This window comes from Helianthus annuus, chromosome 16 (genome assembly GCF_002127325.2).
Source record: "Helianthus annuus cultivar XRQ/B chromosome 16, HanXRQr2.0-SUNRISE, whole genome shotgun sequence".
Taxonomy (NCBI): domain Eukaryota; kingdom Viridiplantae; phylum Streptophyta; class Magnoliopsida; order Asterales; family Asteraceae; genus Helianthus; species Helianthus annuus.
The window spans coordinates 123,347,380-123,419,468 of record NC_035448.2 but is presented as its reverse complement, the minus strand read 5'-3'; the positions used below and the strand labels follow the sequence as shown (position 1 = coordinate 123,419,468).

General features: G+C 38.4%; 3 protein-coding genes and 1 long non-coding RNA gene across 8 annotated transcripts in view; 2 read left to right on the top strand and 2 right to left on the bottom strand.

The window, feature by feature from the left end:
- Positions 1 to 25,292: 25,292 nt before the first annotated feature.
- LOC110933101 (amino acid permease 6) lies at positions 25,293 to 43,861 on the top strand. The gene is made up of 4 exons (XM_022176340.2): positions 25,293 to 25,402; positions 25,520 to 25,753; positions 43,435 to 43,528; positions 43,615 to 43,861. Exons 1-4 carry the CDS (start codon positions 25,348 to 25,350, stop codon positions 43,859 to 43,861), a joined length of 630 nt encoding a protein of 209 aa, XP_022032032.2. The 5' UTR covers positions 25,293 to 25,347.
- LOC110935991 lies at positions 33,229 to 39,661 on the bottom strand. Of its 5 annotated transcripts, none has more exons than XR_004883743.1 (4): positions 39,238 to 39,661; positions 37,421 to 38,858; positions 34,545 to 34,629; positions 33,229 to 34,179 (listed from the first exon to the last, which is right to left on the bottom strand). It is a non-coding gene; the product is annotated as an uncharacterized LOC110935991 (long non-coding RNA). The 5 variants fall into 5 exon arrangements; XR_004883744.1 differs by having other exon boundaries at positions 33,229 to 34,165; positions 39,238 to 39,658; XR_004883745.1 differs by having other exon boundaries at positions 33,229 to 34,629; positions 37,421 to 38,174; positions 38,768 to 38,872; positions 39,238 to 39,657.
- Positions 43,862 to 43,969: 108 nt separating the features above from the next.
- On the top strand, positions 43,970 to 44,855 carry LOC118488244 (amino acid permease 6-like). Its single transcript, XM_035985497.1, has 3 exons — positions 43,970 to 44,062; positions 44,145 to 44,372; positions 44,445 to 44,855. Exons 1-3 carry the CDS (start codon positions 43,970 to 43,972, stop codon positions 44,853 to 44,855), a joined length of 732 nt encoding a protein of 243 aa, XP_035841390.1.
- Positions 44,856 to 64,255: 19,400 nt separating this feature from the next.
- LOC110935992 (pyruvate kinase isozyme A, chloroplastic) overlaps positions 64,256 to 72,089 on the bottom strand; it is a 15,835-nt gene continuing 8,001 nt past the window's right edge. The window contains exons 7-8 of the mRNA XM_035985236.1: positions 65,043 to 65,219; positions 64,256 to 64,659 (exon numbers count right to left, since the gene is read on the bottom strand). Coding sequence (XP_035841129.1) covers positions 64,331 to 64,659; positions 65,043 to 65,219 — 506 coding nt within the window. The 3' untranslated portion in view covers positions 64,256 to 64,330. The remainder of the gene's footprint in view (positions 64,660 to 65,042; positions 65,220 to 72,089) is intronic.

Genomic DNA, 72,089 nt, shown 5'->3' with positions numbered 1-72,089 from the left:
AACAGATTTTAACATCTAAGCTTGCGAGACTCTTTATTGATGCTAGGAGTGGCCAGCCTATTCCGATTAGTACCTGCACTTAGCCTTTTTGGGAAAATACGTCAGTTTACACTGGTAAATACAATTTAACTGACTCATTTTGAAAATGTTTTAGAAAATTGATTTGAATGCACATGGCACAAAAGATTTTATAACTTGGGATAATTATTTGTATATAATACTTGTAAAAGAATTACATGTTTGTTATGCGTTCAGTTGCCCGGTTCATGTCGGGTTAAAGATTAATAGACACACCACATGCTATAGTCCCACGGCGAGTTATTCTCGTAACCGGCGGTTATACCATATTAATTATAAATGCACTGAAGGGTGTACGCCTACACCCGTGTGCTAAGGTCGTGGCCATTCTATGAATGATGCCAAGGATATCCGGGACATGGTCATTAAACCCCCAAAGGCGTTAAGCAAACAAAACCAAATTTTTAAACGGGTCATCTTGATAATATTTAACCACCAAATGATTAAAGTCAAATGCCCGACCAAACGGTATTTTATATATACCGTACCCCAAGCCCGTATAAGGGAAAATAAGTTAAAAGTATTTACCTGAGCAAATTATACAATTTATCCCAGCCGTATACCACCAAGCAAGTACAGATAGCTTTGATTGGGCTCCTAAATCTGGAACGAAGGTTTTTAATAACCTATTAGATTCCTAACGGGTCTTAATTAAGCCTATGCTTAGACCGGTTAGTTTTAAAGGAGGATACGGTTCAAAACGCATGATTAAGCGAGAACCGGATTAGAATGTGGTTTAGACCCGACAAGCTTGTATACTTTCGTAATAAGGGTAAATTAAACACATTCTGGATTTTGAGATAAAGATGATAAGGTTTGACCCGTTTCGGCTAATTTATGCAAACTAGTTACATAAGCCGATCCGAACGCGAAAAGTGCGTAACGGGTAACCAAAAGAGTCATGAACAGGTTTCCTAAGTTAATATGCCTTAAATATGTTGTGATATCAGTAGGATACCTTCTGTGATGCCCAAAATGAATTTAAAACCAATTTATGCCCCGTAAGGGTATTTTGGTCATTTTAAAGGTTATAAGAGATATTAAATATTATTCTGAGTTCCAATCAGATATAATCAGTAAAAATACTTAATTTAATAAGTTATAACAGTAGGGTATAGCATATATGTGAAATTTACTATTTATAACAAAACTATGCACCGTAGGGGCATTTTGGTAATTTCACATTAAGCTTAAAAGGTCAAAATTAGAGAATCTGAGTTTAAAACTTTTCTTTACTATTAAAATATATTTATTTACTAAAAATATCAGTAGGTATCAAGTCTTATATATAAAAAAATAGTTTTAACTCATACTATGTGTTTAAAACGCGTAAAAACACGGTTTTAAGTGATTTCCGGGTTTTATAAGAAAAGATGATATTTTTATTATTCCAGAAGGCTTAAAATATCTTATTTATCATATAGAATCAGTAGAAAAAGGTTTGGAATCAAAATGAATTGTAAAACTCATTTTATAGGCCAAAAGGGCAAAATCGACAATTACCGAATCAAAGCTATAACCCTATGTTATGCTCAGCCTAAAATTAAATAAAAATCTTCAAAAATCCCAAAATATTATTTTATATAAGTAGGTAAAAAGTTTGGTATCAAAAGTTGGGTTTAGATAGGATATACGCTAATTATGCCGTTTAATTAATAAAAAGCTTTTCATTTACGCTAATGAACATAACTCCTAATCTAGACCTCAAACTGATGTCAAATTTTAGGGACAAGTTTATAAATCAGTAATAAAGATTATTGTCCTCTCACTTTCAAAAATTATCGTTTTAGGGTCAAAAGGAAATAACGGTCAACATTTAGGCATTTAACGGAAACATGCATAAACTAGAATTTATATGGAACCAAGTTGTATAACCTCGGAGGGTTATACTAACCTATAATATGGTCCTAATGGAATCCTAAGGCATATCTAAACTAAACTAAATCAGGTCAGAACTGAAAGTCAAAGCAAAAGTCAACTTTTGCGACTTTCGGTTCCGAACCGAGCCTATACTTAGAATTGTCGGGTTGAAACATGCTTAGGCATGTTCAACTAGTATTTACCAAGTTATTAAAGTGAGAAAACTGATTTTATGGCTTTTATATCAATAGTTATGAATTTCTTTTATAACTAACCCGTTTAACTTTTATTTGACCCGACAATTTAAGTAAGTAAACGTGGTAATTAGGAGGTGCCCTTTTGAGGGTTAAACACCTACCTAATTACGGTCACGTAGCCATGTTCGTTGTGAACAATGACTCAACCGTTTAAAATTCAAAGCGTTTATCGAAAACGTTTGACTTTTCGGTTATAAACGCCAAACAAAAGAACTAAGCACGTAGGAACACTTACGAAGGGTCCAAGGGACAGAAGATCACTCAAAAGGAGGTTCCTTGATCAAGCTCCTCAGATTTGAGTGTTAGAGAGCAAAGCTCAAGAATTGGGTGAAATGAAATGAAAGATGAAGGCTCTTTATATAGTGTTTGAAGATGCATAGGATCATGACAAGTGTTAGGGAGGTTTAACAAGATCAAAACATGTGTAAAACCAGGTTTCTAAACCATCAAAGGCCCCTAGATTCAATTGTGTGAGACAATGGAGGCAAACCAAGGCTGGTTTTTGGTTTTCTGATACTGGGCCACCTTTACGGACCGCAAGGGACAAGCATACGGTCCGTAAGGACCATGCTAGCTCACAACAACTTTCATTTGTTGACAGTTTTGGCCCCTGCAAGTCCAATTATCATTTCCGACACATCTAAGGCCCGTAAACCATTTTTAAGGCTTTGCAATGATGCCTAAGAATAGGGAACATGAAACATGCTCAAAAACATGCCAGATGTCGGTTTGTTTGGTCGTACGGTCACGTTGTTCGGCTAATTACGACGAAACACGGACCGACGCGAAAAACGAAGTAAATTACGCGACGAATGGAATTTTATCAATCCAAACACTAAAATAAAATATTTTAGTGCTTACATAAATTTTTGGGTGTCCGGAGATATTCAGAATGTGAGATATGCGCGAAAATGCAAACTTGTGCACTTTTTGACACTTTTAGTCCCTGCATGACTTAAAAGTTTATTTTTGTGCACCGAACACCTCTAAGCCTATATCTAAGCTATATAAAGAATAAATAGGGTATGTTTAACTCATGGACATATTCCGGAAGGTCCGTTACCATACGAATCGACCTACTTTTGCAGTTTGACGCAAATAGTCCTTTAATTGCGCAAAGTAGCACGAAATGTCGTTTACTAACATCCAAGCCTTCCATGGCCCATAATGGGCATTCCCAAGTATATACTTAAATATTACTACACTCTAGCTCGCTTAAATGGTCACCGAAAGGCGTAGATTCAAAAGTTGACGTTTTAGGTCCCTCTATTGCGCAAACTTGCGCATCTCATCATTTAATACCATTGAAGCCTTATCTAATCCATATTAGGCATTCTTGAAATTATTATTAAACATCACGATGCTTCGGGTTTGCTAAAAGGTCATTCAGAGGTATAATTAAACATATTGACACTTTTAGCCCCTCTAACTTGCAAAGTTACGCGTAACTTTACTTATATGCATAAAAACCTTAATTGGCCAATAATTGGCATTCCCGAGAGTATAATCAAATATCATGAAGCTCCCGGTTCATTAAAATGTCACTCAGAGGTAAGAATTAACATGTTGACGCTTTTAACCCTTTATTGCGCAAACTTTCAATTAATTACGCAAACGGCTACACTCGATCGACAAGTGGCTCATTTGTGAATATAATCATCGTAAGAGGTTATTTAGAAACTTATTTTAGGTATGATAACACTTCCAATCCTTTCATAATTAAAGTTTTCGATTTTTCGAAAAATTAGTCCCTAAATTTCATTATTTGACTTCATTAGTGTTTATTACACGTGTCAATACATCATTGGACGTGATTTTACTAGGTGTTACATAGGCCCTGACGATGCGTGTAAAAATAACCTTCATCCCATGCTTCAAATATTGGGAACCAGATCGATTCATTCTGATCCATTTCTTGGACAAGGTACCTTCGAATGAGCCCCCATGAACTCTGATCCATACCTAAGCCCACAGCCACAGACCGAAACCCACAATGACCGTCCGACATCACATCTCGTATGCACAAGACGTATGGATGAAACACTAGCGGAATGGCAGACTTAAACTGTTTGATGATTCCCACGTACTCGTCCCCAATGATTAAAGGAAAACCGTGATCATCTCGTGTCTCTTTCTTCTTAGAACTCTTTGAACGGCTTAGGCTCGCTTTGGGTTTTTGGGACCTTATAACCAGCTGTTGAGAGGCCTGTGACGGAACGTACGAGCTGTGGCGAGGTTTATCGTACTTACTTTGTCGGGAACCTTCAAAGCACGTGTTTGCATCACCGAAGGAGCTTCTACTCAATTCTTCATCTATACGAGAGGCCTCGTCCAACCTTTGTTGTACCTGCTTTGTTGTTGGTCGGCCACGAGTATTTTGTTGGACAACCGGTGGTTTCTTGGTAGATTTCTTTGGAGTCAACACCGCTTTAATCTTTGACATCAGGCTTTTTTGCTGAGCTGGGGGGTGTGACTCTAATTGTTGTCTAACAATATTTAGCTCTTCGACCACGTCAACGTCACCGTCTATCAATTTACAACTTTGGAAGTTAAGTTTCCACCAGAAGACGTATATGTCTTCGAGTTGAATCAGACGCTCTACACGGTTAAAAACAACATTGTTTAAGTCACATGATTAACGGAAACATATTACACAAGTGTTGTACGTTTAACAATTATTACCTTCGCGCATGTACTTTTCTATCCTACAAGCACAGGGCAACCCACAGCTGTACCACATTTGGCAACCACATAATGAATGAAAGCGCTCCAAGACATCTAGCTTCCTAATTGCCTCTCCACTTAATAAGTCAAGGGTTGTATGGGATACTTTTCCAAGTAGGTGTTGAAACAGTGGGTGTTTGTAGTGGTTCATTCTTTTTTCGATGCTTTCTCGAAAAGTCTTCCTTATTTCACCAAACTGTGTCTCAACTATATCCCGGACACAACCAACTACACGGTCCAGCGAGCTCCTATCTAGGACGTATCTCTTTAAGTTGGCGTGTTAGATCTCAACTCTGTTTATGGTATGATTACCAAAGTTGCGCCTTTTATCAGTCCACGCAAAGACGAACATCTCCTTATAGTCTTTTAGCCAGTTATCATACACGTAATTGAAGACTCCTAAAAAGTAAAAATAATTTAATAAAATTTGCATAGGTGAGTCGTATATTATTAGAAAAACTTACTAGAACGTTTGCACTCCACAAGTCTCTTTTGCATGTTGCGCAAGTGGTACTCGTAGATGGGTATGGATTGAGACTCAATCAATATCCCCCAGAATGACAAAAATTTATCCCAGTCTTCGTCTGTGAAGGCAGCCTTGCAGTGCTTCATAACATTCTGTTGTATGTGCCACCCGCAAAGAAGCCTGGAGGCGTCTGGAAATACTTTAGCACACGCGCCAATATGGGCTAGGCCTCTATCCGTTAAAATCACACGTGGCTCCATATATTCATCCAACATTGACTTGACCCTCTCAAGCACCCACACAAAGTTATCACCTCGTTCTTTACTAACAACGGCATGCGCGATAATAAAGGATTTGTTGGTAGGCGTCATACCAACAATCTGGATAAATGACATATTGTATATGTTTGTCTTGTACGTCGCATCGATCAGCATGACGTGGGGGAATGCACGCCACATGTCTCTCGAGTACCGATAAAGAAAGAAGATCTCTGTTACGATCTCTGTTCCGGGTTCCTCCCGTGTCTCGTAAATAAAGTCGTTGTTTATCAGCATGTTTTCTAGTGATTGCATGGGAGTCAATCCTTGTCTTTGTTCGGCACTAATCTTCGCCACAACGTTTTGAACGTCTTTCTGAACATGAAACCTGTCGGGGTCCTGCTTCCTTATCGTTTGAAATATTTTGCGCGGCTCCATGTTTTGAGTTGTCAGCTGCTCGATCAGTTTCATTTTGCTTGGAGTAAACCTTCGCACAAACGCGTGGGCCGACAGGTCCTCACAAAGTTCGTGGTTATGTTCAATTCTTCCGTCTTTTATCTCCTAGGTTTCATACGGGTGGTTTCGCACAGCCAGCAGGTAAAACGGGCAACCGGTTTTTTTGCTTCCGACTTTTCTAAGTGTTGCTGTAGTCTGGTGCTCACCACCACGATCACATTCAAGCCATACCCTCCCGGTTCTTCCCCCGATTTTCTTTGATCGACGGGTGACAATAACGAAATCATCCACGTTTGCTATTTCTTGTATACGTTTCTTTAGTTCATCCAAGGAGTTAAAAACCTGTAACATCGACAATAATAATAATAATAATAATAATAATAATAATAATAATAATAATAATAATAATAATAATAATAATAATAATAATAATAAAATAATAATAATAATAAAATAGTAATTGATACCTGCTTTTTTAAGTACGGACTGTCCGGGATGGGAAGTGTCTCACCACCATATCTACCATATCCACCATAACCACCATATCCACCATATCCACCATAACCACCATATCCACCATATCCTCCAACGTCCGGATTGTTTTGATGAACGTAAGGAGTGCCCGGGGAAATGAATTGTTGATGACCACCGTATCCACCATATCCACCATATCCATTGTCTCCTCCGTATCCACCGTCTCCTCCGTATCCACCGTCTCCTCGGTATCCACCGTCTCCTCCGTATCCACCGTTTCCTCCGTATCCACCAACTCCTCTGTAAGAATATTCACACCCGTATCTATAATCTGGATACCCTTGTTGTGTCGGATAACTTGGTTGACCAGCATGGTATGAGTCATATGTTAACGACTTTTTGGGATACAACCCTTTGGACCCTGAGGATCACTTTTCTCAGGAAATGGAGATGGACGATGACCCGGACACGGAGATGCAGACCGGAACCCTGGGCCACCCAATTAGTATCTCAAGCGGTTCCCATTTCAGGGATCACCGTACCGTGGGCCCAATTTATTTCAAGAGAGGATGGCCACTTATGATTGGTACTTTACTCCTTCGTACCATAGCTCTCCAGCGGTCAAAAGGGCATAACGGACAACATTTAGTCATATAACGGAAACATGCATATGAATCGGATAACTAATTAACCAAGTTGTATAATCACAGAGGGTTATACTAACATGTAACCTGGTCCTAATAAAGCTCTAAGGCATTTCTAAACTATTCTCTAATGGGTCAGAACTGAAAGTCAAAGCAAAAGTCTACTTTTGCGACTTTCGGTTCCGAACCGAGCTTAAATTGAAAATTGTCAGGTTGAACATGTTTAGACATGTTCTTACATTAATTACCAAGTTATATGAGTGATAAAACAGGTTTCATGGCTTCTACATTGCTAATTATGTGTTTATTTGAAAATTAGCTTTTTGTTGACTTTTTATGATTAACTTTGACCCGACAATTGACCTAGTTAGAGTGGGAATCATAGAGTACCCTTTGAAGGATTTATTACCCACATAATTACCAACTCAAGGCTACTCTTAATTCGAGAATTGACTGGGCCATTAGTGATTAATCACCAACTCAAACCTTAATTACGACGGTTTGACTTTAGGCCATTAAACTAAGTAAAACTGAATTAAGAAAGGTTAAGGACACTTACTGAAGTCCTATCCACGACTAATGATCTCTAGGAATTGGTCTTGAGCTCCAGGAATCTTCAGAATTGAAGTTATGAAAGTTTCCAAGTGAAGTGCCCAATGTTGCAAACTTTGAAGTTCTTATATAGGGGATTTAATTCATCAAGATCATGACAAACAAGTCTATGCATGATTCCTGATCAATACAAGTGTCCCTATTGCATGTAATACCATTGGAGGAGTCCCTGGTATGCAAAACAAAGCTCTTAAGTCGGTTATACAGCTTTAACAGGCAGCTGTCTTCATTTTCTGTCGCTGGCAGTCCCAGGCGGCCCGCGTAAGAGTCCCTAGGGGACTTACGCGGCCGGTATGAGTGTCCAGAACAGGTTAAACAAGTTTTAGTAATTGCATTTTGGCCCCTGGTCCTTTTAAAAGTGGTTTTAACTTCCATTTTTGCATATTTAACCCTCTAGCTTAACTTTTAAGGGCTCCGAGACATAACCAAACTTTGTTAAGTCCTCGGTTAACTTTATGGTCACCCGAAAAGCCTTAAATTTCAACGTTGACGCTTTTAACCCCTCATATACGAATGTTATCATAACTTCCTCATACTTTATCGAAACCTTGTGAATTTTTATCACGTATTCTAGTGAGCATAATTAATTGTTACAAAGCTTCGGGTTTGCTAAAAGGTCACTCAGAGGTACAAAATTAAACATGTTGACACATTTAACTCGTGTAGTTTGTAATCTCTCACTTTCTTTCACAATTGGCTTTGTATGATTCATAATTCATTCGTTTAAGGGTATAAACATCGTGTAGGGTTATTGAAAGGTACATTTATCCATTGTTGACACTTTGAATCCTTTTGCACACGTAGATTATTTGATTGTCAACTTTAGTCCCTCTAAATTAATTCTTTACACGTTTAAAGCTTATGACACGTGTCTTCATTATATTGGACATGAATTTTCGAGGTGTTACATCCTCACCCCCTAAAAAGAAATCTCGACCTCGAGATTTACTGAAATAGATGAGGGTACTTTTCTTTCATTGTGGACTCTACCTCCCACGTGTACTCGGGACCCCTACGGGCATCCCATTTGACCTTTACAATCGGCACCTGCTTCCTTCGAAGCTTCTTAACCTGTCGATCCTCGATCAACAAAGGTTTTTCAACAAATTTTAGGCTCTCATCTATGTGCACATCCGCATGTTGTATGACTAGCGATTCATCAGCTAGACATTTCTTCAGATTGCAGATGTGGAATACATTATGAATACCACTGAGCTCTTCAGGCAAGTTTAACTTATAAGCCACTGTTCCGACACATTCGATTATCTCGAATGGTCCTATATATCTTGGGCTTAACTTACCTTTCTTACCAAATCGCATCACTCCCTTCCAGGGTGATACTTTAAGCAGAACCTTATCACCTACCTCGAACTTTAGAGGTTTACGCCTTTTGTCTGCGTAGCTTTTCTGCCTATCTCTGGCAGCATTGAGACGATCTCTTATTTGCACAATCTTGTCTGTTGTCTCCAGGACTATATCAGGTCCTGTCAGTTGGACGTCTCCAACTTCTGCCCAACAAACGGGCATTCTGCATTTTCTTCCATATAAGGCTTCAAATGGTGCAGCTTGAATACTGGTATGATAACTATTATTGTATGAAAATTCGATCAATGGAAGATGATTATCCCAACTTCCACCTAGATCAATAACACAATCTCTTAACATATCTTCCAGTGTTTTAATTGTTCGCTCGCTTTGACCATCCGTTTGCGGATGATATGCTGTGCTGAAGTTCAGTCGAGTGCCTAGGGATTGCTTGAAGCTTTTCCAGAAATGCGAGGTATACCTTGTATCCCTATCAGAAATAATAGACACTGGCACCCCGTGGAGAGATATAATATCATCCACGTACAGCTGAGCTAACTTATATGAGCTGTGTGTTTCCTTAATAGGTAGGAAGTGAGCTGACTTAGTCAATCTATCCATTATCACCCAAATAGTATCATTTCCTTTCTTTGTCTTTGGCAACTTGGTGATAAAATCCATTGTCACCATTTCCCACTTCCAGGTGGGAAGTTCAGGCTGTTGTAGCAAACCTGACGGCTTTTGGTGTTCAGCTTTAACTTGTGCGCACGTCAAACATTTGGCTACATAGGTAGCTATAGACTTCTTCAAGCCTATCCACCAATAATTTGCCTTCAAATCCTGGTACATCTTGTCAGCTCCAGGATGAACGAAGTACTTAGAACTGTGGGCTTCTTGGAGGATAACATCCCGAAGTCCTCCATAAATTGGAACCCATATTCGTCCATTTAATCTTAGGATTCCGTCCTTACCATAAGATAACTGCTTCGCAGTTACTCCTAGTTTTCATCAGGATAGTTAGCCTCTAGCACAGCTTCTCTCTGAGTGGCTAACAACCTTTCACTCAAATTATTCTTTAATTCAATGCTCTTGGCATTGATTCTTATGGGCTGCACCCTTTCCTTTCTACTTAAGGCATCGGCCACCACATTCGCCTTGCCCGGATGGTATCGTATTTCACAGTCATAATCGTTTAAGGTTTCCATACATCGTCGTTGCCTCATGTTTAAGTCCTTCTGATTGAACAGATGTTGAAGGCTCTTGTGATCAGATTAGATCACGCACTTGGTACCATACAAATAATGTCTCCACAGTTTTAGTGCAAATACAACGGCACTCAGCTCCAAGTCATGGGTGGTGTAATTCTTTTCGTGCACCTTTAAATGTCGAGAAGCATAGGCAATAACCTTGCCTTTCTGCATAAGCACACATCCCATACCGGTGTGTGATGCATCACAATATACCACAAATTCTTTGATTCCATCAGGCAATGTTAGTACAGGAGCATTGCTCAACTTCTACTTAAGAATATCAAAAGATTCTTGTTGTTTTGGACCCCAATCAAACTTGTTATTCTTGCGAGTTAGTAAAGTCAGGGGTGCTGCAATTCTTGAGAAGTTTTCAATAAATCGCCTATAGTATCCTGCCAGTCCTAGAAAACTGCGAATCTCCGTGGGCGTCTTTGGCTCTTGCCAATTCATAATAGCTTCAATTTTAGCGGGATCCACTTGGATACCACGCTCACTAACAACATGTCCAAGAAATTGGACTTCACGAAGCCAAAATTCACATTTTGAAAACTGGGCATAGAGCTTTTCTTGTTGAAGCAGTTTCAGAAAGCAATGGAGATGCTTCTCATGGTCAGCTTGGCTCTTCGAGTAAATGAGAATGTCATCAATGAAGACGATGACAAATTTATCTAGGTAGGGCTTGCAGACGCGATTCATGAGATCCATGAATGTTGCAGGTGCATTAGTGAGCCCAAAAGGCATCACTAAGAACTCGTAATGACCATAACGAGTCCTAAATGCAGTCTTGTGTACATCTTCATCTTTAACCTTCAGTTGATGATAGCCTGACCTCCAATCGATCTTAGAGAAGTAACTTGCCCCTTGCAATTGATTGAACAGATCGTCGATCCTGGGCAATGGATACCTATTCTTGATAGTGACTTTGTTAAACTCATGATAATCGATGCATAGACGCATCAATCCATCCTTCTTCTTTACAAACAGGATTGGCGCTCCCCAAGGAGACGAACTAGGTCTAATAAAACCTTTGGCTAACAAATCATCTAGTTGGGTCCTCAACTCTTTCATTTCTGTTGGTGCCAACCTGTAAGGCGCTCTTGTGACAGGTGCTACTCCAGGGACGAGGTCAATTCTGAATTCTACTTGCCTATCTGGTGGTAAACCAGGTAGTTCCTCAAGGAAAACTTCTGGGTACTCAGAAATGACGGAGATATCTTCAATCTTGGGCTTCTGATCATCAATAGTTACCTGTGCCATATAAATGACACAACCCTTCTTCAAGCACCTAGATGCCTTGAGCATAGACACTTGCTTAGGCAGTCCATACTGGGTATCTCCCTGAATGGTAAGTGGCTCACCAGACGGAGTCTTGATCACCACTTGCTTTTTGTTGCAAATGATCTGGGCTTGGTTATGAGATAACCAATCCATGCCTATAACTATGTCGAAACCGGCTAACTTCAAGGGAAGCAAGGATAACGGGAAGGAGTGTTTCCTAATGATATAACACATCCATCTAACACAGTTGAGGTTGTTTCTAGGGTACCATCAACTAATTCTACCTCATATTTCACGCTTAAGGTTTTAACAGGTAAATTCAGCAACTTACAAAACTTATTATCTACGAACGACTTATCCGCTCCTGAATCAAATAACACTCTTTCATAAACATCATTTATAAGGAAGGTACCTGTGATCACATTATCGTCCTGAACAGCTTCTCGTGCATCCATCCGGAAGACCCTTGCATTGGTCTTCTTGGCTTCCTCAGGCTTTTTGGCATATTTAGGGGAGTTGGTCTTGATGTGCCCTTTTTCATTGCAGTTGTAGCACGTAGCATCCTTAATTTTCTTGCAGTCTACTGTCTTGTGCTCCTTGGACTTGCATAACCCACATGCAGATGGTCCTGACTGAGACTTGGACTCTAACCTGCATTTCCCAAAGTGACGTTTCCGGCAAGTCTTGCACTTTGGCTTTTCATCTGTCTGCTGACTACCTTTGTTGGACCCAGACTTCTTCTTGAAGTCAGTGTTACCCTTATGCTTCTTCTCAGATCTTCGTGAGTTATCGTCCTCACGCTTTCTCTTACCTTCTTTCGAATTCTTAAGCGATCTCAGCCTGACCGCATCCAAAGTAAGAGACAAAGATAGATCAGCTGCTAACCTAAAAGTAGCAGGTCTATATGCCTTAACACTGGCCTTGATCTCTGGGGCTAAACCCCCAATGAAACAAGTAATTCGTTTGGGTTCCGGTGTTACCAGATACAGAACCAGTCGAGACAGGGTATTGAAACTGGTGAGGTAAGCTTGACAATCTAAATTTTTCATCACCAATGATAAGAAGTCTGACTCAATCCTCTCAACCTCGTGTTGAGGGCAATAATTCTCTTTAATAAGAGCAACAAACTGATCCCAGGTCAGATTGCATAGTGGGATCTTTCCAGCAGCTTGAATGAGAGACTTCCACCATGCTAGTGCCTCTCCTTTGAATGATTGGGATACATACTTCACCACATCTCTATCAACACAACCGCTGATATCTACCACAGTATCCATTTCATTCAACCACGTCATACAGTCAATCGCTCCTTTCTCCCCAGTGAAATCCCGGGGTTTGTAGGAGACAAAATATTTATAAGTACAAGACTTGGTACGTGGTTCATGGTCAAATACTATTCTCTTAGATGGAACACTGTGTTGATTCGAGGAATGTTGAGCATCCTCTTTCTTGTGCTCATGTTGCTGAGAGGGTGGCTTACTGTGAGCCTCTGAATGAGTCTTAGGGACAGATTTAGAGTGAGGTACTGATGAGGTCTTACTGTGTGTCCCACTAGATTCCCTGAATTGCCTATCCACGGCTTTTGATACAGCTGTATCAATCAGTGTTCGGAGCTCTTCTCTGGTTATATTGATCCTAGTATTCCCATGGTTTTCCACGGGGTGACTGTTTACTTCTTCTGACCCAGCCATGTAGCTTAATTGCTACAAAAAAAGAAAAATAATGACAAGGTTTATTTAGAAGCTTATACAGTACTATCGTTCTTGATGATTTATTAACCATGGTATCAATAACCATTTTTGGTTAATTTGTTAAGTACATATATATTCAGGATCTTTATTATAATTAAATAATAGCACAAAAGGCCAAGTCACAGGGACAGAAATTTATAAGCCAGGATTTTATAGAATCGAGGCATTAAGGTTTGAATCAAAGTTCATTACCTTTTCTTAACAGGGAGTCGTAGACCACCACTGTCTTTAGTCTCAAAGGACATTAATTAGGGCCCGTAGGCACTTCATCCTTAATGGATGATTATATAAATAAGGAGGGAATTGGAATAATCCAATTTAAAGATGACTTATGTGATTTTATCGAATCACATTTTGCCAAGAATGTTAACATGTTTACAGATGTTAACAAGGATTTGAATCTTTTAAATAGGTTTATCTTGGCCATATCTAGAATGACATGTGGCTGGGTTTTACCTTTAAGATTCTTTTTAATATTTAACGCAGAACAATCCTAAATTGAGATGTTAATAAGGATCCAAATCTAATTTGGGGAGCTACCATCTTGACCCTGTCTTAAAATGACACATGGGCTAGGTCTTGTCCTCTTTAGATTTTGGCATTTTATAATAATGGCAGATCTTATAAAAAGGAATGATAATTTTTTATTTATTTCATATTTTATGTTTATGCACATAATTAACAAAAATGAAGAATTTAAATTTAACCATTCCACTACAAAAATTAAGAAGTACATGCTTGCCCTAAACGGGACTTCAAGAGAAATAACTCGCCCACGCAGGGGCTAAAATAGAAATAACAAACCAACGCAGGGGCTAAACTAAAAAGACAAGTCCTCGCAGGGATTGAATACAGAAACAGATGTCCACGTAGGGACTTGATTACAACATAAATAAATAAACAAGGATCTTCAAAAATCCCTTCTCTTGGTCTTCCCCTTGATTAGGCCTGCCAAACCTTTGAAGAATCCATGGTTGTTCCTGCGTTCTTCTTGGACTTCCCGCTCAACCTGGCTCAACCTTTCGAGAACCTCCTGTTGTCGTTCTGGTGGTATCAATTGCGGCTGCGGCGGCTGCGGATGTGGAGGTTGAGGAGGTGGCGGTTGTTGGTACCCATAAGCTGGGTATCCAACTCCCCAGGGAGCTCCATACGGCCCCTCGGGGTGGAGAGCATTGTAGTCCCATGCTGCCTGGTATGGGTCAACCTCAGCATAATTGTAGTTGGTGTGGGTCGGCTGCTCAAAGGGATTATACGCGGCTGAACCGGCATGTACAGGTATCGGGTTACCAAAACCCAACGGTGGTGGCGCGACAGGCGCGGAGTCTACCTCCGAGACGGGGTTTGAAGGCCCACCCATCTGCGGGTCTTCATGGAGTGGCGGGTAATGGCTGCCACTTGAAGGTTGAGGGGTGCTGATACGCACTCCTCCTCGCACGGACATTCGTGCGTTTGATCTTCTTCGCCTCGGTGGTTCCGGAGGCGGCTGTTGAACTGGTGGTGGTGGTGGCAGTGGAGTGACCGCGACAAAATGAGAATCCTCGGAGGGATCCTGCTGCTGCTGCTGTTGGTAAGGCGAGGAGTGGTAAGAAGGGGTAAACACCCAATCATACTGGGCGAATCTCGCCTGGTAGCTGTCTGGACCACAGTAAGGTGATCCATGGAAAGATGACCCATCAGAGATCTCGATGGGGTGAGTAGGGGTTCTGGTTGGAGGCTCGGCGGGATCCGGGTATTCGTCCATGTCCATCGCATGGTCGCCAGAAAAGTGGTCTTCAGGTCCTAGTGGGTTAAAACCCACTGGTTCTTCAACGAGGTTTGCCGGGTTGAACTGGCTCTGAAAGAAAGGTGTTGGGTCGTTGAAGGAATGGTGAGAGTTGGATCTCTGAAGAGGGATGAAAGAAGGTTGTGGGTTGTGGGGCTCATTTTCAGATTGGGGCCCGAAAGAATGGTGATAGGATGGTGACGAACTTAGCGAGACAGATCGCCTCGCTGGCTCTATATAAGTCCTCCAATGTTCCTGAGGACTCGTACTCATAGTGATAGATGGGGTTCGCCGATGTGAAGGCCCGGCTTCATGATCGTGTCCTGTTACTGGTGCCTTTCCTCTTCCCCTCCTGAATCTTGGTGGCATGATAGATCCTGTCAACATAACAAAGATAACAACAAAGGAAATATATAAAGAGTAAAAATAAAACAAATCAGGATTTATCCTAAGTTCTTTGTCTAGACTCGAAAATCTAGGAATGTGCAATTGTGTAACTGAGATTAAACACAAAAGACTAGTGTTTAATTCACTCAGTGTTGGCTCTGATTCCACGTGTTACCGGTGGGCCCGGTGGGGAGTATCATGACGTAGTTGATATCATCATAGTCAAACAACACAATTTTAAATGCACAGCGGAAGCAAAAGATGAATCACATTACAAACCGAATAAATAGTAATATAAAAGTATCACAAACGGACTGTAATGGATCCACAGGCGGATCAAAAGATAAAAAGATCATTGTTCAACAGACTTTAACATCTAAAGCTTGCAAGACTTGAATAATGATGCCAGAAGTAGCCAGCCTATTTCGTTTAGTACCTGCACTTAGCCTTTTGGGAAAAAACGTCAGTTTACACTGGTAAATACAATTAACCGACTCATTTTGAAAAGAGTTTAAGAAAAATTGATTTGAATGCACAAGGCACAAAATATCTTTTATAACTTGGGACAATTATTTAAAAATAATCTTGTATACAGTTTTACTTATTTGTCGTCCGTCAGGGCCGGTTAGAAGAGCCAGACAAGATTAACTAACACGCCACAGGTATAATGCCCACAAGGTTAATTCCTTTAAGCAGGTTACCAGTTTCTACATAATGCAACTGTCAGGTGTATGCCTACACCCCGTGCTTAGGTCGTGGCCATTTCAATAAATGATGCCAAGGATATCCGGGACATGGCCATTTAACCCCCAAAGGCCATACACCAAATAATACAGATTAAAACAGGTTATGTAAATACAGTAATCACAATCTGATTTAAATGACTACACACCCGACCAAGCGGTATTATTATAATACCGTATCCCAAGCCTGTATAGGGAAAATAAGTTAAGAGTATTTACCTGAGCAAGTATAATTCACAAACAGCAAATGCAAGTAGCTTTTACCGGGCTCCTAATCTAGAACGAAGGTTTTCAATAACCTATTAGATTCCTAACGGGTCTTAATTAAGCCTAGACTTAGACCGGTTAGTATTAAAGGAAGATAAGGTTCAAAACGCAAGATTAAGCGAAGACCGGGTTAGAATGTGGTTTAGACCTGACAAGCTTGTATACTTGTTTAATATGGGTAAACTAAACACATTCTGGATTTTGAGATAAAAAATGATAAGGTTTGACCCGTTTCGGCCAATATATGCAAACTAGTTACATAAACCGATCCGAACGCGAAAAGTGCGTAACGGATAACCAAAAGAGTCATGAACAGGTTTCCTAAGTTAATATGCCCTAAATATGTTGTGATATTAGTGGGATACCTTCCGTTATGCTCAAAATGAATTTAAACTCAAACTATGCCCCGTAGGGGTGTTTTGGTCGTTTTAAAGCTTTAAAAGAGTTTAAATATAAATCTGAGTTTCAGGTCTGATATAATCAGTAAAAATACTTACTTTAATACGTTATATCAGTATGGTATTGCATATATGTGAAATTTATTAATTATAACCAAACTATGCACCGAAGGGGCATTTTGGTAATTTCACATAAACTTTAAAGGTCAAAATTAGAATTCTGAGTTTAAAACTTTTGCCTACTATTTAATTATGAAAATTTACTTAAAACATCAGTAGGTATCAAACCTTATATGTTAAAAATAGTTTTAACTTATACTATGCGTTAAAAACGCTTAAAAAGGCGATTTTAAACGATTTCCGGGTTTTATAAGAAAAGCTAATATTTTTATCATTCCAGAAAGCTTAAAATGTTTTATTTATCATATAAGATCAGTAGAAAAAGGTTTGGTATCAAAATGATTTGTAAAACTCATTTTATAGGCCAAAAGGGCAAAACCGACAATTTACCGAATTAAAGCTATAACCCTATGTTATGCTCTGCCTGAAAATAAATAAAAATCTTCAAAAATCCCAAAATATTATTTTATATCAGTAGGTAAAAAGTTTGGTATAAAAATTTGGGTTTAAATAGGCTATATGCTAATTACGCCGTATAATTAATAAAAAGCTTTCTAATTACGCTATTGAGCATAACTCCTAATCTAGACCTCAAACTGATGTCAAATTTTTAAGGCAAGTTTATAAATAAGTAATAAAGGTTTCTATTCTTTCACATTTTCAAAATATCATTTTAAGGTCAAAAGGGCATAACGGTCAACATTTAGGCATATAACGGAAACATGCATATGAATCAGATAACTAATTAACCAAGTTGTATAATCACAGAGGGTTATACTAACATGTAACCTGGTCCTAATAAAGCTCTAAGGCATTTCTAAACTATGCTCTAATGGGTCAGAACTGAAAGTCAAAGCAAAAGTCTACTTTTGCGACTTTCGGTCCCGAACCGAGCTTAAACTGAAAATTATCGGGTTGAATATGTTTAGACATGTTCTTACATTAATTACCAAGTTATATGAGTGATAAAACAGGTTGCATGGCTTCTACATTGCTAATTATGTGTTTATTTGAAAATTAGCTTTCTGTTGACTTTTTATGATTAACTTTGACCCGACAATTGACCTAGTTAGAGTGGGAATCATAGAGTACCCTTTTAAGGATTTATTACCCACATAATTACCAACTCAAAGCTACTCTTCATTCGAGAATTGACTGGACCATTAGTGATTAATCACCAAGTCAAACCTTAATTACGACAGTTTGACTTTAGGCCATTAAACTAAGTAAAACTGAATTAAGAAAGGTTAAGGACACTTACTGAAGTCCTATGCACGACTAATGATCTCTAGGAATTGGTCTTGAGCTCCAGGAATCTTCAGAATTGAAGTTATGCAAGTTTCCAAGTGAAGTGCCCAATGTTGCAAACTTTGAAGTTCTTATATAGGGGATTTAATTCATCAAGATCATGACAAACAAGTCTATGCATGATTCCTGATCAATACAAGTGTCCCTATTGCATGTAATACCATTGGAGGAGTCCCTGGTATGCAAAACAAAGCTCTTAAGTCGGTTACACAGCTTTAACAGGCAGTTGTCTTCATTTTCTGTCGCTGGCAGTCCCAGGCGGCCCGCGTAAGAGTCCCTAGGGGACTTACGCGGCCGGTATGAGTGTCCAGAAGAGGTTAAACAAGTTTCAGTAATTGCATTTTGGTCCCTGGTCCTTTTAAAAGTGGTTTTAACTTCCATTTTTGCATATTTAACCCTCTAACTTGACTTTTAAGGGCTCCAAGACATAACCAAACTTCGTTAAGTCCTCGGTTAACTTTATGGTCACCCGAAAAGCCTTAAATTTCAACGTTGACGCTTTTAACCCCTCATATACGAATGTTATCATAACTTCCTCATACTTTATCGAAACCTTGTGAAATTTTTATCACGTATTCTAGTGAGCATAATTAATTGTTACAAAGCTTCGGGTTTGCTAAAAGGTCACTCAGAGGTATAAATTAAACATGTTGACACATTTAACCCCTGTAGTTTGTAATCTCTCACTTTCTTTCACAATTGGCTTCGTATGATTCATAATTCATTCGTTTAAGGGTATAAACATCGTGTAGGGTTATTGAAAGGTATATTTATCCATTGTTGACACTTTGAATCCTTTTGCACATGTAGATTCTTTGATTGTCAACTTTAGTCCCTCTAAATTAATTCTTTACACGTTTAAAGCTTATGACACGTGTCTTCATTATATTGGACATGAATTTTCGAGGTGTTACAGCCAGACTCCTCCAAAATAAACAAACGTATCATCATTTGTAAATAATAAACTAAAACAACAACTAATTAAAACATTTAAGCTAATAACTGTTACCGGAACGCTTTCGGGCACCTAGTTGTCGCTAGAATACTGCCCGAAGACATAGTTGCTGTCCCAGTATGATGACATTTCAACACTTCGGGATGATAAGAACACAAATGCAAACAACAAGAGTTTTTTCAAAGAAATACGGGAAGAAACAGAATGAAAGAAATGTTGAATGCTCGGGTGGACCAAGAATGCACTGTATGTTGCACTTTATGTGAGATATTGACGCCTCGTATAGCTCTAGACACCCCGTATAGCTTTAAGTCACATGTCAGACACATAGTCAAATCAGTCTCTAAGACGCCTCGTATAGGCCTATACGAGGCGTCTTAGTACCTTCGTATCGGTCCCTCGTACAGGCCTAGACTCCCCGTCTGATGTGACTGATGTGACGTTGTACGAGGTGTAGAAGCTGGTTGGGAAAAGCAACCCTATACGCCTCGTATAGTCCTATACGAGGCGTCTAAAAGGGTGTGGAAATAGGCATTAAGGTGTGTAAATATGTAGACCCTTTGAGAAATAAAATCACTGTTCACATCCTCGGCGTTCGACGAGGAGGATCGAGTTCTTTTAGCAGCCATAATGATCGGTGACATAAAACAGAGAAAAAATCGAAGAACAAATTTTAGAAAGAAGATAGAAAGGTACATTGGTTCTCCGGAAGAGATGAAGATATAAGTTGGGACATGGATATTCAATGAGATAATATAGGCAATATACCATAAAAAAATACACCATAAAAACGAGTATTATATTCTCTTTAATATGTGTATATTACTCCTATAGTTTTTTAATTAAAAAAATTGATATGTTACGTGATTAACAGTGTCTAAGGGTGAGCAATAACTGAATCGTTAACCGAAACCGAACCGAAAACAGACGAAACCAAGGCGAAATTAACCAAACACTGAACTAACTGAAAACCGATTAACCGAAACCCGAGTTAACCAAAACCGATTATCGATTTTTTTTGTATCCTCGTTAAACCAAAATTTACCAAACTGAATCGAACCATTCGTATTTTTATATATTTCTAGCTTTTATACCTTCAGTACATGTATTTCATATTTTATACCTTCATTTTATGTATTTATACTTCCATTTCATGTATCTATGCATCCATTTCATGTATTTGTAATTCAGTTTTATGTATTTCTATCCAAAAATTTTAGATCAAGTTTGGTTTTGGCTATTAATTGAAATTAAATTAATCAAACAAAAATGGTCAATCTAACTGAATAAACCGAACTGATTAACCAAAAACCGATTTGTAATTAAAATAGACTAACCAATGACTTCGGTTGAGAATAATAACTCACCCAACTAAACAATGCACAGCTTGACAGTGCCTGTGTTTCCCGCCGCATCGCGCGGACAACATTCTAGTATACTATATTAATAGAACAATTGAATCAAGAATGTCTACATAACGAGTCATTGCGTTGATCGGATGATATTTGCGGTGGAGGGCACGTGTTTCAACTCTTGCATCTCTATCACCCTACGTGTGTTGCTGTGTAAGGATGAACATTTGGTAGTGGTACCGGTAACAGTACCAACTTTCCAATAGCGAATTATTTTTGCTACCCACTTTTTAGCGTTTCGGTACCGGTACACTTGGTTCGGTACTGTACGATACTATTTTACTTACAAACACTGGTATTCAGTCCCGTAGTGGTACCGATACCGTATCGTACTATACCCAACATTTTTGGTACCGATACCGGTACCTATATTTGACGATTTTCGGTACCGATACCGACCTCATTCTTATTGGTGTATTCTTATTGGTGTGTGAGCCTCAACCTCAACTATTTCCCCATTTTCTTTTACGGTGGTTTAAAGAATGCAGGAGATGGTGAGAGAAACGGGAGAAAGAGAGAGAGAGAGACACTGATTAAAGAGATAGAGAGAAGCGACGATTAGAGCACTCATAATGGTTCCCCTATATATTTGTGAGTGAGTTACGTATATTATAAGGAATTGTTGTAAGTGGTTGTGAATGAAGGAGAAGGAAAATGTTATCGTTCATAGGTAAATATATGGGAAACACTGTTCACCCTTATAAGTTTTTTAATATTTTTGAAAGTGGTTGTGAGTGGATGATAAAGTAAAGGTAATAATAAAGGTATAAAAATATTATTTAATTAGGAAGGAGAGAGAAAATAATGCTTTTTAGTGTAATTAAAGGAATGAGGATTCTTAATGTGAAAATGTAATCAATGTAGTGATTCTTAGAGCATTCAAATTGAATTATTTATCCCTATTTTTAGTTACAACAAAAATCATTATATTTTCTCTCTTCTTTTTCAATTAAATCATTGTTGCGAGATTCATCCATATAAACATTGGGATTATCATCAAAGTAAGCATACCTTTCATCAAATAAGAAGTTAGAATAAGGGGTATATCTCTTAATATTGACATGATGTTAAAAACTACGACTAGTGCTACCAACGCCTCCCTTTCTTACAATGGCGCGTTGGGTAGCAGTGTCGTAACCACCTTCATGAGTTTTTGGATGTTTTCGCCACCTATGATCATTGCACGTCGTTCTTCAAGGATTATGTCGAGTTTATCCATCTTGGTATAGAAAAACATCCATCGCACACCACAAACCATCAACCCCAAGCTCTCAGCTATAAGGACGAGGATGTTGATTAACTCCAACGCAACACATGTACCATTAGGATAATGAGCCCTAATACCATCTAAAGAAGGACGAAATCGATAAAAAATATACATAATCCTAAGAAATGTTTAGATAAAACCATATATGAGAAAGTTTATAATAATATCAAAAAAGTTTTCTTTATAAAGCATTACATATTTACATATGAATCTCTTTTTCCAAGCTATACCATAACCGAAACATTATGTTCGGTCAAAGTAACCGACCTATTAACTAGACCTAAATAAAATAAAATATTGTGACCAAAGTAGGGGTGTTTAACGAATTGAATAACGAATTTTCAAATTAATCAAATCAAATTTTTGATTTTTTATTTGTTTTACCTGGATTCATATTTGATTTGAATTCGATTTAGATGATTTTATTGATTTGATTCGTATTCGAAACTCGAAGTGAAGTCAAATTCACATAAATTCGATTTAATCTAAATTCATCCTAAACAATAAATTATTTTACTTTTATTTTAAAACTACAACGACCTAACTATTTTTATCATATAAAATACTAGTCTACAAACTTAATAAACTGTCAATATATTAAAAACCCAAAATCATAATTATAACACCCAAATACAATTTATAGTAGCCATAAGGCTATATGATAAAAGGTTCAAAATATAAAAAAATTAAAAAAAATAGTCTAACATACAAAACGAGAACATCCACATTGAAAGTTAACAAAGTATGAATAGTCTAACATTCAAAACATAAGTGTGAGATATGAAGATGGTGTCATGGTGCGGTGATGGTAGGCAGGTTACTGGTATCTTAGGTTAGAATTTAGAAATAAGTAATATCGTAAATAAGGTATTTAAACTTAGTAATGTTATAAATAATGTACTTAGCAATTATTTATATAACTTATATTTTGGCCTCATTTTAGAAGTTATGTATACTAATAAAATATGTGTATATGGAATTCAAATATTGAATCAAATCGTATTGAAAATCATAAACTTGTATTCGATTCAAATTTTTTAAAATTGAATTGAATCTTGATAATCGAATTCGAATGTGAAAAGTCTCAAATTCAAATCGAGTTCTGAACACTCCTAGACCGAAGCATTAATTTCAGTCTACATAATCAACATTATAGACTTACTTAAAATAAATAATAAAACTAACGATTAGTTTTCGAAGGACCATGAATAGTAATTTCAAATTTAAAATAATAATATATAGCTTTTTAATATTTTATTATATTAATAAATTTTTTTAATATTTACTTTTGACTTTTAACATATTATAATTTTTTCCTACTTACTTAAAATAATATATAGTTTTTTAATATTTTATTATATTAATATATTTTTTTAATATTTACTTTTGACTTTTAACATATTATAATTTTTTCCTATTTACTTTTAGCTTTTAACGTATTTTTATTTTTTTCCTTTTCTAAAACCATATTTCCTTTATCATTTATTTTGTTTTTAATAATGTTTTTTTTCTTTTTTTAAATCTATCTTTACTTTATCAATTAATTTGATATTTCTTTAATAACTTACGTTCTTTCTTTTTTTTTCTAAAAACTTAAGTACATAGTCGAGCTTAATTTTTACCCTAGATTAATATAAGTTTTATTAAAAATGAAATTATATTAAAAATAAAGTATTTATTTACTATCATAAGATGATACGATGATAAACTGAACTGGTCATTCTAACGGTTTGACTTTCTAAATAGCATGCTATATTTTCAAATACGTTTGTTTTACATTATAATTTGCTCCGTTTCGCTGTAATGCGCGACCAAAAAAAACCTAGCAAATATTTTTGTTGAAGGACCATGAATACTAACTTTAAATTTAAAATAATATATAGTTTTTTAATACTTTATTATTTTAATATTATTATACCTTATTATTATTATATTTACTCTCAACATATTTCCATTTTTATTTTTTTAAACCGTATTTTCTTTTTTCATTTACTTTTTGTTTTTCATAATTTTTTAATGATATTACCATTCTCAATCAATTTAATATTTTTTTAATAACTGTCGTTTGTTAATTTAAAAAAAACTTAAGTACGCAATTGTGTTTATCCCGTCTCCCCCGAGATTCCAATACAAGTGTTCTTAAAATGAAGTTGTATTCAAACTAGAGTATTTATTTGGTATCGTTTTACGGTACGATAATAAACTAAACCGATTCTACCGTTTGGCTTTCGAAAGAACATTCTTTATTTTCAAATATCGTTTGTTTAACATTATCATTTGCTATGTTTCGTCGCAATGCGCGACGCCAATAAAAACTAGTTTATATAAAAACCCAATTATTTTCAAATAATTTAGGGGCTAAGGGGCACTCAAGGGTAGTACTCTTGTCCTAATCAACCAAAACCCGCCATGTAAAAAACATAAAATGTACTCTTTAGCCACAAAACGTTGGCGGGATCTTACCCTTGCAATAAACAATTTTTTTTTAATTCTAAAGTCAAACTTCACAACCAATAAAAACCCATCAACAAATCTCAAGGTCATCTTTGATCTCAAACAACTCAAATGGTTCATGGGTACTCCTTAAGGCAAAACCAACCCGCCTTGCCTGCCTTTGTGGGTGGCGGCGGTGTTATATCACAATGAACCCAGGAGGGGCTTAACCGCTAGTGCCCCGCCCCCTTATGAGGGTTATTATTTTAGAGTATCTTTTTTTAAACGACAAATTTACATAATTCCTACTAAATTATACCAAGTTTATCTCATATTAGGAATTGAACCTTAATTTAAAAGGCACGAAGTGTCAACCACCCACCAAAGTGTGATGATATTTTTTAGAGTATCTATGTCTTTATTCTTTTTCTACATTCTCAATGGTCCATATACGAGTCAACGTCCACCATTTGACTAATTTTGGTCACTCATTAAAAAGAAACATGAACGAAGTTTTTTTTAAGCCAAAATAACAATCGTTTAATTAGTTCTTAAAACGAATGTAGACAGGTATTCATACAAGATTTGTTAAAAACATAAGGTTACCGTGAATCTTACTAGATTAATAATGAAAAAGAATCTGTCCAAGAAATAGTCAACCATGAGTGTGAGAGAAAAGAGTTAATACTTTCCAAAAAAAAAAAAAAATACTAGTGATTTGGCCTCTTTTACACTTTCCAAAGAATGATGTGTTAGAAAACTGGAGTAACTGCAATATTAAATTCAAGAGACAAGTTCATGAATCACCCTACATAAATGTCTATATATACAACAATGCCTTCTTCATATTCCTCAACATTTTGAGTCTCAGGGAAAGAAAAAGATGCAGAAACTTCCAAGTTTATCTTTTGATGATGATGGCAGAATCAGAAGAACAGGTATGCAAAATAAGAAGTTATAATATAAATGCAATACTTGTATGCATCTACAGTAAATTCATGTGAACTCTTGTGATTTTGAGGGTTTTTATATGAATTTTGTGGTGTTTTTTTAAGGAACATTGATTACTACAAGTGCACATATCATGACAGTGGTGGTAGGATCTGGAGTGTTGTCCTTAGCCTGGTGTTTCGCTCAGTTAGGTTGGATTATTGGAGTTCTTTTACTTGTAGCCTTTGCTGTCATCACTTGGTACACCTGCATTTTGCTTTCGGACTGCTACAGGTCTCCTGATCCGGTTACTGGCACCCGAAACTATAATTACATGCAAGCTGTTAAAGTTAATCTTGGTAAGTTTATGCTAATCAGATTGTATGTTTTTGATCATCTTATTCTTGAATATTGTTGATGCAACAAACACGAGACCAAAGATGGTAGCTGAGTTGGTTAGGCAAAGAGGTTGAAGGGTTCAACCTTGCCTAACGCAGGTCGCGGGGTCCCCCCACGTTTGCAAAACGTGGAAGGAGGTTCACTAGTATGTAATTGTTGTTTGCTGAGAGTTCTTTCTCCGAGACGTGCTCGAATCCAGAAGTGAAAGCAAACAGAACGTGTGTGGTGGATGTGATAAGGAGTAACTTGAGAGTGAGCAAGTACTCCACGAATGACCAGAAATGAGGGAATCTCAACTGATCGAATAATGTCTTTTGGGGTGAATGAGTTGTCTTCTTATAGGGGAAGACATCTCCTCAAATAGTATGTACAAGACTAGTAAAACCTGTTTGCAGTGGAGGGTTTCCCCTTTTGGGGTTGAAGGCTTTTGTCCCCTGGATAATAACATGTATTGTGCAGACCTGCTTTGCTTTTGCGAGCGTGGGTTGGTGAAGCGAGCTCGGATGTGATTGATTACTGTTCCCTCCTCGCTTTTCCCATTTCACAGCTTTTCAACCATTGAACCGTTTAACCCTTTAAGCACTTGCATGTTTAGTCACTTTATTTAGTCTTGGGCTACCCCCGTCATCAGCCCCCCAAGTCAGAGGCTTTTGGGTAGTATACTCAAAGACTTCTGACTTTTATGCATGTGTGTTATTGCTTGAAGGTTTCAATGGTTCGTTGCTTGATGGGTTGAAAGGCTGAAGGCAGTTAATATTTGAATTTGAATTTTGAATGATTGACAGTTGATTTGATTGATGTATGGCAGTAGAGAGGGTGGCGGTTTTGCAGAAGACATTAATTACTTTTTTGCCCCTATATTAACTCGTTTTATATTTTCCTTTACTGTCGTTTCATTTTGCATCAAGTGTTTTCTGCAAATCTCTCCCCTTTCTTTCAAGGTTAGTGTTTGTTCATCCTTTGCTTTACTTTTGCTTCATAATTTTCTTTCAAAAATGGGTGCCCTTAAGGATTTAGCAAGATCCTTTTCCCGGTTAACCCAAGAGGAAGTAGAGTTGTTTTGTAAAGATTATGGCATTGGGACTGAATTTACACCTACTGCTCCTGCGTGTGATGCTTCGATTGATAAATGTCCGGCTGGTTCCATCGCCCTTTATTGCCGTCACTTTGAATTTTCAAACCTTCGCTATCCGTTTTCTCTATTTGTTTTGAATTTGTTAGAGTATTATCGGGTTTCCTTTGGTCAGATTCATCCGAAGGGCATGGCTAGGGTTTTACACTTCGAGGTTTTGTGCCGTGCCCTCGGATATGATCCCTCTTTATTGTTATTCCGTCGCTTTTTCCGACTCGCCAAGAATGGTGATTGGTTTACTTTTGAAGCATCTAAGGTTGATTCTGGCCTTATTTCATCGATGGTTACCACGCTTGGAACTTGGAAGAATCGTTTTTTCTGGGTTTCAGACACTATTGTTCCGTTTAAAACTGTGTGGCGTCACCCGGATGCTGTTCTCAATGAACCGGAACCCCTTGAGTCTGATTTAAACGATGCTTTTCTGCAATGTATTCGTAAATGCCCTGCGAGGGTTCGTCCCTTTCCTGATCATTTGCTGGTTCTATTAGGGGTTAGTAAGTTGTGGGAAAAAGCTGACCGGGATCCGGTTCTGATGAGAGATGGCACGGGTATGCATTTTTGTTTTCTTTTTTCTTTTATCTTTCAAATTTTTGTCTCATGTTTTGTCCGTTTGTTCTTTGCAGTTATGTCTGCCTTGGATTTCATCAAGAGTGATGACACTTCGGACGTTGTGTTTGAGGATGCTCCATCTGTTCCGGGTGAGAATGTTGTTGTTAGGACTGCTGAGCAAAGGTTTGAGGGTGGTGGGTATGTTAGTGTGTCGACTGTGAAAGGTTTCTCTAAGCCTCTTGCTCCCAAGGCTTTAACTCGACGATCTACTCGTCGTTTGAAAGCTGCTCCTCAATCCACCTCTACTGAACCGGTGGATTTGAGTGATGATATTGAAGAGTCTGAGGACCAAGGTGTTGAGGCGGGTTCCGAAAGGGAAGGGAAGTTAGTTGTTCGTGACAAAAAGGATTCGGCCAGAAAGGTTGCTGCTACACCTGTTCAAGGTTCTTCGAAGTATGGACGTTGAAGGGTTAAATCCTAATGCCGTTTTTGTGCCAAGCTGGTCGGTGAAGGTTGATGATAGCTTTAAAGATGCTTCTGTCTGTGAAGAGGCCCTTAGTCATATTGCTCCTCCTTCGGTTCACAAGACTATCTCTAAGATGGACGATGATGTGATGTTATCCCGGATGATTCTTAGTACTTGCAACCTTGCAGCCATGCTTCCTCAGGGGGTTGCTCGTTTTCGCCAAAGGATGCGAGAGTATGAAGACTTTTCCAAAAAGAAAGATAAAATGAAGTCTTCAATGGCGTCAATGAGAAAGGAGATAAGCAGCTTTGCTGAGAAGGAGGAGGCTTGGTCTAAGAAGGTTGAAGGCTTATCCAGGCAGCATGAAATTGAAATGACTGATTTTAAGAAGAACTTCGAGGCTGATCGGTTGAAGCTAAAGGCGGACAGGGAGGCTTTGTCTGTTGCCCAGAAAGCCTTTGATGAGGAGAAAAAGAGTTTGAAGGCTTCAGTGTCTTGTGCCACTAGCGATAACCAGTGGTTGATTGAGCAGGGCTTTCAACAGGTTGTCACTTACCTACTTCACTCTACTGAGTTTAATTCTGCTCTTGGTGAAGTGTATACAAAATTGCTCAACTTGGGAAAACACCAAGGTCTTGTTGCTGGTTATAAACTGCATGAAGCTGGGCATGCTCTGGAAAAGTCTCCCTTATTTCGCCCGGATTCTTCTGATGTATTCAAGAGCTCAGTTGAACAAATGGAGAGGCTAACCTATCCCTATGTTCATCAGGTTTCCTCTTGCTTTGGTAAGCCTTTATCTGTTTTACAGGATATGAAACCTGAGGGTCTGAATGAAAAGGTGTGTGCTGAGGTTTTGGGCTCCCTTTCAAAGAAGAGATCTTATTCCGGAGATAGTGATGATACCCTTTCCAGTCTGCCTGATGCTTCAAAGGATGTTGGTTTAGAGGCCTCCGCTGTTGGTGGTGGTGATGGCGCTAAGGCCAAGAAGTCTAAGAAAGCCAAGAAGTCCAAAGCTGAAGGTTCCAAGCCTTCTGCCATCTGACATTTATTCGTAGCTTTCTTAGCAAAACACTTTATGTCTGTAATGTTTTAAACAATATTAGGTTTTCAGGAACCCTTAAGGTTCCTGTTGGTGGTTTGTTGGGCCTGTATGGCCATTTGAACAATAGTTTTTCTTGCAAGTTACTAGAACTTGCTTTAACTTTTTTCTGAAGGTCTCTTATGACCTTCCTAGTTATGGTATGATGGTTATTATGTTACTTGTGTTATGTTTGTTTACTTGCTTTGCTTGATTTGTTCAGTAGGCTCTTAACCCTTCAAGCCTTTTGGTTAGCTGCTTTTGGGTTGAAGCCTTCAACGTTTCGAGCTTATTATCTGGGTGGCTTGAAGCCTTGATAGCTTTTGGTTTGGTTTGCATGTTTTATTGATGGGCCTGCTTATTTTCCCTTTGTCAATTAACATTCTTTCTTAGCCTTGTCTTTTGTTGAGTTTACTTTGTCTTTTGTTTTTTACACTTTAAAGGGTTCAGTGCTGCAGACACTTAGCCTTAGTGTTTATGAACAAGAAGACGTAGTATCTATCCTTTTCATAATTTCTTTGTGATTTACTTGATTTCGTAAGCCTATTTGTTGATTGTATTTCTAAGACTTAAGGAACGATTGGTGTAGGCTGTTCAAACCTGTCTATGAGACATTGTTATTTTCGCTTAATAAGTCTCATGGAGTTGTATTGATTTAGGAACTCACCCCTTATATAGGTTCATTCAACCCTTGAACCTATTGAGCGATATGGCCTGGGAGCTCATCCCCTTACATGGCCCTTGCCATGGAGTTTTTTGCTAGGTTCTCAACCTGATATTAGGATAGAAAGACAAGTTTGATAAATCAACTTCATTCATTCAAGCAGTACCTGCTTTTTACAAAAGGTTTTCATTTTAATACAAACTAAACTTTTTGTCTACACATAGAATTTTCTCAGGGTTTTTCAGTTCCAATGCCTTGGAAGCCTTTTGCCTTCTGAGTCTACTAGCTTGTAGGATCCGCCCTTGTGTGCTTCGAGGATGGTATATGGACCTTCCCATTTTGGGCCTACCTTCCCTTGATTTTCCTTTTTGCTAGCTTCATTGTTTCTGAGGACTAGATCCCCTGGTTTGAATCATTCATTTTTAACCCTCTTGTTGTAGTAGGCTTCCATCTTTTGTTTGTATTTGGCTTCTTGTATTGCCGCTTGATCTCGGGCTTCCTCTAGGAGTTGTAAGTTCAACATGGTCTCATGTTGATTTGTTTCGGGATCCATGTTGACAATTCGTTGGGTTACAACTCCTATTTCAGCAGGGATTACGGCCTTGGATCCAAATACCAAACTATAAGGTGTTTTCTTGTGACTTGTTTTTTCGGTTGTTCTAATTGCCCATAGGACGCTAGGCAATTCTTCCAGCCAATTGCTTTCATATCTTCCCAATCTCGTCTTGATGCCTTCCACAATACTTCGGTTGGCTCTTTCGACCTGGCCGTTTGACTGCGGGTAAGCCACTGAGCTAAAGATCTGGTTGATCCTGTATTACTTGCACCAAAGGCTGAAAGGTTTCTCAGCAAATTGCTTTCCATTGTCGGTGACAATTACCCCCGGCAACCCATAGCGGCAGATGATGTTTTCCCAAACGAAGTCTATGACTTGTTTTTCTGTGATCTTGGCAAGGGGTTTAACCTCTGGCCACTTGCTAAAGTAGTCAATTGCTACTAACAAGAATTTTACTCCCCCTCTGCTTGGAGGGAATGGCCCAACAATGTCCATTCCCCATTTATGGAATGGCCATGCCAAGGTTATTGGAACAAGATCATGTTTGGGACTTCTTGGAATTGGGGCATGGATTTGACAGGCATCACATTTCTTTAATTGTTCAACGGTGTCACGATGCATCGACGGCCAGAAATATCCAAGGTTCATGAGCTTTGCGACCACCGACCTAGCTCCAAAATGAGCTCCGCATATTCCTTATGTATTTCCTTGATCAAATACTTGCTTTGTTCGGGACCAACACATCTTGGCAAGGGGGCAAGGTAACCTTTTTTGTAGAGGGTTTCTCCTTGCAACACATATTGTCTTGCTTTGATTTTAACCCTTTCGGCTTCTATTTGATCATTGGGTAGTTCATTACTTTGGAGGAATTTTTTTATGGGAGTCATCCAATTTGGATCTTCCTCGGTGACCACATCTTGTACTTCCAATTCATCGATCGATGGGGCCTTCAACACTTCAACCAACACCTTTTTAGTGAGGTGAGCGAAGGTGAGGGATGCTAATTTACTCAAGGCATCGGCCTTTTTATTTTGAGACCTTGGAATTTGCTTGATGCTGCATGTTTGGAAGGTGTTCATTAACTCCTTGGACTTCTCTTTATATCTCCTCATGTTGGGTTCTTTAGCAATATAGCTGTCGTTAACTTGGCTTGAGACTAGCAATGAATCTGTGAACACTTCAAGCTTCTGAACTTTCATTTCGTTGGCCAGTCTTAAACCAACGATCAATGCCTCGTATTCAGCCTCGTTATTGGTGGTCTGAAAATTAAAATGGAGGGCATATGTAAATTCTAACCCTTTAGGGTTGATTAGAACTAAACCGGCTCTTGACCCTTCAACGCTTGAAGCCCCATCAGTGAATAATTTCCAGGCTTCAGGGTTGGAGGGTTCAGTGGTTGTGGTGTTTACTTCGTCAACTGTTTGGCTTGGGACTTCTACCAGGAAATCAGCCAGAACCTGAGCTTTAATGGCTTTTCGTGGGACATAGGTGATGTTGTGTTCACCTAGTTCCACTGCCCATTTTGCTAGCCTTCCAGAGTTTTCAGGTTTTTCAAGCACATTCTTGACAGGTTGGTCAGTGACCACTTGTATAGGATGTGCTTGGAAGTACCTCCTAAGCCTTCTAGCTGTTTGAACCAGAGCTAGGGCAAGTTTTTCGAGGGGAGGGTATTTGGTTTCAGCTAATTTTAGAGTTTTGCTGAAAAAATAAACGGGTACCTGAGCCTTGTCTCTTTCAATGGTGAGGACTGCGCTGATGGCTTCGTCAGCAATTGAAAGGTACACCGATATCTGGTAGGGAGGCCAAGTGCTGCTTCATTTGATTGAAAGCTTCTTCAGCTTCATCGGTCCATTTGAAATCCTTCTTGTCTGAGAAGTTCTTGAGCGTTTTGTAGAAGGGCAGAGATCTTTCGGCCAATTTTGAGGTAAAACGCTTCAAGGCTGCAAGCTTCCCATTTAGGCTTTCAACCTCTTTCTTGGTTCTTGGAGGTTTAGCTTCGAGGACAGCTTTTACCTTGTTAGGGTTGGCCTTGATGCTTTGCTTTCCGACGATGTGACCCAAGAATTTTCCTTCCTCAAATCCAAACGAGCATTTCTCCGGATTGAGCTTCATGTTTACCTTTCTGAGGTTCTTGAAAGTTTCTTGAATATCGTCAAGCATTTGGTGTTCTGTCTTGCTTTTAATAACCAAGTCATCAACGTATGCCTCCATGTTTTTGCCGATTTGGTTTTCGAAGGCCTTGTCGACGAGTCGTTGATAGGTGGCACCTGCATTTTTTAGGCCAAAAGGCATCTTTTGATAACAAAAGATACCTTTGTCTGTGTGAAAGGCTGTCTTTTCTTCATCCTCCTTCTTCATGAGGATTTAGTGATACCCTTTGTATGCATCAAGAAAGCATTTAAACGAATATCCTGTGAGGGAATCGACCTTGAGATCAATTTCTGGTAGCGGGTAACAATCTTTGGGACTGTAGGATCGTATGGCGACCCGAATGAGTCGATCAGAGGCGTTTTCGTCAATTACAGGTGCGGAAAACAAGTAATCAACGTAGGAATAGCTTGCAATTCACTTTTAAACTCTTTCTATATTGATTTGACGGTAAATACAACCAGTTCTCGATCCGGCAGCACTTCGGTACGAGATTCAACCAACGTTACAACTGAGATCGCCCCTAAGGTATTTATGCTATCCTGGAACCGCTTATTGGACAGGCCCAATAAGCGGCCCACACATGACATTGGAGCGGTCCAACATGTTACCACTCGAGCGGCCCAACCATGTTCGTTCGAGCGACCCATAAACCTAATGGACCTATAAGCGATCCAAACAATCTAAATCTATACAAATCTTACAATTTCTCATATATTGTGCCCAGATCTAACATCTAAGACTTATGACTCGATACAAGACGTAATCAGCAGATGTAGTGTACCAACAGGGACAAGCTTTGTTAAGATCTTTAAAATCTATGCACATTCTTGTAACACCCATGTTATAATTTTTAAGGTTTTCGTATAAATATCGAAAATAAACATGAAATTGCGATTAAGTATTCTTAGAAAATACAAGTAATCTAAAAAAAAACTTTTACAACTTAAAAGTTTTCAACGTAATATAAATAAGTTCGTCGTTTAAAAGATATGGCGTAACGCCGTGCGGAAGCTTTAATCCCGAGTGTTAGATTTTATTGTGTTCGGTTCCTCATCGAGCTTGATCTTCATCCGGGCACTCTTGGCATTCACCTATGATCAAAACCGTTAAAATCATTAGTTTTGACGTTGTTATATAATAACATAATCCCAAGGCTTAATGCCACATTAGAAATAACAAAAATATAAAAAAAAGTGATTCTGAATCCACCGTAAATTACGGTATCACCGTAATTTACGGTGAGACCTGGAAATGTCTGGTCACCGTAAACCAGGAGATCTGCTCCGTAAACCATATCACAACCACCGTAAATTACGGTTCTACCGTAATTTACGGTAGTACCTGGAATGTCAGGTTTTGTTTTATTTGATCATTACTCCAAGACCCGACTCTCGGTTTTCAGTTTTCTATGATACTAATTCATTAAAACCTCATATTTCTAATATGTTATAAAATATTCAAAATCAACCATCAAACCATCATAATCCGAAACAATAACCATGCCTTACTTGATTATTCGACCCGTTTGGCTTGTCTACGGAATTCCTTCCTTTTTGACGGCTACCAACGAGTTCTAACCATCTTTTGACCAAATATTCAATGTGGCGATATCATCGCTATATTTCATAGTAACTTATATTCTAAAATACAACTACGCATATCGCCATGATCTAATTAATGCGTACCTGGCTCGAGTCAACATATAGACCCGTTTTGTACCTTTCTTTTATTAGCCGCTACTTTATAGCAACGCAATAATCCACTTCCCGTTCACTCCTGTGAACATTTAACTTAACAACCAAACATTAGTCGATATTGTCAAATTGTGTCATCACCACCATTTGACCCATTTGGTATTTATGACCAAACATTTATACTTATGTCAAAACATGACTTTTAATATCCCCTTCACACATCCGACCCATTTCAAGTTTCGCTATAAGGTAACCTTAAAGAAATCTTATAAATTCTTAGTCGATTCTCGACTAAATTGCCCTTTTGTCCATTTTACCATTAACCATGGTTTTGATCATTTTTATTCGTTCCGACTCACATCGCTTAGTGTCGGAACTTCAATTTCGAATGTAATCGGTTGTCACATTTATCATCTATAAAATACATACGTTTACTACAATTGGGCGTAAGCTTTACTTACCTCGCGTTCGCGCAAACATTCTTCGCATCCATGATCCGTTTGACCCGTTCCTTTCCAAGCTCCCACCTAGCTTGTTTAGAGTCAACTTGTGATCTCCTAGCATGGTTGATCATGAATTTAGTTAAAGCCCTAATTTCCAACTCGATTTCCCTTAGATTTTGATGGATTTTAGTGAGTTTAGGGTTTTGAAAAGAACCCTTCTCCTGGCTCTGTGTAAACGTCGACCAAACACACACATGTGTGTGTGTTTTGGTGTTTATTTGTTTTAATTAAAAACATTTTTCCCTTTTGCCTCTTTTAGTCCCTATAGTTCCATATTTTGTAAAATGGTTATCTATTTCATGTTTTTCCTTATTGTTTTTTTTTTCCAATTCAATTTACTAACTAGGTTAATTATTCCTAGTTATGTTACATTTGGTTATGACCAATTTATAATTTACATATGTATATGTAAATTTTATATTTTGGGGTGTTACAAGTCTACCCCCCTTAAAGAGGTTTCGTCCTCGAAACCTTTTCTTACATAATTCATCGAGTTTAAACTCAATGTATTCGATCCTAGAATTCTTTTAAACATTACTTATATTTTTAACCAATCGTTATTAGTACCAGAAAAGTATGGTAACATCTTTTTGGTTACTAATTGTCTACACATCTCATACGACATAATGCAACTTGAAATAACGTAATCTTGTTATTTCCACTAGTTTAGTTAACTTAGCGATATCCATCGCTTTCATATACTATGGAATTCTTTATGAATCCATTACTTTGACCCGTTTAAAGGTCTTTAGTGAGAATTTTCACTTTTAGCAACAATTTCTTTTGTTTTCAAATTTATTCATTCGATTTAGTTATACCGAATCCACCGCTTACAAGCAAACCAAATTTCTTGATTTTAATTGCTGACCTTAACCGGTCTCGCTAACTAGACTTATTAGTCCAGTTACTTTTTACAGCTTGCTTGGTTATAATGTGATTCTACTTCACATTGCAGTTCTTGACCGTGATCACGTCATATCATATTTAATTTATATCAAAATTTCATTTTCGAAAATATCACTTTTCAAACATAACGTCTTGCGCCTATCAGTGTCAAAACTTGAACCTTTCATGCTTAATATTCAATTTCCTATCAGCATACATATTTGTAAAAACGTTATTTCTTACTAAAACCAAAGTTTTAGTTTAGGATCTTTTCTTTATCTTTTGTCAATTATCCATACCAGGACATTGACAATTTGTAATTTATTCTTTTACAATCTAGTTTTATGTGGGAATTCTCTACTGGTTCCCCCGCTCGTCTACGTAACCCGTAGATTCTTTTACTTGGCCTCGTAGGCTATTTATTTAGGCTTTCACTTCTTTAGGGCGTTGCCTTTATGATTCCTTCCCTTTCTATTCGTGACCCATGGGTCAGTTTAGTCCCGTAGACCATTACATTGTTTCTAACCCGAAGGTTATAATGATCCCGTAGATTCTCCTTTTTATATTTGAAAATTATTTGTTTTTTTTTTTTTTTTGCATCAAAATTTCGCTCATGCCGACTGTGATTCGTGTCCACAATCATCTCATATTTAATTCCGACCCATTACATGGGTTCATTAATGTCTCGCGCTTTCCTTTCTTCGGTTTGCGCTCATATTTGCATTCAATCTCGTCCCATTACCGGGTTCTTTATCTTTTCCAATGTTTCGTTTTATCTAACCCGTTTAACTTGTTCGTGTGAAAATTCGTCACTTATGAATGTCAAACTTCAATATTTGTTCGACCCGTTCAACTTTAAAATAGTTGAACATGATTTATCAAAACTTCTATTTACTTTATCTTGTCATCTTTTAGTAATGACTCAAAATCCAATCTTTTAACTTTCCATCCGAGTTCCCGTTTCTCGGTCTACGCATGTGTTTAAATCCTTACCCACCAACCGGGTGTTTTACCGAAGTCGTTATTATTGCAACCCTTACGGTACGCATTATGACTTCGTTTCGCTTTTATATTCCTACTTTTTTCTCAAGTTTGGCGTTTTACAAAAACGACTCATTTAGAGACATCCGCATTTTCCGGGTTCGAGTGTAAGTACACTCCCTCCCAAACACTTGTCTAAATCATTTTACATGCTTGCGTTCTCCGGGTTCGAGTGTAAGTACACTCCCTCCCAATTCATGTCTAAATCATTTTACATGCTTTCATTTTCCGGGTTCGAGTGTAAGTACACCCCCTCCCAATTCATGTCTAGATCATTTTACATGCTTTCATTTTCCGGGTTCGAGTGTAAGTACACTCCCTCCCAATTCATGTCTAAATCATTTTACATGCTTTCATTTTCCGGGTTCGAGTGTAAGTACACCCCCTCCCAATTCATGTCTAAATCATTTTACATGCTTTCGTTTTCCGGGTTCGAGTGTAAGTACACCCCCTCCCAATTCATGTCTACATCATTTTACATGTTTCTTTGTCCCTTCACTTGGGCTCGTTTTCCTAATGTAGTACGCTTCCGTCTCTCGGCTGTGCGTTTACATTATTATCAAATATTTTGCTCATTTGATTCTTTTGGGTACCTTTTTTAATTTGTCCCATTTATCCCGTCCTTACTACATCAGATGTAAATGTGTCTGCTATAAGAAACTCATGGTATCATATGCCACTGCTTACTTGGCCAGAGTAAGCGATTAACACATGACATACACGACCTTATTATAGTTTTCACATCACACCCCATGCAAGTAACACCTCTATTTAGTTTTCTTGGAATTAATATCCTGGATATGTATTCTATTCAGGTTTCCCAAGTTTGTAATTTACATATGCGACAATCATTCTTTACATGTTTGTTGCATATTGCTAATTGCGCGATTATATTTAAAAGCACGCACCTGATAATGCTTGCCCCGACGGGCGTCTCTTGCCATTAACCTTGTTCGCGGTCTTTATGCGATTTAGTCCTTAGTGAGCATGTTCCTCTTGTCATGCCTCGGACTATTCCTCTATCACATCCTTAATTTGTTTGTCCTTTGTCATCTTTAAATGCAAGTGTCCTTAAATCAAGACATTCACAAAAGTTAGTAATGTCAACTTCAATAATCCCCTGTATTATAATACAAGGCTTTTTCTACTATAAGCGTCAACGCGCGTATTTTTGTCAACTATATCAATCATTTAGTTGGGGTAATGTGTATTACACGGTAACCCTATGTGTTATTTACAATACTTTAATACACTAGACCATCAGCATACATGCACTTACCGGATTTGCGATCAAGCCTCGAACCGAACACTATTCTTTATCAAGAGCGTAAGGTTTAAGTCCAAGCATGGTTTTCCCCACCATACTTGAATCTCTTAAACCAAGGCTCTGATACCAACTTGTAACACCCATGTTATAATTTTTAAGGTTTTCGTATAAATATCGAAAATAAACATGAAATTGCGATTAAGTATTCTTAGAAAATACAAGTAATCTAAAAAAAAACTTTTACAACTTAAAAGTTTTCAACGTAATATAAATAAGTTCGTCGTTTAAAAGATATGGCGTAACGCCGTGCGGAAGCTTTAATCCCGAGTGTTAGATTTTATTGTGTTCGGTTCCTCATCGAGCTTGATCTTCATCCGGGCACTCTTGGCATTCACCTATGATCAAAACCGTTAAAATCATTAGTTTTGACGTTGTTATATAATAACATAATCCCAAGGCTTAATGCCACATTAGAAATAACAAAAATATAAAAAAAGTGATTCTGAATCCACCGTAAATTACGGTATCACCGTAATTTACGGTGAGACCTGGAAATGTCTGGTCACCGTAAACCAGGAGATCTGCTCCGTAAACCATATCACAACCACCGTAAATTACGGTTCTACCGTAATTTACGGTAGTACCTGGAATGTCAGGTTTTGTTTTATTTGATCATTACTCCAAGACCCGACTCTCGGTTTTCAGTTTTCTATGATACTAATTCATTAAAACCTCATATTTCTAATATGTTATAAAATATTCAAAATCAACCATCAAACCATCATAATCCGAAACAATAACCATGCCTTACTTGATTATTCGACCCGTTTGGCTTGTCTACGGAATTCCTTCCTTTTTGACGGCTACCAACGAGTTCTAACCATCTTTTGACCAAATATTCAATGTGGCGATATCATCGCTATATTTCATAGTAACTTATATTCTAAAATACAACTACGCATATCGCCATGATCTAATTAATGCGTACCTGGCTCGAGTCAACATATAGACCCGTTTTGTACCTTTCTTTTATTAGCCGCTACTTTATAGCAACGCAATAATCCACTTCCCGTTCACTCCTTTGAACATTTAACTTAACAACCAAACATTAGTCGATATTGTCAAATGGTGTCATCACCACCATTTGACCCATTTGGTATTTATGACCAAACATTTATACTTATGTCAAAACATGACTTTTAATATCCCCTTCACACATCCGACCCATTTCAAGTTTCGCTATAAGGTAACCTTAAAGAAATCTTATAAATTCTTAGTCGATTCTCGACTAAATTGCCCTTTTGTCCATTTTACCATTAACCATGGTTTTGATCATTTTTATTCGTTCCGACTCACATCGCTTAGTGTCGGAACTTCAATTTCGAATGTAATCGGTTGTCACATTTATCATCTATAAAATACATACGTTTACTACAATTGGGCGTAAGCTTTACTTACCTCGCGTTCGCGCAAACATTCTTCGCATCCATGATCCGTTTGACCCGTTCCTTTCCAAGCTCCCACCTAGCTTGTTTAGAGTCAACTTGTGATCTCCTAGCATGGTTGATCATGAATTTAGTTAAAGCCCTAATTTCCAACTCGATTTCCCTTAGATTTTGATGGATTTTAGTGAGTTTAGGGTTTTGAAAAGAACCCTTCTCCTGGCTCTGTGTAAACGTCGACCAAACACACACATGTGTGTGTGTTTTGGTGTTTATTTGTTTTAATTAAAAACATTTTTCCCTTTTGCCTCTTTTAGTCCCTATAGTTCCATATTTTGTAAAATGGTTATCTATTTCATGTTTTTCCTTATTGTTTTTTTTTTTTTCAATTCAATTTACTAACTAGGTTAATTATTCCTAGTTATGTTACATTTGGTTATGACCAATTTATAATTTACATATGTATATGTAAATTTTATATTTTGGGGTGTTACAATTCTCCAAGATTTGTCGGGTTTCTTGACCATAACCGGGTTTGCAACCCATGATTGGTACTTGACTTCTCGGAGAATGCCGGCCGACACAAGTTTTTCAACTTCTTGGCAAGCTGCCAGGCTTCTTTCGGGTGCCAGACTTCTTTTCTTTTGGACCACCGGTTTGACATCCGGTGGTATTCTTAACTCGTGCTAGGCAATGTTCCGAGGGATCCCAGTCATATCTTCAGGACACCAAGCGAATACATCACTGTGATGTGTTAGCAGCTTTTCAAGGTATGAAAGGGTCTCCTGGGAAAGGTTTGGGTTGACCCTTATTCGTTGCTCAGGGTATTTAGGGTTTATGACCAACCCTTGCCTGTCTTCCTCACTGTTCGAGCTTTCACCCTCAATTATGTAAGCTTCCTGCGAGGGTTGAAGGGTTGCTATCCCCCTTTCAGTAGGGAATTTGACTGTGCCATGGCCAACAGACACTGCCATGTAAAATGCACATTGTCCGGGCCTCCCTATGATTACGTCATAAATTGAGGGGATGTTGATAACCACAAAGGTTAATGATTGGGTTCTCTCTTTCGATCCTTCGCTGAAACGAACATCAAGGGTTAGCTGCCCCAGAGGCTTGAGGGGTATATCGGCGATACCTTTTATGGAGGCTCCGGAAGGTTGAAGCCTTGAACGTTCTTCATTGCTTAAACGGTTGAAGAACTTTTCGAACATGATTTCAGTGGCTGCCCCTGTATCTATGTATGCTTTACATGTTTGCAGTGTTCCCACTGTGGCTTCTACCACAAGGGGACTGGGAAGCGGGTTCTTCTTCGTAGGGGGGAAGCAAACACACTGAAGCTCCCAAGCTTCCAACCGCTGCCTTTTGTGAGGAACCTTCTCATCAGAGTACACCATATTGACTTCCTTCCCTTTACTTTCAGCCATCTTGTCTCGAACTCCTTTTACCAAATGGGCGAGTTCTCCTGACTTAACAGCCTCTTCAATTCTCTTTTTTAGTTGGAAGCAATCGTTGGTGTGGTGTCCCTTTTCTTCATGAAACTCGCAGAATTGTGTGGAGTTCTCATTTTTTCTGCTTTTGGGGAGAGGCCTGGGAGATCTAAAGTTTTGTTTAACTTCTTCTGTTGCCAGGATTTCCTGAGGGGTCTTGGTGAGGGGAGTGAAACTTGTGCCTTTGTCTCTGTTTGGAAGGTTTCGACCTTCAGTCCTTCGTGAGTCTGAACCCTTTAGGCGCCTGTCGTAGGAGTTGAAGTTTCCTCTTTTTCTAACCGGGCTATTGCTTCGCCAGCCGGACCCTCTTTTCCTTTGTTCCTTGATGTCTACAGATTCCTCTCCCCGAATGTGAGCTTCGGCCCTTTCAAGGGCTTCTTCCAGGGTTTTGGGCAGAGATTTGTTGAAATCTCGTGTGAGGTACTTAGAGGTTATGGCATTCATAAAGCCAGCCACTCTCATTTTCTCATCTGCCCCTACATAGGTCAGACCTTCCTTCTTATATCGTTCAATGAAGGCTCGAAGACTTTCATCATCACGTTGTTTTATCTGGAAGATTACTGTTGCGTCTTTGACATATCGCCTTTGCTGGGAGAAGTTTGCCAGAAAACCCCTGCTGAGATCATCAAAGCTTCGAATGCTTTGAGCAGGTAGGTCGTTGAACCAGATTCTGGCGGATCCAACAAGAGTCTGCATGAACATTAGGCAACATTCAGCGTTTGACCATTTTTCTATTCGAGCTGCACCGGTGAAGATCTGGAGATGGTCCTCGGGGTCTTCAGTCCCATCATACGTCCTGATGTGGATTGGCATCTTGATCTTTGATTGAAAATCATAATCGGCTATCTGCCTTGAGAAGCATGAGAGGTTGCTTGGCTTATAGGGTTTAGCCAAGTCCTCTTCAGGCCTTGTATCCACGTTGTTACTATTGCCGTGATTCCCCTGAGTGGCTAGCACTTGATTAATGAAGTGTTGCCACGGGAAGTTTGCCATCATCTGGAACATCATATTGGGTATGAGGTTGAAGCCTTGAAGGCTTCCTGGACCACCCGAGCAGTTTATTCCAAGAGGGGTGCTAGTAACAGCACTTCGTGCTAAAGGAAGCACGGACAGAGCTTGCTCCCATGTGGTTGTTAAAGAAGCTGGATAGCTTGTCACCGGGGACTGTAGGAGCTGGTCAAGCGTTAGCTCATGTCCCAGAGGAGTACCACTAGTAATTGGTTGGGAAGAGAGGATAGGATGTACCGTAGGATTTGTCATAGTGGGCAGATAAGGGTGAGGGTTTGGAGGGTTGCTGGGACCAGCCTCACTTCTTGTGGTAAAAGGAGGTAGGGGTGGCCCGGGAGACAGCGTTGGCTCAGGTTCGTCGTAATCTAAACGAATCCTTATACCCTTTTCCCTTTCTTTACTCACATGTTGCTTAAGAAGTGACCTTAACTCGAGGAAATTATTAGCGACCCCCTCGGGGGTAAGTTCAACACGCGTCGGGGTGTCAGATACACCGACATTGGGGGATGGAGCCCTGGATCTGGATGGGGTTGGGGTGTTGAAGGTAAGGAACTCGGGTGTGCTCCCCGGAGTTGAGAAAGGTGTTGTTATAGTCGTATGAGCTTGGCCACTACCCGGGGTGGAAGTGTTAGGGATCTGGTTCACTTCTCCCGGAGATCCACTTTCAGACATGGTGACTTTGAGTGAAGAGAGCTACACTACTAGGTCTTTTTTGAGAAGAAATAGCGGCGTAGCCCCACGGTGGGCGCCAACTTGTTGATGCAACAAACACGAGACCAAAGATGGTAGCTGAGTTGGTTAGGCAAAGAGGTTGAAGGGTTCAACCTTGCCTAACGCAGGTCGCGGGGTCCCCCCACGTTTGCAAAACGTGGAAGGAGGTTCACTAGTATGTAATTGTTGTTTGCTGAGAGTTCTTTCTCCGAGACGTGCTCGAATCCAGAAGTGAAAGCAAACAGAACGTGTGTGGTGGATGTGATAAGGAGTAACTTGAGAGTGAGCAAGTACTCCACGAATGACCAGAAATGAGGGAATCTCAACTGATCGAATAATGTCTTTTGGGGTGAATGAGCTGTCTTCTTATAGGGGAAGACATCTCCTCAAATAGTATGTACAAGACTAGTAAAACCTGTTTGCAGTGGAGGGTTTCCCCTTTTGGGGTTGAAGGCTTTTGTCCCCTGGATAATAGCATGTATTGTGCAGACCTGCTTTGCTTTTGCGAGCGTGGGTTGGTGAAGCGAGCTCGGATGTGATTGATTACTGTTCCCTCCTCGCTTTTCCCATTTCACAGCTTTTCAACCATTGAACCGTTTAACCCTTTAAGCACTTGCATGTTTAGTCACTTTATTTAGTCTTGGGCTACCCCCGTCATCAAATATACTTTTAAAAGCATGAAAAGGTGCAACCGACCATCACTAGTTCCACCACTTGTTCCGTATGATTTGTCGGTGATACTCGTTTGTCTAGTAGTGTATTACGGGTGTCTGGTGTATGTTAAATAAAGATGGTTTGGGTTACTGTTGGATTTTAATCTTGACTTTTAGTTTTCATTTGTTTTTTTTTATTATTTAGTATTTAGTTTGTTTATATAATAATTAAAAATTGGTAGAAAGTCTTAGGTTGACCAACAGTTACAACCTGCAAGTTAATCCTTAATTGTTGGAATATTTTTCTACTTAAGGCAGTCCTTTAACAAGTCTCTGATCATATTGTGGTAACAGGAGGGTTTAAATACAAATTATGCGGAATATCTCAATATGCGATTCAAGTTGGTGCGAGCATTGGGTACACCATCACTTCGGCCATCAATATGGCGTAAGCAATAACTAAGTACCCAAAAACTTATATTGTGGTTGCGTTTAGTTAGCTACCTAATTTTGGTATATCTTGTGGTTAACCAGGGCGGTTAAAAGGTCAAATTGTTTTCATGTGCACGGGCACAAAAATGGTTGTCACACGTTGAACAATAAATACGTATTGATCTTCGCTTGTATAGAGATCGTTTTAAGCCAAATCCCAAACTTCCACAAGCTCTCGCTCGTTTCCATTGTTGCCACCATCATGTCTTTTGCTTATGCTAGCATTGGCATTGTTCTCTCAGTTGCGAGAATTGCAGGTGAGGTAGCACTGTTTTCTTGCAAGATTTAGATAACTGTTACTCCAATCCTCTATGTACACTCATTTGTGGGTTGTTTTATGATAAAAGGGGGCACATCCTCAAAAACAAGTCTAACAGGTAAACCAATTGGACCAGACATGACTAGCATGGAGAAAATGTGGAATGCTTTCTCTGCCATTGGAGATATTGCTTTTGCTTATTCTTTCTATCCGGTCCTCCTTGAAATACAGGCAATTAACTCTTCTCCGCCTTACATATGTATATGTATATCTAAATGTGTGTGTATGCTAATGGATGTTTATGATCATGTAGGACACACTAAAACCAAGTCCTCCAGAAAACAAAGTAATGAAAAAGTCTTGCACAATAGGAATTGGAGCATCCACCTTGTTGTACATGATATGTGGGATACTTGGATACTTAGCATTCGGGAATGATTCGCCTGGGAACTACTTGACAGGGTTCGGTTTCTATGAACCATTTTGGGTCGTCGACATTGGTAACATTTCTGTTGTTATACATCTTCTTGGAGCTTTTCAGGTACATATACATATACAACGTTAATTTCTACAAGTCGGTTTTAGATTCTCAAACTTAGATTACATTTTTTAGGTAATTATCCAACCATTTTTCGCATTTGTGGAGAACTGGAGTCGGGAAAAGTGGCCAGGATGCAAATTCATAGAGGAAGAATATATCATTGGAAAATACAATATCAATATGTTCCGGTTGACATGGAGGACGTGTTATGTTATAATAGTAGCAATAGTCGCCATGATGTTTCCGTTCTTTAACAGTTTTATGGGACTTATTGGTTCAGCAACATACTGGCCGTTGACGATTTATTTCCCAATAGAAATGTATATCTCACGGGCAAAGATTCGAACGGGTTCTTTCACATGGATTTGGTTAAAGCTTTTGACCTTGATATGCTTGATTATCGCACTTCTTGCTGCAGCTGGATCTGTTAGAGGCCTTGTTGTCTCCTTTTCTAGTTTCGAGATATTCCGTTCAGTGTCCTAGGTTCTTAAGAACATATCTTGGCTTCTATGAACTTATCCATATATATAGTTTCCTTCTGAAATTGTTCTTATCAAGAGAGAATTAAGAACAAGGAAATTGTATTGAAAGGAAATTGTATTGCTCGATGATTTTACAAGAGAATAATAGCCTCTATTTATACTATTGTAAAATGGATCAAAAAAAGGAAAACAATCTGTCAGTTGGCTGTAGTTATCGATTAAAAGGAAACCATATATTTGGGCCTTTAAACTTGGGATATGATGAGACAAGAGATAATCTTGCTGATCCCTTGATTGTAAAATATTTTTATATCTTTATTTCAACACGCTCCCTCAAGTTGAATAGTGGGATCTCCAAAATTCAACTTGCCTAGACACTTGTGTAGAATACTTTCGTTAACTGACTTTGTTAAAATATCAGCAAGTTGGTTTTTTGATCGCACAAAAGGTAGGGTAATGATCTTTTCTTCTAGCTTCTCTTTGATGAAGTGTCGATCTACCTCTATGTGCTTCGTTCGATCGTGTTGTACTGGGTTTTCTGAAATGTGGATGGCTGCTTTATTATCACTTATAATCTTGCTCTTTTCTTGTGGTGGATATCCTATTTCAGTTAAGAGTTTTCGCACCCATAGTACTTCGGTTAACCCCCTTGGTATCCCTCTTAATTCAGCTTTAACACTTGAAAGAGCCACTACCTTTTGTTTTTTGCTTCGCCAAGTCACGAGATTTCCACCAACCAAGGTAAAGTATCCTGATGTTGACCTTCGATTGCCTTTATCTCCTGCCCAGTCTGCATCAGTGTATAATTGAGTTTCTAGATGCCCATTAGGTTTGAACAAGACTCCATGACCAGCCGTTCCTTTGAGATATCTTAGAATTCTTAAAACTGCATCCATATGAGCACTTTGGGGATGATGCATAAATTGACTCACCACTCCTACAGCATATGCTATATCTGGTCGAGTGTGTGAGAGGTATATCAGTTTTCCTACCAGTCGTTGGTATCTTTCTTTGTCAGCTAACTCTGCTTTTTCCTCCATATAGAGCTTTTGGTTCACAATCATAGGAGTATCTGCTGGTTTGCAATCGATCATTCCAACTTCTGCTAGTAAATCAAGAACATACTTCTTTTGACACATGAAAATTCCCTGTTTCGATCTTAGAACTTCAATTCCAAGAAAGTATTTGAGTCTCCCCAGGTCTTTCATTTCAAACTCTGTAAACAAGTTCTTTTTTAAGTTGGCTATTTCTTCATGATCATTACCTGTAATAATCATGTCATCGCCATAGATTATTAGACAGGTTATGAGGTTGTTTCTCTGTTTAAGAAACAATGTATGATCAGAGTTACTTTGCTTAAAACCATAGTTCTTCATGGCTAAGGTGAACCTGCCAAACCATGCTCTAGGAGACTGCTTCAAGCCATAAAGGGATTTTTTTAGAAGGCATACTTCCCTTTCACCAAAGTTATTTGTGAACCCATGTGGAGCTTCCATATAAACTTCTTCTTTAAGCTCTCCATGTAGAAAAGCATTTTTTACATCCAGCTAGTGAAGTGGCCAATCTTTATTTGCTGCTATGGAGATGAGAACTCTGATTGTATTAATCTTTGCGACTGGAGAAAAAGTTTCCGAGTAATCAATCCCGTATGTTTGAGTGTAGCCTTTAGCTACTAATCTAGCTTTATATCTTTCAACTGTACCGTCGGGTTTGTACTTAATTGTATAGACCCAGCGACATCCAACTGTTTTCTTCCCTGATGGCAAGACACATTTTTCCCAAGTGTTGTTTTTTTCTCAAGGCTCTCATCTCTTCTTCCATTTCATCTTTCCATTGGTTTGACTTTAAAGATTGTTCTGTGTTGTTAGGAATTTCTTCTGCATACAAAGATGAGGAAAACGCCTTGGCTTCCCTGGAAAGGTTTCCTTTGGCTATGTTAGCAATAGGGTATCTACCTCCTCGAGACTCCTTTTCTAGAGAGTATCGTTTAGGTGGGACTCCCCGATTTGCCCTAGGAGGCAACTCATATCTTCCCATTGTATCTTGTTTTGGAGAATTTTCTTATTCTTATATATTGTCATCTTGTTCTGTTGTTTTATTAGTAATATTCTCAACAGTTTTGATAGGATCAAGAGGAATATTAGAACCAGGTGGAGTAGTATTACTTACCTCAGGTATCAGGTTGGGAGCAGTTTCTTGGGTGACACTGACATTCGGGTTTTCTGTATGTGTGGAAGGAGGAGACTCATTTTGGGTACTGTGACTTCTCCCTTCTTCATAGGTCACATATCTCAACCAACTCAGTGTGTCAAGTGATTCTTTCTCCCCCTGTCCACTGTGTTGGGAGGCAAAATAATACTCAGTTTCAAGAAAATCACAGTTCATGGTGGTGAACATGTGTCTGGTTTTTGGATTGTTGCATCGGTATCCCTTTTGATCTACTCCATATCCAACAAAGACACATTTTTCAGCGCATGGATCGAGTTTGGTTCTGTTTGGCTTAGGTATATGGACGAAAACAGTGCATCCAAAAATTCGGGGTTCAAGAGTAAGAATGGGGGGAAGTTTTGTGGTTTCTAAAAGGACTTGTAATGGGGTTTTTGTTTTTAGGATTTGAGTGGGCAGCTGATTAATAAGATAAGTGGCCGTAGCAAGGGCTTCCGGCCAGAAAAGCTTGGGAACCTGTGATTCTATTAGAAGGGCCCGGATTATTTCTAACAGTATGCGGTTTTTCCGTTTGGCGACACCATTTTGTTCTGGAGTATGAGTGCATGTGGTTTGATGAATTATGCCTTTGGTTTGGAAAAATTGTTTCATATTGGTGTTAACAAATTCTCCTCCATTATCTGATCGGAAAATTTGAATGTTTTTATGAAATTGGGTTTGGATCATGGAGTAAAAAAATCTTGAATTTTTCAAGAACTTCAGACTTATTTTTTAATAGATACACCCAGGTCATTCGTGTACAATCATCCACGAATATCACAAAAAAACGAAGGTTTTGTCCCCCAATAATTGGAGCCGGACCCCATACGTCTGAGTGAATTAATGAAAAAGGTAATTCAACCCTTGCGTTACTTGGCTTAAAGGTTTTTCGGTGACTTTTAGCGAAAACACAAGTCTCACAATGTGTCTTACAATTGGAAGGAAATAAATTAGGAAATAAAATATGCAAATAACCCATGGATGGATGCCCCAATCTTCTATGCCATAACCAGGCTTCACGTTCTGATGTCCCATGAGAAAGCATTGCAGTACCACTTTGAGTCACCTCATCCACGTAATACAACCCTTGTCTTTCAGTGCCACGCCCAATGATCGCTCCCGTCCTGATATCCTGTAAAATACAAAATGTAGGTTGCATGAGGACTGAGCAATTTAGCTCCTTTGTTACATGACTTATTGATAATAGTTTATATGACAAGGAGGGAACATAGAGACAATTAGAAAGTTTTAGCGTTGGAGAAATTTCAATGGTTCCTCCGTTTTTCACATTCATTTTTTCTCCATTCGCCGCTTGTATATATGATTTTGTAGGCTTGGTTGACGTGGCAAAATCCGATAATTCGTAACTCATGGTGTCTGTGGCTCCGCAATCATATATCCATGATTGTTCTTGTCTTCTTCTATTATAATTTTGAGCTATAAACGCCAAGCTACTAAACTTGGGGTGTTTTTTTGCAATTTATAAAGCTTCTTTTTATAAAGTCATTAAAATTGGTGGCTTCTAGTATTCTTGAATCTCTAGGGGGTAAATTGTAATTAAATAGAGAATAAGAATGGGTTTTTGAGATCTCTCTTTCAAATCCAGTACCTGTAGACATCGAGAAGCCCTCATGTTCTTCTTCAGCATGTGCTGCCATAGCCACTCCTCCAAACCCACTGTTCCGATTGTTATTATAAGTGGTGTTGGCGACTTCACTGTTGCCACCACGGAAGAAGCTTTCCCTGTCTCCGGTCCAGTATTTTTGGTTCCTTTTTTGTGACCGTCGGACCACCACTAGGGATATCCGACAAGCCTAAAACATTGCTCTTTGGTATGTTTTGTCATACCACAGTGAGTACACTTAAGGTGAGACTTGTCTTCTTTGGTTGGAGGTCCAGTTTTTTTCCCGCGGTGACCCTTTGTTACTGATGTGCGTGAAGTGTGTTATATTTTAGATGTATATTTTAAGCCCTTTTTACACTTTTAGCCAAGTTTAAGTTTATAAAACACGATATTTACTAACACTAAACACACATATGGGCAAGTGCACCCATCGTGGACATAGTATAGTGTTGGTAAGATACCGAGGTCATCCAAGGACACAAGAGCTTTTAGTACCGGTTTATCCTCAACGTCTAACCAAATCAAAATGTTAGAAAAAATTTTTAAACTAAGAAAATAAAACTAACCAAATGCTGAAAAATAAAAATAAAAACAGATAGACAAGATGAATCACTTGGATCCGACTCGTGTATTAGTATAACCTTTGATTATTTTCGCACTTTTGCACTTGTTTAAGAGATTATCTTAGTTATTGTAGTAGGCCCCTCTTTTAAAGGCGACGTTACCCTCAACCCAGTAGTTTGAGTCAGCAAGGATACAATCCTAAAGGGTCGGATTATTGAAAGATAATGAATCAAGTTATTAATGCAAATTATGGTAGGCCCCTCTTTTGGAGGTGACGTTACCCTCGACTAAGTAGTCTGAGTCAGCAGGGATACAGTCCTAAATAGCCAGGTTATAGTATTAATAGTAGTTAACTTATGAGGGGGTCAAAGAGTTTGGATCCCCGCCATCCAATACCTATGGGTATTGAAGGAGATCCTACTAAATTTGACCCAGGTCCCTTGCAGGACCTCTAAACGCTGAACAAGGGCAAGACCCTTACCAAACTGTTCCCTTAACCCCCGACCAGGTAGCCAACATACCTCCATATAGACCGTGGAGATATGAATGGTGAAAATCTTTTATTTTATATAGACAGTAAAATAATGCCAAGACACCACGGACAAACGATAAGGAAGAATCACCTTCAACATAAGCAACTAGTTATTAAAGTCATTAATACAAAACCAAATAAAAAGTGCAAAAGATTAAAAATAAAAAGTATTATACTAAACACTTGTCTTCATCAAGTGATGTAAGAGACTTAGGCAAACATGGCCTTGATTGTCAAGAACTCTTACGATCAATCTTGGATCCCGAGACGACTCACACACTCTATGATGGACAATGGATGATGGTGGTGGATGATGGTGTTGTGATGGTGGTGGGTGGTGGATGAAGTGTGAGAGAGGTGGTGTGCCAAGGGATGAGTTGCAGTGAAGCCAAGCACTCCTATTTATAGGCTGAACAGAAGCCTGGGCACGGCCCCGTGTCCACTGCACACGGCCACGTGCCCGTCTGACAATCTCTCTCCTCATTAATTGTAATTCGCAATTACAATTAATGCGCCTGCAGTACTTTCGCCACGGCCCCGTGGTGGGCAATAGAAGCTTCTATAGGTTTGTCTTATCTGCTGCTTCTTGGGCACGGCCCCGTGCTGGCTGAGCACGGGGCGTGTTCAGTCTTCTGCCTTCTCTGTTTTGCTTGGGAGGATGCTGTCGAGGGGTCGGGCAATCCACTTATGTTCCTTTTCTTGTATTTATGTTAGATTTAGCTGTCTTTTTGCTTCTTTTGTTAATTTGAGCTCATTTAATCCTGAAAATACAAAAGGAAGACAAAAACACTCTTTTTCCAACATTAGTACTTAAAAAGGGTTAGTTTTATGTCTCATTTGATGTAATTTATATGTTGCATTTTACACACATCAAATACCCCCACACTTGAATTTTTGCTTGTCCTCAAGCAAAACTCTTTAATATGTGGCTTACACTCCCAAATGGAATGGGCAGAAGAGAAGGTTTTGGCTTGTCATAGAGTGTCGGGAATCCAAGATCCTTATTGGGTTTTATTTTTATTTATTTACAATCCTATTCGTTATGATTTATTTAGAACGTTTCATAAGAGATTACTTATTTTGGGCATAACATGCCTTTTTAAATTTCCATTTATATACAAGTTTACATACCTCATGGGAGAAATCACTCACACTCGGCCGAAGGTGTCTTTTTTAGTGAATCACTCGAGAGCGGCATGGAACTTATCCCTACCATAGGCTTGCCAAGCAATCAATCCTCCTCCTTTTTAACTTTTTACCTTTGTAAATATCAAGAGGACTTTTTGGGTAAAGGCTTGGGCTAAAGGTGGGTAGTTGGGTTAGTGGTTAGTAAAGGGCGAAAAACGTAAAAAGCGTCGGTTTTCATAAAACATTTTGTTTTAGTGACTTTTTATTCTTAATGAAGTATTTCTTCAAACAAGCTTTTTAGGAGCTTTGTTTGTTTATTTCTAACTTTATTGTAAAATTCTCTTTTTTTCAGTCACACGAAAACCGAGCTTGTTACTAAAATAAAGGGTAAAAATAAAAATAAAAAAAATAAAAAGGGTTTTTGGTGGGTAAAAAGGGTTTTGGGTTAAGAAATGAAAAGGTTTAGGCTCAAAGGGGTTAACTAGGGGGAGTTTTTGGGTAGGTGAAAAGAAAAATAAAAATAATGGTTTTGAAAGAAAAAGGGTTAGTCCTAATGCCTCCATCATTTACTTACTTGGGTTTAAGTTGGTAAGGACCGGGAATGAATTGTCGTGGCAAGTTCTAGAGTCGTAAGAACCAAGCGGCTATTCACACAAGAAACGAAAAATGAGCATTTAGCGTAAAGATGTATATTTGTATGCTCAATAAAGGCTCAAAACTCACTTTTGTGGGAATGTGTTTTTCTATGTGATCAAGTATATATAATCGAATTTTAACTGAGCTTGTCATGTCGTTTCATAATTTTCTTATGTTGGTTCTTTTTAGCATGACGCTATCGGTTGTAAATTTGTAAAAATATAACCTTGTTGGTCTTAGAATTCCCAACTTAAACTTTAGACAAGTAAAAAAAATGAAAATTTTTGAAAAAAATTGGGGTGATCAGCGGTTCCAATAGAGTTTTGTGTAAGGCTTGTTATTAGGACTTGCAAAATTCAAGGTTTTAGCATCCCCCCCCCCCACTTAAATTACACGTTGTCCTCAATGTGTCCCAAAAATAATTTTTTAGGTTGATAGAATGTGTAACATGGTGTTAAAAGCAAAAATTTATGTTACTGGCAGTCTGGACACGGCCCCGTGTCCGTTGGACACGACCCTGTGGTCAACTGCCAGTAATGAAAACTTACAGAATGTGGACACGGGGGCGTGTTGGCTAGGCACGGCCCCGTGTCTGGCAAAAATCTGCAGAAAAGTAAACAAACAGCAGGTCTGGGAGGTGGACACGGGGGCGTGTCGGCTAGACACGTCCCCTTGTGGACTGTCTGTAAGCCTGAAAAATAGGTTTCTTTCTCCGGTTTCCCATCCTGGCTTCGTGAGTGCTAATGCCTAGCACTCTAAGCCTTGGTTTGTACCTGTTTCATCACTAAATAACACACCAAGCAATACCAACATCCTAAATTACCAAAGTTAATTGTTCAAACCATAGAGTAAAAGAAAAATAAAGCAGAAAATAAAAGAAGTTAGGGAAAGTAAATTGTTCAACACTTGGCACGCAGGCTACAAATTGTTTCGATAGATAAAGGGACCTTAACCTGTGGGCTCGTCATCAACCCGCTCCTGCTCCTTCAACCCCCTAGTCCATGTCCTCGTCGCTGTCATCACCTCCATCCCCATGACCCGCCATATACTCCCGGATGCTGCCGATGTCGTCTTGTATATCGTTGATGTTTCGTTCGATAGCTCTGACCCGGTGGTATGTATTGTTGGCAAGGTTGTAGGTGTTCCTGGTATGTAAACTTTGAAGGTTAGGAAAACCGCCTCCTTGTGAGGAGGATTGACCCGGATCACCATGGGGTTGATACTGGTAATGAGGAGGTGGAGCGTGAAGAACTAGGGCTTCCTGTGGGTTCCATGCATGGCCTTGCATCCTTTGAAAGCTCACTGGCCCGTCTTCCGCCTCATATAGTAAGTTCATGGCTCGGCAGATGTGATAGTCAACTCGTCCCGACCATGGGCTCCTTTCAAAGGACCTAGGGATGCGCGTGAAGTGCTTGAAGAGGCGGTACACCCACCCTCCAAAGAAGATAGGTGTTGGAGCACGAGCAAGGCGGTTCAGATGCATGTTTCGCTGCAGGAGGTATGGAACATCGAGGGCCCTTCGATTGTGGATGCAGTGAAGGACTACCAAATCTTTCTACCCCACAACGCCACTACTGTCGTGACACTGGCTAAGAGAGTAGGTGAGGAGCCTATGAATGTAGCGATAGAGTGGATCCCTCAGCTTAGTACTCTTGGTGCTGCTAGGGTTGTAGATTCCTTCACCGATTTGGGCCCATGCGGCTTGGCGGTCATTTTCATCCAAATCTCGTAATCCCCCGGTATTTTCCTCGTTCCCCGATTCTTCTTCCGTGTACAGTCCCACTATTGCCCCGAATTGTGCCATAGAGATTGAGTAATTTCTCCCACCACATCGAAATGCAACCCCTTCATTATCGAACGGGTCACACCTTGAAGTGAAGGTAAAAGTACAATAGAACTCCATGGTGCACTGATGCACCGACTGAAGCCGAGTGGTTAATGCAACTCTTAGTGGTCCCGTAACGATGTTGTTGAATCGGTCCAGCTGGTTTACCAAGGTTAACAGGTCCGTGCATGCTTGTCTGGGGTACTCCTCGGGCCTTGTTTGAAGTAACTCGTATCTTGCCCTAGCGTCGAGCTCATTCGCGTTAAACCTTGTGAACTTCGACATCTGAAAGAATACACCAAAAGTTAGCATGTAACAGTGAGATTTTCAAAAGAAACTGCAAACAGTGGGCTGGACACGGCCCCGTGTTCAGCGGGCACGACCCCGTGTCCAGACGTCTGTTACTTAAAATCTTCATTTTTTCGTCCCGGTCCCGAAAATCTGAAAATTTTTAGCCAAGTAGGAGCGGTTTCCCCCGAAAATGAAACCCCAAGTGTCGTTTTTCCCAAAACAACCCGTTTACCCCTTCAATTTTATCTTTTTCGGTTCAAAAACAAGGGTTTGAGGTTTTTGTGAGAAATCGGGCAAATCTATCAACAATACAAGTGTATTTACTTCCCATTATACTAATCTAAACTAACACTAACAGATTATATCAAAAATTTGAGGTTCGATCCGGATGAACTTGAAGAACCCTAGATTTTTCCCCAAATTTTTGATGTTTAACTACATGCAAGTAACTAATCTAACTACTAATGATGATAGAATCATACCTTGACGTTGTTAAACGTGTAGGTAACGTTGGAAATCTGCGGAAAATCGCCTTGAACCAGAGCGTTTTCGGCAAAACGAGGCGTGTGGAATGAGGTAACTGTTATGAAAAGAGGGTTTTATCCCGACAGTTGCGTCGACATGGCCCCGTGTCCAACGGACACGTCCTCGTGCCGAGCAAAGTTTTTTTTTTTTGTATGTGCTCGTGTGAGTGCCCATTTTTCCGAAAACATGGTTAGAAGACTTACCGGTTTCGATGTATACTCACTTGTCCGTAACATACTAGGTATGATGTGGGTGCTTTTCATTCGTTAACCGTTTGAAGCGAGATCTCTTCCTCCTCATCCTCAATGGATCCTCGATAGAGTTTCAGCCGTTGGCCATTGACTTTAAATGGGATCCCATTTCGAGCTTTAATTTCTACTGCACCGTGAGGAAAAAACATGGGTGATGGAAAAAGGTCCTGACCACCTAGATTTTAGTTTACCCGGAAATAATCGAAGTCGTGAATTAAACAACAGAACTTGGTCTCCTACTCGAAATTCATTAGGCTTAATATATTTGTCATGTAAATTTTTTATTCTTTGCTTATAAATTTCGGAGTTAGAGTATGCATAATTCCTTAATTCGTCTAATTCATTCATTTGACAAAATCGATTTTTACCTGCAGTTTCTAAATCTAGGTTTACGTTTTTTATTGCCCAGTAGGCCCTGTGAGCTATTTCTACTGGCAGATGACAACTTTTTCCATAGACGAGCTTATAAGGGGTTGTGCCTATAGTGGTTTTATAGGCAGTTCGAAAAGCCCATAAAGCATCATCTAATTTATCAGCCCATTCCTTTTTATTTAATCCTACGGTTTTTTCAAGTATTCGTTTTAAACCTCTGTTAGTCACTTCGGCTTGTCCATTCGTTTGAGGGTGATACGCTGTTGACACCCGGTGATAGACCCCATACCTTGTTAAGATTTTTTCGAGTTGATGATTGCAAAAATGGGTACCCCTATCACTTATCAAAGGTGTTCCAAAACAAGAGAATAATTTTTTTTCAGAAATTTTACCACTACTCTTCCATCGTTTGTTGGAAGAGCTTCGGCCTCGGCCCATTTAGACAAGTAATCAACTGCCACAAGTATATATTTGTTTCCTCTTGACGGTGGGAAGGGTCCCATGAAATCGAGTCCCCACACATCAAAAATTTCACAAACGAGAATGCCATTCTAAGGCATTTCGTTCTTGGAAGAAATATTACCTGTTCTTTGGCAAGCATCACATGTCTTTACAAGATCTTGTGCATCTTTGTAAATGGTTGGCCAATAAAATCCTGAATCAAATACCTTTCGTGCGGTACTAGCGGCACCATGATGTCCTCCGTATGGACCTTCATGACAGTGGCGGAGAATTCTTCGCGCTTCGCTACCATGGACGCACCTTCGGATGAGTTGGTCGGCACACATTTTGAAAAGATAAGGGTCTTCCCAAAAGTAATGCTTTACATCGGCAAAGAATTTCTTTCTTTGATGATGCGGCCATCCCTTGGTGACTATACCGCTAGCTAAGTAATTAGCATAGTTGGCATACCATGGTTCTTGTCTGCTCTCCACCATTTCCAAGGATTCTGTGGGAAATTTTTCGTTGACCTGCTCGTCCCTGGTTGCCTACAAAGCTGGGTCTTCTAGGCGTGAAAGATGATCTGCAGCAGTGTTTTCTGCTCCTCTTTTGTCTTTGATTTCAATGTCGAATTCTTGGAGGAGTAAAATCCATCTGATCAAACGGGGTTTTGCGTCTTGTTTCTTGAAGAGGTATCGGATAGCTGCATGATCTGTATAGGCTACAGTTTTAGAAAGAGCAAGGTAAAAACGGAATTTATCAAAAGCAAATACCACAGCTAGTAACTCTTTTTCAGTAGTTGTGTAATTTTCTTGTGCATCGTTAAGTGTTTTACTAGCATAATAAATTGGGTGGAAATGCTTTTCTTTTCTTTGTCCCAAGACGGCTCCAACAGCAAAGTCACTTGCATCACACATGATTTCGAAAGGAAATTTCCAATCAGGGGCTATCATGATAGGTGCATTGACTAGCATTTCCTTGAGGGTTAGAAATTCTTGATTGCATTCCTTGTCAAAGATGAAAGGTGCATCTTTTTCAAGTAATTTTGTTAGAGGTCTTGAAATTTTTGAAAAGTCTTTGATAAACCTTCTATAAAATCCGGCATGCCCTAGGAAACTTCTGATTGCTCTAACGGAGGATGGTGGAGGTAATCGAGAAATAGTTTCTATTTTTGCTCGATCAACTTCCATTCCTTCGCTTGAGATTTTATGTCCGAGTACTATTCCCTCTGTTACCATGAAATGGCATTTTTCCCAGCTAAGGGCGAGGTTAATTTCCTCACATGGGGATAGCATTCGTTCAAGGTTATCGAGGCATTGGTCATATGAATCTCCAAAGATAGAAAAGTCGTCCATGAAGACTTCCATTGTCTTTTCTATCATGTCATGGAAAATGGCCACCATACAACGTTGGAATGTTGCAGGTGCATTACATAGACCGAATGGCATGCGTCGATAGGCGAAAGTTCCGTAGGGGCACGTGAAAGTTGTCTTTTCTTGGTCTTCAGGTGCTATTGGAATTTGAAAGTAACCTGAAAAACCATCCAAGAAACAGTAAAATTGATGACCGGATAGTCGTTCTAACATTTGATCAATGAAGGGCAAAGGAAAGTGGTCTTTCCTTGTTGCTTCATTTAATCGTCTATAGTCTATACAAACTCTCCATCCTGTGACGGTTCTTGTCGGTATTAATTCATTTTTTTCATTAGTTATTACCGTCATACCTCCTTTCTTTGGGACTACTTGGACGGGACTTACCCATGGACTATCAGAGATAGGGTAGATTAGTCCGGCATCAAGTAGCTTGATGACTTCATTTTTAACCACTTCTTGCACATTGGGATTTACTCTTTGTTGTGGTTGTATTACTATTTTGTAGTCATCATTGATTAGAATTTTGTGCGTGCACATGGAAGGATTTATTCCTTTAATATCTACAAGCTTCCAAGCGATCGCATTTTTGTGTTTTTTAAGAAGATTAACTAATTTTTCTTTTTCTACGCTACTTAATTTAGACGAAATGATTACAGGTAAATTACCATCTTTGTCTAGAAAAGCATATTCCAAACCTTTAGGAAGTTCTTTGAGCTCAATGGACGGGTCTTTAGGAGACACCTTATTTTGTGGCTCATCTAGATCAAGAACCTTAAAGGTTTGTTCTATGGCGACCTCTTCTTCAACAAAGTGGTCATCTTCTTGAGTTGTATCGGGTGGCTCATCTTCATCTTCAATTAGGGGGTCATTATTGCCAAAAGGATATTTCATTGAACGCTCAAGATCTATGTCCCTTTTGAATTCCCCTAATTGAAGAGGTAGATTGTTAAATTTCCGGTTTTTCAAAGCTTCATGAGTTTTTACAAAAGGTCGTCCCAAGACTAGAGGAGCGTCATCGAGGATGACAAAGTCGGTTGGAATAACCATTTGACTTGTTTGAACCAAGACATCCTCAACTACACCGATTGATTTTATTACCTTCCGTTTTGATAGAAAAATGGGTATTTGAAGTGGAGCAAAATCACTAATACTTAGCTTTTCAAAAATGTAGTTAGGCATTATGTTAACACAAAGATCTTTATCAATGGTGACATTACTAATAAATGAATTTTGAAAGAAACATGGAACCGGTGTATGTTAATTTCAAAAGGATCTTCTTTTATTAGTGAAGTTCGATCATTAGTTAACTTAACACTTACCATTTCTTCAATTTTTGTATTAGTGTTTAGCTCTTTTAAAAACTTAGCATGAGGGGTTACTAAACAATGATTTTCAAAAGAAGGTGACAAGAGATTAATTTTTTCTAAATTAGACTCTTCTTGTAATTTAACGTTATCGACCTCACCTCTTTCGTTGCTTAGCTCATGAGTCGGTTTTTCACTTATTTGTTCTTCCATTTTTAATTCCTCATTTATCGTTTTTTCCTTTTTTAATTCTTCTATTGCGCGGGACTCCTCTTCCCTTGCGCGAGATTCTTTTTTGCATCTTTCGATAAATTTGAGTTTTTCTATTATCCTATCGGCTATGTCGGTGATAGAGTAAGGATCGGGATCCTCATAGCTTGAATCCGGTTGTTCGATCCTTGGCTCCTCATAGTACCCATATGAAGTAGATGGTTCACACCATTGTTCTTCATGATAAGTATATGATGGATAAAGATCGAAACTTTGTTCTTCATAGTACTCATACGAGGTGGCTTGTTCATGCCATGGTTCCTCATAATAAGAGTATGAATGTGGTGGCTCATATCCTGAGTCCTCAAAGTATGAGTATGAAGGCTCATACCTTGGTTCATCAAAATATGAGTATGAGGAAGGAGGTTCATACCTTTGGTCTTCATAGGATGTGTATGAAGTTGATGGCTCGTACCTGGGTTCCTCATAATGGTTGTATGAAGTGGACGGTTGAAACAACTTATAATATTGTACCGAGTGCGGGTTACCACAATTAGTGCAATAGTTTCTCATATAATCATCCTCCTCATAGGTGTAGTTGTAACCTCCTGAGTATTGATCCATAAGAACCACTCAGCAGACCACAACTGAGTCTCGGGACCAGAAAACAAGATAAAAGCGGAAACAGAAGGCTGGACACGGCCCCGTGTTCAGTGGACACGGCCCCGTATTCAGTGGACACGGCCCCGTGTACAGGATCTGTATCTGGGCGTTTTAATTAAAGTTACTGTCTCGTTGGACACGGGGGCGTGTTTGGTGGACACGGCCCCGTGTTCAAACTCTGTATCTGGGTATCTAACCTAAAATATGCAGCACGGGGGCGTGTTCAGTGAGCACAGCCCCGTGTTCAGGCTACTGTAAATGCAAATTAAACTAAAATGCAGAAAAATGTGCGCGCGTTTTGAAAAGGTTTTGAAAAACTGATTAGGCCGTTGATTTTAAGCTTTCTTAAAATCCTTGTGTCCCCGGCAACGGCGCCAAAAACTTGATGTGCATGAAGTGTGTTATATTTTAGATGTATATTTTAAGCCCTTTTTACACTTTTAGCCAAGTTTTAAATTTATAAAACATGATAGTTACTAACACTAAACACACATATGGGCAAGTGCACCCATCGTGGACGTAGTATAGTGTTGGTAAGATACCGAGGTCGTCCAAGAACACAAGAGCTTTTAGTACCGGTTTATCCTCAACGTCTAACCAAATCAAAATGTTAGAAAAGATTTTTAAACTAAGAAAATAAAACTAACTAAATGCTGAAAAATAAAAATAAAAACAGATAGACAAGATGAATCACTTGGATCCGACTCGTGTATTAGTATAACCTTTGATTATTTTCGCACTTTTGCACTTGTTTAAGAGATTATCTTAGTTATTGTAGTAGGCCCCTCTTTTGAAGGCGACGTTACCCTCAACCCAGTAGTTTGAGTCAGCAAGGATACAATCCTAAAGGGTCGGATTATTGAAAGATAAAGAATTAAGTTATTAATGCAAATTATGATAGGCACCTCTTTTGGAGGTGACGTTACCCTCGACTAAGTAGTCTGAGTCAGCAGGGATACAGTCCTAAATAGTCGGGTTATAGTATTAATAGTAGTTAACTTATGAGGGGGTCAAAGAGTTTGGATCCCCGCCATCCAATACCTATGGGTATTGAAGGAGATCCTACTAAATTTGACCAGGTCCATTGCAGGACCTCTAAACGCTGAACAAGGGCAAGACCCTTACCAAACCGTTCCCTTAACACCCGACCAGGTAGCCAACATACCTCCATATAGACCGTGGAGATATGAATGGTGAAAATCTTTTATTTTATATAGACAGTAAAATAATGCCAAGACACCACGGACAAACGATAAGGAAGAATCACCTTCAACATAAGCAACTAGTTATTAAAGTCATTAATACAAAACCAAATAAAAAGTGCAAAAGATTAAAAATAAAAATTATTATACTAAACACTTGTCTTCACCAAGTGATGTAAGAGACTTAGGCAAACATGGCCTTGATTGTCAAGAACTCTTACGATCAATCTTGGATCCCGAGACGACTCACACACTCTATGATGGACAATGGATGATGGTGGTGGATGATGGTGTTGTGATGGTGGTGGGTAGTGGATGAAGTGTGAGAGAGGTGGTGTGCAAATGGATGAGTTGCAATGAAGCCAAGCACTCCTATTTATAGGCTGAACAGAAGCCTGGGCACGGCCCCGTGTCCGCTGCACACGGCCCCGTGCCCGTCTGACAATCTCTCTCCTCATTAATTGTAATTCACAATTACAATTAATGCGCCTGCAGTACTTTCGCCACGCCCCCGTGTTCACTGGGCACGGCCCCGTGGTGGGCAATAGAAGCTTCTATAGGTTTGTCTTATATGCTGCTTCTTGGGCACGGCCCCGTGCTGGCTGAGCACGGGGCGTGTTCAGTCTTCTGCCTTCTCTGTTTTGCTTGGGAGGATGCTGTCGAGGGGTCGGGCAATCCACTTATGTTCCTTTTCTTGTATTTATGTTAGATTTAGCTGTCTTTTTGCTTCTTTTGTTAATTTGAGCTCATTTAATCCTGAAAATACAAAAGGAAGACAAAAACACTCTTTTTCCAACATTAGTACTTAAAAAGGGTTAGTTTTATGCCTCATTTGATGTAATTTATATGTTGCATTTTACACACATCAGTTACAAGCCCTATTCCTGGTTCAAAGGCGCTTAAACCGGCTGTTGTGTCACCTGCATCAATAGACGTTGCTCCTAGAATATTCTGGTGAGCGGCCTCTTTACGGACAGCCGCGTAGGCTGCCTCTGCAGTCGGGAGAGGATCCAACCGAAGAATTTCCCTTTTAATGGGGTCATATTTTCGGTTTAGGGCATTTAGAAATTGAAAAAGTTTCTGTTCTGACCTGATTTTTTAGTAGGTTTGGATGTCTTCTGGACACTTCATGGGATTCGGATCGATTCGGTGAATCTCGCCCCAAATCCCTTGTAGTGTAATCCAGAAGTCTTCAAGGGAACTTTCATTCTGTTTGATGTCGTTAGCCTTAACGTGAAGGTTGAAGGTCTGCAACTTGTCTCTACCGCTGCTATAGGTGACCACCAGAGCATCCCACAATGACTTTGCTGTGGGAAACTCGGTTAGGTTGTCCGCAAGCGCTGGTTCAATATTCTGTATCAGCCATGAAAAGACGATTAAGTCGTCTTATTCCCATTGTTCGTAAGTTTCATGATTTCGATCGGGTAGGTTTGAAGTTAAATGTTTCAGCAGGTTTTTTGACTTTCCGCGTATGGCGACTCGAATCATCCGGGTCCATAGCGCATAGTTTTGACTCGAAAGTTTCAGGTTGATTTGTAAATTATCGGATAGTTTCGGGCTTTTTGGTTGGGAATTTTTGAGCAGATTTGCAAGTTGTAAGGTGAGGTCATTACCCGAGTTAACTTCGTCCGTCATGGCGACTCGGTTATGACTGATTGTGATGTGGGTAGATGATGAGCAGATTAAAAACCATGCTCTGATACCATCTTATCAAGAGAGAATTAAGAACAAGGAAATTGTATTGAAAGGAAATTGTATTGCTCTATTTATACTATTGTACAATGGATCAAAAAAAGGAAAACAAGCTGTCAGTTGGTTGTAGTTATCGATCAAAAGGAAACCATATATTTGGGCCTTTAGGGTGTGTTCCCGAGTTAAAAATCCCTCCCCATCCCTCCCCTCCCCTCCATGTCTTTCCAAATTGGAAAGACTATTATCAGGCAAAAAAATCCCATTTTCCCTCCCCTCCCCTCCCCTCCCCCTGTTAAGTGGATCTCTGGAACACAGCATTAAACTTGGGATATGATGAGACAAGAGATAATCTTGCTGATCCCTTGATTGTAAAATATTTTTATATCTTTATTTCAACAATTGTAAGTATGTTCGTTTGAGAGAAATGGGGTGGCAAAATGGGTGGGTTGGGCAGGTTTGGGTAATGGGTTAGATGGGTATGGGTTAGAATAGGTTTGGGTTAAGATGGGTTTATTAAGAAATGGGTTAGGATGGGTTTAGGTCAATATGGGTTTTTGTCAAGATGGATTTGCGCATGATAGGCTAAAAATATAAATAAATAAATAAATAAATAAATCAAAAAAATAATTTAAAAAATCAAAAATAAAAAAAAATTTAAAAAAATCAAAAAAATTAAAAAAATCAAAAAATAAAAAAAAAACTTTGGGATTGCAGGGCCATCATCAGAATAGTGTGATCGGTTTTTATTGTCTTTTATGGCTCTTTTATTTTTTAGAAATACATATGACCCAACTTTGTCGGATCTAAAAACTATATTTTGATTTGTTTGCATGTTTCATATTTTTTAGACAGATACAGCATCTGTATTGTCCGAAACTACTGAACATATCAAATTCTTACATGAACAAGTTATTGTAAGTCTATAAACCATACTTGTAGTCATGAATTCAAATCCAGGTACTCATGTAGACACCGGATAAACAATCAGAAGCACCAACACAAGACCTAAAGTCAAAATAAAGCTACAATCAACTCTTTCATGCAGTCAAACAAAAAGTCTTTATTTGACAAAAGAATTAACTATACCATTTTTATATAAAAATACAATCAGCCAATAAGATGTGCCCTAAACTCTCTAAGGCACTTGGAAGCAACAAGTGTCAAGAAGTTGACCCTTTATAGTTTCCAAATAAATTATCAGTAGTTTATAGATATTCAAGATTATACCAAAATGTATACTGCATATGTTGCTTACAACTTCAATCATCAACTATTATACTGCATATGTTGCTTACAGCTTCAATCATCAACTATTTGTGCATTAAATTATGACCTACAGAAATTATATACGTTTAATAGTGAGTTGCATGTGGATCTCTATTATCAGTGACTTCAGATCCAGAAAACCCAGCTCAAAAAGACAATTTACTGTCATTATCAGTGACTTTGCTCAACAGAGACATTTTATCGAACAGATAAGCATGAAAGAGTTGTGGCACAAAGAAACTCAAAAATTACACATGAAAGTACGAAACAAGTGAATCAGTCAAATAACATCAAAATGAAGCTTAAACTGATAAGCATGACGAACACTCGAAATCACACAAATTACACACTGAAGTATGAAACAAGTGAAATCAGTCAATTAACATCAACACGAAGTTTAAATTGATTCATATTTCATACGCAAATCAACAGCAATCTGACTTTAAGCATGACGAACACTCGAAATCACATACGAAAGTACGAAACAAGTGAAATCAGTCGATTAACATCAAAACGAAGCTCAAATTGATTAAAATTTCATACGCAAATCAACAATAATTTGAAATTAAGCATGGCGAACACTCGAAATCACACACAAATGTACGAAACAAGTGAAATCAGTCAAATACCATCAAAATGAAGCTTGAATTGATTCAAATTTCATGAACAGATCAACAGCAGTTCGAATTTGTGATTGAATGATTGATTACTTGTTGACACGATCGATTTTTGAAGTGAAAAACGGTTACATTGGTGAAGAATTCAGAGGCGAAATGGGGAGAGAAATTGTTGGAATCAAATAGATAGTTCTTCAACATGATTGAAGAATAATTTGCAGAGACATTAATAAAAAATTTATAGGGTTAGATAGGTAAAAACCCATCCTGACCCATGTGAAAACTTAGATGGTATTTTAAAACCCATCCTAACCCATCTTAACTAATTACCTGGCCCATTCTGACTTATTTCCCTTTTTAAAGGGGCCCAAAATAACCCAAAATATCATGGTTGGGTTTTTGTTGCCACCAATAACTAATACTAAAAGTACCCAATGTTATTCAGTTCCTTAATTGTCTTTGTTCATCAATTGGCATGTCGCTTGCTATTTCACATACATCAGTCGGTACAAACTAGTTATTGATGACAGTCTTATTTCTTACAAACCACAACAGTTGCTAGTACCGACCAACTATTTTTGCCGACTACATAGTTACTACCGTTCAAACATCTTGATCATTGGAGATCTAGTTCTAGTGATTAGATAGATAAACATTATACGAACACTTAACAATCATCGTTATAAGATAACTCAAAACTTTATTTAAACAACTTAGAATGTAGTATAAACTTCAATATAGAAAACAAAAAACATTCATTCAATGACTACAACTTGGAATGATTGGTAAATAGATGGAGTAACAGACTTTGGAATCACATCAGAAACAACAAGAATGACATCTCCTTGTCTCATCATTCCTTTTGCTTTCATTAGACTAGTGGTTTTAGAAACATTAGCATCCATGTCATCTGATAAGTCAAAGGCGATTGGTACAATGCCCCATTCCAAAGTCAATGCCATTCTTGTGTTGCTTTTGTTTGTAAATGCGAATATTGGAGTGTTTGGCCTGTTACGAGACAAAAGTGACGCCATTTGTCCGTGCGTCGTGTACACAAGAATGGCATCCACTCCAGGTTTGTTTGCTGCATATATAAATAGAGGTTGATTTAGCCAAGGGTAGCAATTTCAGACACGACCAGAATATGATTGAATATGGGTTAATGTTTTTAACAAGAATATGGGTTCACCTATTCAACTCGCCAAAGAGAAATCCTTCAACACGTGAACCCGACATGATTGACACCCTAATTCTAACATTGTTTATGAAATAACCTAACATACAAAAGGGGTTAAACTTTTAATAATTGTCTTTTTTTAAATAAAACAATTTTGGGGTTGTTTGCACTAAAAAAGGAATTTGGACTGTTTACTTTCAACCTGTTCCACGCATTTAACCATTTCTCTTTTCACGTATTTTTGGTCAATAACTGCAGATAAATATATATAATCAAGAAAGTTATAGTACCCATTTGGCATGCACAACTGCAGATCTGTTCCGCTACTTGATCCGGCAACGACTCTCCAATCTGAGGAAGAAAGCTTTGTTGGTTCTCCTCACGGCCCCATAGTTCCATTCGGGCGCTAGTCATTCTCAAAACAGATACAGCCTTTTGACCATATGATCCCATCGCTGACTCACCAGATAGCATCAACGCATCAGCACGTCACAAAAATCATTCTCAAACACTCCTCTGGAACTTCCTGGAGCTCAAGCAAGCTTCCTCAAGTTCCTAATTCGTGCTAAGAGCCTTTGTAAGCATTCTTAGCTTCTCTAGTTCAAGTTTCTTTAGCTTAATGACCAAAAGTCAAAGTCGTCACAATTAAGCTTTGATTTAGTGATTAATCACTAATGGTCCAGTTATTTTTCGAATTGAAAGTGGCTATGAGTTGGTAATTATGTGGGTAATAAGTCCTTAAAAGGGCACCCCCTGATTATCACTCTAACTTGGTCAATTGTTGGGTCAAACTTAATATTAAAAAGTCAACAGAAAGCTATTTTTGCAAATAAACACATAACTGATAATGTAGAAGTTATGGAACCTGTTTTAACACTAAAATAACTTGGTAAATAATGTAAGAACATGTCTAAGCATGTTCAACCCAAAAATTCTGAGTTTAGGCTCGGTTCGGAACCGAAAGTCGCAAAAATAGACTTTTGATTTGACTTTCAGTTCTGACCCGATTTAGCTTGTTTTATAAATGCCTTAGGGTTCCATTAGAACCATATTACATGTTAGTATAACCCTCTGAGTTTATACAATGTGGTTCCTTTGTAATCCTAGTTCATTGCATGTTTCCGTTAAGTGCCTAAAATTGACCATTATGCCCTTTTGACTTTAAAATGATATTTTTGAAAATGTGAGAGGACAAAAACCTTTTTTACTGATTTATAAACATGTCCTAAAAATTTGACATCAATTTGAGGTCTAAATTAGGAGTTATGCTCGATATCGTAATTTGAAAGCTTTTTATTAATTAAACGGCATATTTAGCATAAAGCCTATTTAAACCCGAATTTTGACACCAAACCATTTACCCACTGATGTAATATAATATTTTAGAATTTTTGAAGATTTTTATTAATTTTTAAACTGATCATAACATGGGGTTCTTGCTTTGATTCGGTAATTGACGGTTATACCCTTTTTGCTAATAAAATGAGTTTTACATAACATTTTGATACCAAACCTTTTGCTACTGATTTTATATGATAAATAAAATATTTTAAGCCTTCTGGACTGATAAAAATCTCAGCTTTCCTTATATAACCTGAAAATCGCTTAAAACCGACTTTTTACGCGCTTTAAACGCATAGTATGGATTAAAACTATTTTTGACATATAAGACTTAATACCTACTGATATTTTAAGTAAATTTTTATACTTTAACAGTAAGAAAAAGTTTTGAACTCATATTTCCAAATTTGACCTTTAAAGCTTATGTGAAATGACCAAAATGCCCCTACGGTACATAGTTTGGTTATAAATGATAAATTTCACATATATGCAATACCCTACTGATATGACCTGCAAAAATAAATATTTTTACTGATCAATTTAGATCAGAACCTCAGATTAATATTTAGTCTCTTTTATAACCTTTAAAATGACCAAAATACCCCTACAGGGCATAAATTAATTTAAATTCGTTTTGGGCATAATGGAAGGTATCCTACTGATATCACAACATATTTAAGGCATATTAACTTGTGAAACCTGTAGATGACTCTTTTGGTTACCCGTTATGCATTTTTCGCGTTCGGTACGGTTTATGTAACCAGTTTGCATAAATTGACCGAAACAGGTCAAACCTTATCATTTTTACCTCAAAATTCAGAATGTGTTTAGTTTACCCATATTATACAATTCTTCAAACTTGTCGGGTCTAAATCGCATTCTAATCCGGTCTTCGCTTAATCTTGCGTTTTGAACCGTAAATCTTTCTTTAAAACTAGCGGTCTAAGTTTAAACTTAAGTAAGACCCGCTAGGAATCTAATAGGTTATTAAAACCTTCGTTCCAGATTTAGGAGCCCAGTAAAAGATATTTGCACTTGCTGATTGTATACGGCTGAGATAAATTTGAATATTTTGCTCAGGTAAATACTTTTAACTTATTTTCCCTTATACTGGCTTGGGGTACGGTATATAAAATACCGCTTGGTCGGGTATTGAATTTTTAATCATATGAAGGTTAAATCATTGAGATAACCCGTTTAATCTGTTTTGTTTGTTTTAAGCCTTTGGGGAGTTAATGACCATGTCCTGGATATCCTCGGTTCATTCATTGAAATGGCCACGATTTAAGCACGAGGTGTAGGCATACACCTGCCGGTGCGTATGTAAAATAATGTACCCGCCTGATCGAGAATAACTCAACGTGGGATATATTATGTGGTGTGTCTATTAATCTTTAACCCGGTATTCCGCCCGGGCTACTGAACGTATAACAGACATATAATTCTTTTACAAGTTTATTTTTAAATAATTATCGCAAGTTATAAAAGATTATTTGTGCCTTGTGCATTTAAATCAATTTTCTTAAAACATTATCAAAAGTGTCAGTTAATTGTATTTACTAGTGTAAACTGACGTATTTTCCAAAAGGTTAAGTGCAGGTACTAGGCGGAATAGGCTGGCTACTCCTGAGTGAATTAAATAAAGAGTTATGCGAGTTTTATCACTTTAAAATCTGTTGAACAATATTTTCTTTGTTTTGATCCGCCTGTGGATCCTTTTACATTCCGTTTGTAATACTCATGTTACTTCCATTCGGTTTGTAATATTATTACTTTTAGACTTCCGCTGTGCATTAAACTGTGATTATTGACTATGATGATATCAACTACGTCACGATACTCCCACCGGGCCCACCGGTAATATGTGGAAATATCGGGGTGTGACAGGTTGAGGATAATAACCGACCCAACTAAACAATGCACACCTTGACAGTGCATGTGTTTCCCGTCGCATCGCGCGAACACAATTCTAGTTTATTATATTAATAGAATAATTAAATCAATAGTCTCTACATAACGAGTCATTCCATCGATCGGATAATATCTGCGGTGTAGGGCGCGTGTTTCAACTCTTGCATCTTTATCACCCTACGCGTGTTGCTGTGTAAGGACGAGCATTTGATAGTGGTAACCTAATTTCCAATACCGAATTATTTTTGGTATCCACTTTTTAGCGTTTCGGTACCAGTACACTCGGTTCGGTACTGTACGATACCGGTATTTTACCTTTAAACACTGGTACTGTACCAGTCCCGTAGTGGTACCGATACCGTATCGTACTATACCCACCATTTTTGGTACTGATACCGGTACTTATATTTGACGATTTTCGGTATCGATACCGACCTCATTCTTATTGGTGTGTGAGCCTCAACTTCCACCACTTCCCTATTTTCTTTTACGGTTAGGGCTGCAAACGAACCAAACGAACACGAACAAGACTTTGTTCGTGTCCGTTTGTTAAGAAATATATGTGTTCGCGAACCGTTCACGAACACTTATCGAACGAGATTTTATGTTCATGTTCGTTTGTTAAGGAAATGAACTTGTTCGTGTTTGTTTGTTAATTTTAGGCAACGAAAAAAACGAATGTTGACGAACACAAAGAGCACAAACTAATGTTGATGAACACAAATGGAAACAACCGAACACAAACAATCGTTCATGAACAAAATATATAATACCCTTACACTTATTAGATATTTAATTTGTCGGAATTTTGAAGTAAGATATAAAAACTAAAAACACTAATGAACTATCGAACACAAACGAACACGTTACCGAACGTTCATGAACATAAACGAACGAACACGACCTCTGTTCATGTTTGTTCATTTAACTAAACGAACGAAATTTCTTGTTCATGTTCATTTGTTTAATAAATGAACGTACACAAACGAACTTCCCGCCGAACGGTTCACGAACTTTTCGCCGAACGTTTGGTTCGTTTGCAACCCTATTTACGGTGGTTTAAAAGAATGCATGATATGGTGAGAGAAACGGGAGAAAGAAAGAGACACTGATTAAAGAGATAGAGAGAAGCGACAATTAGAGCATTCATAATGGTTCCCCTATATATTTGTGAGTGAGTTACTTATATAATAAGGAATTGTTGTAAGTGGTTGTGAATGAAGGAGAGGGAAAATGCTATCGTTCATTTGTAAATATATGAGAAATATTGTTCACCCATATAAGTTTTTGAATATTTTTGAAAGTGGTTGTGAGTGGATGAGAAAGTAAAGGTAATAATAAAGGTATAAAAATATTATTTAATTAAAAAGGAGAGAGAAAATAATGTTTAATGAGGATTCTTAATGTGAAAATGTAATCAATGTACTGATTCTTAGAGCATTCAAATTGAATTATTTATCCCTATTTTTAGTTACAATAAAAATCATTACATTTTCTCTCTTATTTTTCAATTAAAATCATTGTTGCGAGATTCATCCATATAAACATTGGGATTATCATCAAAATAAGCATACCGTTCATCAAATAAGAAGTCAGAACAAGGGATATATCTCTTAATATTGACATGATGTTAAAAACTATGACTAGTGCTACCAACGCCTCCCTTTCTTACAATGGGGCGTTGGGTAGCCTTGTCATAACCACCCTCGTGAGTTTTTGGATGTTTTCGCCACCTATGATCATTGCGCGTCGTTCTTCAAGGATTATATCGAGTTTATCCATCTTGGTATAGAAAAACATCCATCGCACACCACAAACCATCAACTCCAAGCGCTATAAGGATGAGGATGTTGATTAACTCCAACGCAATACACGTACCATTAGGATAATGAGCCCTAATACCATCTAAAGTAGGACGAAATCGATAAAAAGTGCTACATAATCCTAAGAAATGTTTAGATAAAACTGTATACGAGAAAGTTTATAATAATATCAAAAAGTTTCTTTATAAAGCATTACATATTTACATATACATATGAAACTTTTTTTCTAAGCTATACCATAACCGAAACATTATGTTCAGTCAAAGTAACCGACCTATTAACTTGACCTAAATAAAATAAAATATTGTGACCAAAGTAAGGGTGTTTTACAAATTGAATAACGAATTTTCGAATTAATCAAATCAAATTTTTTATTTTTTTACCTGAATATTCGATTCGAATTCGATTTAGATGATTTCTTTGATTTGATTCGTATTCGAAACTCGAAGTGAAATCAAATTCACATAAATTCGATTTAATTTAAATTCACCCTAAACAATAAATTATTTTACTTTTATTTTAAAACTACTACAATCTAACTATTTTTATCATATAAAATACTAATCTACAAACTTAATAAACTATCAATATATTAAAAACTCAAAATCATAATTATAACACCCAAATACAATTTATAGTAGGCTATATGATAAAAGGATTAAAATATTAAAAAAAATAGTTATACAAAATGGGAACATCCACATTGAAAGTTAATAAAGTATGAATAGTCTTAACATTCAAAACATAAGTGTGAGATATGAAGATGTTTTCATGGTGCGGTGATGGTAGGGGGTATCAATGTAAGTTAGGTTAGAATTTAGAAAGAATTACATATATTAGTCTCCGTAGTTCGTACAAAATAACATACTTATGTACTAATAGTTTAAAGTCACCTTCTAGGGTATTAACTTTTCATTTTGTAACGTTTTGAGGTATTAACTTCTAAAGGATTAACATAGTTAGTCCTTATGATTTGCACAAAATAACATACTTAGGTACTAATAGTTTAACAAACAATTAACGTTAATATCTCCAAACATTACAAAACGAAAAGTTAATACCCTAGAAGGTGTTTTTAAACTATTAGTACCCAAGTATGTTACTTTGTACAAACCACATGGACTAACTATGTAATTAACTCATTTAGAAATAAGTAATATCGTAAGTAAGGCATTTAAACTTGGTAATGTTACAAATAACGTACTTAGCAATTTTTTTTTTTTTTTTTGAACAGTGAACTTCATTAGAAAAAGGGCGCGCCCTCAAAACAAGGGCCACCAAAGAAACAATTACAGCATATACATTGGGTCAAGAACCCATTTTTTCCATACAATATCAGAAAATTTAGACCTACCTTTTATCCACAAAAAAGACCATGACTTAATCCATGCGACCACATCTACGACCCTCGGTTTAGACCCCCGGAAAAGTTTGTCATTTCGCGCTTTCCAAATCGCCCAGCAGGTAATCATAACCACGCCTCTAACCACTTTTTTGGCCCACTTACCACCTGACACTTGCTCATGAAAGCCCAGCACATCCTTAAATTCGAAAGCCATTAAAGGCATAATATTACACCATCGCCCCACCGCTGACCAAACTCCAAACGAAAAACCGCATCCTGTAAAAAGGTGCATGACATCCTCATCCCCAAAGTTGCATAAACAACACGTACCGTCCTGTATGTCTATCCGCCTTCTAATAAGAGCCGCTTTGGTAGGAATACGGTCCAACTCAGCTCTCCACATAAAAACATTTATTTTGATCGGAACCCAAGATTCCCACTGCATAAGCTGCTGACGGCTGATCTCTACTTCTTCTCGAAGCAAACGCTTCACCGCAGCAACCAAGAAAACATCCTTGACTTCCTCACCCCAATACCAAATATCTTTGGAACCTGTCAACAAAACATTATTTAGAAGAAAACTAACGTCTTGCATCTCAGATATCTCCTCAACTGTCGAGATTCCTCTTTTCCAATCCGCACTTAATCTCGTATTGCCATCCAACATTTGAAGCCTTTCCGTAACCGTGCAACTTTTATGACGCTCCAAGCTATAAAGTCTAGGCCATCTGTTTTTTAACACTGTTGTCCCAACCCATAAATCCGACCAAAAATTAACTGATAAACCGTTCCCAATCTTCGCCCTTATAAAAGAATTGAAACTTTTCCCCTTAAAAGACCGCTTAGCCAACACCTTAACAATAGAATTCCAACAACCGTTAAAACGACGATTCAAAGGTAGAAAATCCCATCTACCC

Coding starts and splice junctions, on each gene's coding strand:
- LOC110933101 (XM_022176340.2), top strand. CDS start 25,348: ATGCAGAAACTTCCAAGTTTATCTTTTGATGATGATGGCAGAATCAGA. Junction 25,403..25,519: donor TGGCAGAATCAGAAGAACAG/GTATGCAAAATA, acceptor TGTTTTTTTAAG/GAACATTGATTACTACAAGT. Junction 43,529..43,614: donor ACTTCGGCCATCAATATGGC/GTAAGCAATAAC, acceptor GTGGTTAACCAG/GGCGGTTAAAAGGTCAAATT.
- LOC118488244 (XM_035985497.1), top strand. CDS start 43,970: ATGACTAGCATGGAGAAAATGTGGAATGCTTTCTCTGCCATTGGAGAT. Junction 44,063..44,144: donor CGGTCCTCCTTGAAATACAG/GCAATTAACTCT, acceptor ATGATCATGTAG/GACACACTAAAACCAAGTCC. Junction 44,373..44,444: donor ATCTTCTTGGAGCTTTTCAG/GTACATATACAT, acceptor TACATTTTTTAG/GTAATTATCCAACCATTTTT.